At 32.3% G+C, this 72089-nt stretch overlaps 6 protein-coding genes across 8 annotated transcripts in view; 1 reads left to right on the plus strand and 5 right to left on the minus strand.

The window, feature by feature from the left end:
- The first annotated feature begins 22365 nt into the window (after positions 1–22365).
- LOC107920231 (cell division control protein 48 homolog C) lies at positions 22366–26960 on the plus strand. Its single transcript, XM_016849825.2, has 10 exons — positions 22366–23436; positions 23568–24184; positions 24827–24979; positions 25303–25419; positions 25524–25628; positions 25731–25796; positions 25902–25966; positions 26052–26253; positions 26334–26465; positions 26575–26960. Exons 1-10 carry the CDS (start codon positions 22458–22460, stop codon positions 26620–26622), a joined length of 2484 nt encoding a protein of 827 aa, XP_016705314.1. The 5' UTR covers positions 22366–22457; the 3' UTR covers positions 26623–26960.
- A 139-nt stretch (positions 26961–27099) lies between these two features.
- LOC107920232 (probable amino acid permease 7) lies at positions 27100–29958 on the minus strand. Its single transcript, XM_016849826.2, has 7 exons — positions 29730–29958; positions 29347–29583; positions 28771–28864; positions 28181–28395; positions 27974–28107; positions 27680–27907; positions 27100–27580 (listed from the first exon to the last, which is right to left on the minus strand). The coding sequence occupies exons 1-7, from the start codon at positions 29803–29805 to the stop codon at positions 27113–27115; spliced, it is 1452 nt and encodes a 483-aa protein (XP_016705315.1). The 5' UTR covers positions 29806–29958; the 3' UTR covers positions 27100–27112.
- A 475-nt stretch (positions 29959–30433) lies between these two features.
- LOC107920308 (vacuolar cation/proton exchanger 5) lies at positions 30434–34810 on the minus strand. 2 transcript variants are annotated; one of them, XM_016849954.2, is made up of 12 exons: positions 34323–34810; positions 33737–33778; positions 33346–33609; positions 33191–33258; positions 33067–33095; positions 32771–32967; positions 32309–32683; positions 31875–31991; positions 31751–31804; positions 31303–31419; positions 30917–31013; positions 30434–30807 (listed from the first exon to the last, which is right to left on the minus strand). In XM_016849954.2, exons 2-12 carry the CDS (start codon positions 33776–33778, stop codon positions 30788–30790), a joined length of 1380 nt encoding a protein of 459 aa, XP_016705443.1. In that variant the 5' UTR covers positions 34323–34810; the 3' UTR covers positions 30434–30787. The 2 variants fall into 2 exon arrangements, with proteins under 2 accessions (XP_016705443.1, XP_016705442.1); XM_016849953.2 differs by having other exon boundaries at positions 33346–33612; positions 34323–34767.
- Positions 34811–35101: 291 nt separating this feature from the next.
- Positions 35102–35629, minus strand: LOC107920310 (oleosin H1). The gene has a single exon (XM_016849956.2). It carries the CDS (start codon positions 35627–35629, stop codon positions 35279–35281), a length of 351 nt encoding a protein of 116 aa, XP_016705445.1. The 3' UTR covers positions 35102–35278.
- LOC107920309 (cytochrome c oxidase assembly protein COX15) lies at positions 35102–38951 on the minus strand. Its single transcript, XM_016849955.2, has 7 exons — positions 38508–38951; positions 37569–37864; positions 37070–37295; positions 36737–36982; positions 36515–36625; positions 36272–36403; positions 35102–36194 (listed from the first exon to the last, which is right to left on the minus strand). Exons 1-7 carry the CDS (start codon positions 38670–38672, stop codon positions 36021–36023), a joined length of 1350 nt encoding a protein of 449 aa, XP_016705444.1. The 5' UTR covers positions 38673–38951; the 3' UTR covers positions 35102–36020.
- Positions 38952–69016: 30065 nt separating this feature from the next.
- LOC107920761 (probable galactinol--sucrose galactosyltransferase 1) overlaps positions 69017–72089 on the minus strand; it is a 4314-nt gene continuing 1241 nt past the window's right edge. Inside the window, exons 4-12 of one of the 2 annotated variants that reach the window (XM_016850607.2) lie at positions 71758–71806; positions 71579–71670; positions 71387–71494; positions 70748–71293; positions 70528–70669; positions 70372–70430; positions 70145–70288; positions 69821–70038; positions 69017–69691 (exon numbers count right to left, since the gene is read on the minus strand). In XM_016850607.2, coding sequence (XP_016706096.1) covers positions 69324–69691; positions 69821–70038; positions 70145–70288; positions 70372–70430; positions 70528–70669; positions 70748–71293; positions 71387–71494; positions 71579–71670; positions 71758–71806 — 1726 coding nt within the window. In that variant the 3' untranslated portion in view covers positions 69017–69323. Of the gene's footprint in view, positions 69692–69820; positions 70039–70144; positions 70289–70364; positions 70431–70527; positions 70670–70747; positions 71294–71386; positions 71495–71578; positions 71671–71757; positions 71807–72089 lie in introns of those variants that run through there. The other variant, XR_005922912.1, reaches the window with a different exon arrangement.

The raw sequence follows: 72089 nt of genomic DNA on the forward strand, positions 1-72089 counted from the left end.
TGTTAATGATAGGGACTTAACTGTATACAAATTTTTTATTGTTTGAGGGGGCTTATGGGGTCAAATTTTTTAACAAAATTAGTTAGCATAGTCTTAAATAGTTTCAATGGTACATGGGTTTTACTATCCTCCATTATTTTTAGATGGAGTAAACTATTCTAAGCCTTATTGTATATTTATTCCCTAAACAATTTTTTAAAGTTATGTTTCGATCCAGATTTTTAAAATTTTGAAAATTTTCACAACGTTAACATTAGTATTGGTGAATATTTCATGAAATTTAATAAGTTTAAAAATAATTATATTAAAAATAAATAATAAATAATATTATTATTTGACTCTGATTTCAAAGTCTCGAAAATCTGAGAATCATATGGAAGTGAAATTTGGAAATTTAAATTTGAAAACAAAAGCTAAAATTTTGAAAGTTAATAAACTATTTGGAGAAACTTCACTAAAGATAATTCTTGAGTTCTATTTTGAGTTGTATTGCGAGTCGTGTTTTTCATTGTCAAACTGAGTCTTTTATAGAGGGCTTTTACCTCTTTACAACGTTTTTCTTGGGAAATTTTATCCCTTACATTATTACAAAGATTACACAATTATTATTTTCAGTACTATTATTACAATTATAGAGAATTATTACAATTGCTCTGAATTACAAAACTTTTATAGGGAATCTCTATTGTATCTTCATCTTTTTTTTCTTTTGAGAGGATTTTTGTAGAGAATTGTTACTGTTCAAATTTGTTTTTTCTTTGCAGAGAATCTTTATTGTTTATCTCAGTCTTTTCTTTGCAGAAAACCACTCCTGTTCATCTCCCTCTTTTCTAACCTATTCAATTTCAATTAGAAACAATAGTTCTTTTTGACACAGGAGCAGATCAAAATTGTATAAGAGAAGGCATAATTCCAATAAAATACTATGACAAAACACTAAAATCTTTTAAAGCTATAAATGGTAAAAAGTTTAAAATGTTGGATCTAGTGCTCTAAGTGTAGTATATTTGTTTATAAATTTGTAATTTTTTCGAATAGATTGGTTAATAAAATAATTCATGAATTACATTAATTTACTTTGTATAATGTCCTCATGTGGTTTTTGCATGTAAAGCAAAATAGAAGCAAATATTGACACACTGGTTGTCTAATGCTTAAACTAGTATTATACGATATTATGTGGTCAGATCGTAATACGGAAATACAATTTATATTAGTAGATGAACCTAAACATGTCCTTAGTCTAATTGGAAATGAGTAAACTAATTGAAAGACTAATATGTCGTCTATCAACTCCAATTGGGTATGTAACAACCCAATAGTCACGGGTGTCGAAAAATACATTTTCGAGACTCCGTTTTGGTAAATTAGACTCGTAAATATAAGTTAGTTGTGTGATTAATCAGGTTTTAGTCAGGTGAATTTGCATAAATTATAGATTAAAGAAAATTTAAGGGACCAAAGAAGCAGTTATGCCATTGGCATTAAATGAGGCCACATAAAATTTAAAACATGTGAAAATTTATTATATATATTATAAAATAAACCTTAAATGTTAAGTAAATATATTATAATAAAATAAAATAAAAGGAAAAGAAAGAAAGGACAAACAAAACAGAAGGGAAAAAGAAAGAAAAAGGAAAGAAAAAGAGAAAGACCAAAGCTAGGGGTTTCAAAGTTTCAAGTTCAATTGGTTAGTCAATTTAGTTCATTTTCTTGTAATTTTTATGTTTTTGGAATCCTGGTGTTAAATACTACCCGACTCATGTCGAAATTTTAGAAATTATTGAGTTTTTAAGTGTTGTCTATGTTGAATAATTTTAGTATTAGAGATTAAATTGATAGATTTTTAAGTTAGAAATGAAAAAGGATTGAATTGTAGAATAAATTATAAATTTTGAGTAATAGGGACTAGATTGTAAAAAATTCAAAAATTAGGGATTTAATTGAAATTAGAGAGTTAAATTTAGTTTAAAGTAGAATTTGTATGAAAATATAAGATTAATTATGAATAAATAATGTTAGTCTCGGTTTAGGGACTAAATTGAAATTTAGGCAAATATTGAGAAAAAATTGAAATATTCAATATGAAATTGAATTGTGTTGTATTGATGATTTTTAATTGTTTTAATTCCGTAGCTGACGTCGTACCGAAAACCTTGACTAAATAGGGAAAAGATAAAGTCGACGAGGAATAGCTCGGAATTTCCAGTTTGTATTTCTATAATCCAAACTTAGTTATTATGTAGCACCCCCTACCCGTATCCGTTGTCAGAATAGGGCACGAGGCATTACCGGAGTTTACTGAACATTTTCAATAATTCTGAATAATTTATTATTCATATTCTGAAAATAATCATAACGTCCCTCTATTGGGCTCTCGAAGCCCAAAACATTTATTAGGAACCTACTGGGATTAAATCGGAATCATAGGGAATTTTTGGCAGAATCCTAAATATATATATATAGATTTTAATTTTTTTATTTCTGAATTAGGTGCAGGGTTCATACGGGCGTATCACATAACAAATCTTTTCATAAGAAATTGCATAACTGAAACCTTTCTACTCTTTCATAAGCTCAATTATATTTTCATCTAAGCATTTACCATTCCAATGCACCTTATAATTAAACATATTATCATTCAACAGTAATTTGGCACTTGCCTAAATTTCAAGCAACAACATTGGTTAGCGTACTTTAATATTGACAAACTTATTTTCTTGCCATGTCTCACTTAAATTTATTACTCGTCTTAATACACATAATTTTCCTTGTATCAACGTATCAAAGATAGTCTCATATTTACATGTCATGATACATATCCTTTTCTTGTTGTTTCTTCTTAAATATAAATTATTCAATTCATTATGACAATATTTCATGTACCATAATTTTTTTATAAGTTCAATGTATCTTTATTCCAGTAGCAGTTCATAATCTTGAATATGCATAATTATCAGGCAAGTTTCACATACATGTATTTTCCATGTCATATTTTAGTATATCAAATAATTATCATTTCTATGTATTTCAAGTTTAATTTCATGATGTTATGTACTTATCATTTTCTATTTTTATCCCGTTGAATTTCTCGGAATTTCGATGGATTTTCAAGGGTACACTTTAGTGTACAAATTCGGATCCGTCAATTCATATTCATGTGCGCACATTTTTCAATTCAGAGAGCACACTCCCACGAACCTCATTTCTTACAGCGGGATTACCAGTCCAGGCTAAATCCCCTGCAAGAGAGCACACTCCCGCGAACCTCATTTCTTACAGCGGGATTATCAGTCTAGGCTAAATCCCCTGTAATTAAACTCATAAAGTATTGTCAGGATTATTAGTCCAGGCTAAATCCCCTGCAACGACAATTACTCTAATGAGCTTGGATTTGAATTACCAATTCAGACTAAATTCAGACCGTAATTCGGATTACCTGTCCGAGTTAAATCTATTTTCCACATATTCTTCGGGAGGGCTATATCAAGATCACCCGTCCGGGCTAGAGCTTTTTCACACATATTCTTCGGGAGGGCTATATCAGGATAGGATCACCCGTCCGGGCTAGATCCTTTTTACCGTCAATTCCTTTTCAAAGATCCATCGAATTTTCCTTCCATTCAACCAAGATTTTTTTTTCTTTTTATCAAATATATCAATGTTTCATCAATAACATACATTTCAAGCATATAAGAATATAATTCAAGTTACATGAACTTATTGGGTTAAATTGCAGAAATATCAAAATTAAGGGACATTTTGATAATTTTCCATTTTTCTCGAATTTCCACCCAAATCTTGATCTAAATTAATAATTCATTCAATTTATTAATTTAAATGATAAAATAATTCATTTCATGCAATTTGGTCATTTTTGACATTTTTACAAAATTACCCTTAAAATTTTACTTTTATTCAATTTAGTCCTTGAATCTAAAACATGTAAATTAGCTATTTTAAAATAAACTCATATTATCTAAATATTCACATATATTATTTTTCCTCCTCCTCCACTCCATTCCACATCCTTGATACATATATTACCACTATTTACTTGTTTATTCATAACAAGCCGTTCACTTGAGTTATAGTCACTAAATTAATTATATCTTAAGCTACAGAACTCTGAATTGAGATCCGTAAATTTTATCTAAACTAGAATCACATATATTCTTACCATAAAATTTTCATAATTTTTTGGTTTATTAGATAAGTGCATTTTATTCTTTAAAGTCATCCTTGTTCTGCTATCTGACAGTCTTGACCCTTCTTCACTAAAAATTAATTATCTCCTTATACAGGATTTGAATGATGTTCTCATTTGTTCCTTTTTAAAATAGACTTATTAAGGATTCTAATAATATAAATTATAAGTCATAATAATTTTTGTACAATTTTTAATGATTTTCCAAATTCAGAACAGGGGAACCCAAATTCATTCTGACCTTGTATCACAAAATTTATTATATCTCATAATTTACAATTCCATTGATTTCACCGTTTCTTCTATGAGAAACTAGACTCAATAAGATTTAATTTCATTTTTTTCATCCTCTAATTAAATTTCCATGATTTATGGTGATTTTTCAAATTTAACCTCCTGTGTCTGTCCAAAACTGTTTTAGTGCAAAATGTTGATTACTAAATTTATAACACCCTTATTCCCTTTCTCTATAGTATTTCCCATCACTTTCTCTTATTTTTCTTCACTAAAATATCAAGAACATAGAACCTTATATAATAAAACCATACATTAACATCAATTTCATACTTTTTCAATAATATCAAACTCAAAAATATATTGAAATCTTGATGTTCTTACCTTGATCTATTGATTTCAATCTTTAACTTGATTTTCTCTCTCCTCCAGGCTCTATTTCTTGAATCTAACTTGATATTCTAGCTCCCCATATCCTCCTTATCAATTTTCTCTCTTGGTGGCTATGGAAATTTCTTTGACTTCTAAGTGAAAATGGTGAATTTTTGGTGTGTGGACCAAATTGTAAAGAAAGCAAAACTTTCTTTCTTTCTCTCTTCTTCTCACGTTGATGCATGGAAAAATGGTGGGATGATGGCTTCCATCTTTCTTTCCACGCGTATATATATACACTAAATAAAATAATAAAATATCATTAAGAAAAAAAATCAAATCAAAATATAATAAACTAATATTTATTTATTTATTTGATCTAAAATATCTCCAACATCATCATTATTTTCTAGATTTCTCTCTCTTCTAATTGACCATTTTGCCCTTCTAAAATTCCATCCTTGAGTCATCACTTAATTTGGTAAAATTACAATTTGGTCCCTCATAATTCTTCATCTATTCAATTTGGTCCCAATTCGTCCATTTTACTTAGGTTCTAGATTATTCCACCCTTAAAATATTTACACTATTGATCCTTCAACTTTTTCATATTTACATTTTAACCCCTCAGATTTTGAGTATTTACTATTGGGTAACAAAACTTTTCTCACTTTTACAATTTAATCCTTTCTTGAATTAATATGTCATAATATACTTCCCAATGTTGTCATAACTCAAAATTCTCCTTTTTTTCACTTTATTTCCTTACTATATCAAAAATAATATCTTATTGTAAAAATTTTCGGGGTATTACATACTAATTATTGTATTTTGATTAAATGTTTATGGTAAGTGATTGAGGTGAGTATTTAGCATTTTGATATTGAATTGAATTTATATGTATATGTGATTATATGAAAAATTGATATTAGATATTGATTATTTTTGAATTGTGAGTTTCAACCCTATTAACTGTATCGGGCTGAGTCGGATATAGATGACATGCTATAGGATTGGAAGATTTCATGGATTTCTTTGACCTCGAGTCGATGAGACACTGGGTGTCAATTTACTACTTCAGATTAATTCGATGAGGCACTAGGTGCCAATTTACTTCAGTTTAGCCGATGAGACATTGGGTGTCAAATTATTACTTCAAATTATCTTATGAGGCACTGGGTGCCAAACTGTATGTTTTGGTTGGATCCGTGTATCCATCTGAGTCCGAGTAGTGTTAATAGGGTAATTAATTGAAATTGCATTATGATTGATGTTAGATGATATTGTATGTGAAATGAAAATGGGACAGTGAATTGAAATATGAATTGAGATACATGAAATTGAGTATTCATGAATTGTATATGGAATGAACAATATTATTGTTTAAATGATATGTGTATTATATAGTGAAAACCTATTTATATAGCAAGTATGAAAATTGAGATATTGTGAAACAAACGAAATGTGATATGGTTGTTGTAATATTTAGATAGTATATTTGTGATTTCATATCTTTTGATATTCGGATTATAGAAATACCACTGAGTTTTACTCAGCGTACGGTTTTGTTTTCTATGCGCAAGTTAGGTACTTAATTTTTGATCGCCGATTCAGCATCCAACAACAATCCCGAACTCAAATGTGGTGATGTTTACCTTTTGTGTTGGCATGTACCTAGGGTGTCTAAATATTAATTATTTTGTGGATTGATTGTAAATAAGATTATAAGTTAATATTGGTTGGTTATATATATATATATGTGTTTATGTTTGAGGTCATATTATGGCATGTTAAATTGATGTTTAAGTGTTCATAAACTAGGCAAAATGGATTAAATTAGGTTTGTTTATAATTTGGATTTGAATGATTTTTTGATAATATAAATAGATAATATAAATGTGGTACCAATGAGGGTACATTGGTTAGGCACTTAGGATAATTTGTTTTGACATGATTTGAATGTGTTTAAATTTATGTCTGTTTGATCTGCAAACTCCGGTAATACTCCGTAACCCTATTATGGCAAGGGATATGGGTTGGGAGTGTTACAGGGTAGATGTCTTGTATTGGGCATCAAATACCAATTGTTAGCTCAAATAATCAAATTGAAATTGCCAAGAGGGGAGTGAATTGGCTTTTAAAAATTTTGTGGATACTAAAGAGAAGGGATAGAAAATTGAACACAAGAATCTAGAGTAGTTCAGCCTCAATTGCCTATTCCACTATCTTAACTTTCCACTACTAAGGATTTCCCAAATTCACTAATTTGATAACCTTTTAGGATAAGGTTTAACCTTACAACCTCCCTTAAAGTTTTTACCTAAACCTTAAGATACAAAGCCTTTCAAAGAGGTATAAAGAAGCAAATAATGAAATAGTCCTTACAAGATCAAGGTGTTTGCACATTAAGCTCAATTACAAAGAAAAACATTTGAGCTAATAGAATAGCAATGAACCTCACAAATGTATGAAAGAAAAGTATGGAAATATTTTGCACAAAAGTTATTTGATTGATCTTTTTGCTTGAACATTCTATCTTATTGTTGTAGGACCTTTAGAAGACGGTATTTATACCATCTAATTCACTTCCAATTGTTGGGGTTGTTGTGGAAGTTAATAGAGCCGTTGGGATAAAAATATCAGTGCATTTAATTCACCTGCAACAAAAGGTATCGATACTATTTGGAAAAGTATCGATAATTTTAGTATTTAATGCCTTGATTCAGTGACCGTTAAAACTGATAAGATTGATACCAAGATATAATTATCGATACCAAATAAAAGGTATCGATACTGGATTGATACTTAATGAATACCTCAAAATGTCATAATGCTAATTTCGTATCGATACTAAAAAATGTATCGATAAAGTGTGTCAAAATCGATATCATTTAAAAAGTTATTGATACCTAGCAAAAAGATATAGGTACCGTATTGATATTTGGTAACTCATTTGCAAGTTAGTAGCCTATTTTGGTATCGATTTCTAGAGATTTATCGATACCTGACAAAAAGTATCGATACTTTTTGGCCCAGAGCATTTTTAACTTATTTGAAAATATTTTGAAGTATTGTTTTTAATTTACCTGGCCTTGAAATTTTTTCTAAGTATAAATTTGACATTTTTGTATTTTAGAAATAATTTGAATTACAATTTTGCCAAGTGTTGTTTAAAATGATTTTTATTCAAAACATAGTATTTGTTATATCAAAATGATTTTGTTAAATAAAGTTTAGGTCAAAAATTTTGGAAAAATGTTGGAGAGAAAGATGAAGCTGAATTTGGGGAGAGAGAGGGGACCAATGAAGATGAAGAAGATGGAGAAAATAAAAAAAATCTTTTAATAATTTAATATAAAAAAGAGTATTCTTTTAATAGAAAATATTATTCTTTAATATTAAATTTGACGTGAAAAATACATTAAAATATTAAAGGGTTTATTCGTCATTTGAGTTTTTCTTTCTTTTTACTATTACATATCTATTTTTCCCAACTAAACACATGAATACTACTACAATACTTATTTCATTCTATTCAATCAAACCATTATTATATTTATTTAATTCCATGAATCAAACTTACTATAAGCAATTTTCCACCATTGGGGTTTGCAACCCGAGCTTGGTGATGGTTGTGTTCGTTTCAAACTGGTGGGTGCGTGCATGGAAGAATCCTATCATTTTCAAAAAAGCACATAGATTCCCGTAAAAACAAAATAGTGGGAAGAAGAAAAGAAGATGAACAAATATTTTAAGGGAACAGAGGAGCCACCACCTCATCCCCGTCAATGAACTTTTTTTTGATACATTTTCATAGCTGGGATACTCAATTATCTTTCTAAAAAAATTTCAATTACCTTTTAAACTATTATGTCTAAATTTTAAAAATCTTGAAATGCTAGCATTTTAGCTAGGATTTGTAATCGCTTTCTTTGCTTAAATAATTGATTTAGAAAAAATTAATTTGCTGGAATTTTACAAATTAAAAAAATAAAAATAATTATATTAAAAATGAATAATATAAAAAAATATCTTAAGTTTTAATAAAATAAAATTTAAAAAGTATATATTATAATTAAATAAAAAATGATTTTTGATGTTTAAGCCTTTTTAACTTATAATGGAACCATGTGTATTAAATCAAGTAAAATCGTGAGGAATTTTAAAAAGTTACCTATCTAGGTGGAATTTGAAAAAATCTCCTTTTGAAAGTACTCACAAATTTTGATTTCTCTAATATATTTATCAAAACAAGTAAATTCATTTCTAGAATTTTAAAAACCTTGATACAAATCAAATTCCTTCTATAATTTCTCACCCATACACTCCCTAAAAATAAATAAATGGAACATGCATCATTAACACCATATTTAGATTAAAAAAAATAAAAGAAAACCAAGTAAAATGAGGGAAAATGGGGGATTATTCATTTCCTTTGTTTTGGATAAGGTATTTTTATTAAGAGGGGAAGTAAAAAAGGTTTTAGAATTAATACTATTTTTTTAGAATTGAATTAGAATGACTGATCAGATCGGTTGGATAGTGAATCAATTGAGGTACTGGTTTGAAATAAAAGATTAGACCCATTGACCCCGTGAATTGGTTGAACTGATCGAATTGATCGAGCGATTTGATTGAACTAATTTTCTATATTTTATAATTTTTTATATAATTCATTCAATTGAGCCAAATGAAGTGGTTGAATCGGGAATCGATGGTCTGACCAATTAGACCACTGATCTAATTATGAAAACCTTGTTCAATACCCCATTTGGGTAAACTGACTGAATTTTAAATTAAAATTAAAAATAAAACTTGACATTTAATAAAGTCTTGATTTAGAATATGAAGATTTAAAAAGCTAAATTATGAAGTAAAGTATAAATGATTGACAACATAATGGAGCAATGGTTAAGCCCTACACCTTAAATATTAAGGTCAATTCTTTTTGTTTTCATTCCCCTCCATATGTACAATAAAAAGTGTAAATAATTTAAAGAATTCAATTTTAATATATATTAGATTCAAAATAGGAATAAATTCAATAATTTAAAATAATCTAGACTCATATAACTTTAGTGTCATGATTTAATCCGTAATAACCCAATATGAAAAGTTCGAATGATTTAAACCTAAAATGAAATAAACTCGAAATAGTTTAGAGATTTAAAATTTTAAATTAACCCAAAAATTTAAAATATGAACTTGAAAATTTTAAAAATTTATTGATAATACCTATCCCATCACCTTCCAACTTCTAGTTCACAACTATTGAATCATCAAAATTAATCTTCAACTCATTGAAGGAAGGTGGTTCTCAAACCAAGTTAGTACTAGTAGCAATAAGTAATGCCACACTCAAATTTACTTTATCCCAGGGGAGAAGTTAGAATTTTTTTTGGGTTGAAATTGAGTTGTATATTTTTATAAGAGTTAGAATGCAATTTCACCTTTGTATTGACATATATTTTTATTGTTTTTAGGACTAAATCATCATTTTATCATTTTTAAGGGTCAAACTATAATTTTACCATTTATTTACTTAATCTTTTTATAAATCTTCAAGGGCTAAAAGCCTAATTTTTCATTTTAAGGGGCTAGGGCCCCTAGCTGCCTCCTCCCTTCGACCGTGCTGTACTTGCCAAGATAAGTGTTTTTTGTTTTAATTCCGATGGGCTTTACACAAAAATAAAAAATAATTTTATATTAATTTTTATACATTTTATATTTAAGATAAATAAAAATATTTTAATTATCAAATAAGAACTTGCATTAACTAAAATACGGTTTGATACATAAAAGAGCCATGAGCATTAGCAAATTGAAAAGCTTTGAAGCAATCGAGGGACTCATGATAGATACAAAAGTGATAGAAACAATTAAAAATGTTTGATCCAAGGAGATTTAAAAAGTTGCTTTCAATACAAGTGCATCTACACTTTATTAACATCCGTAAATGCATGCTTGATGGAAATCTATTCAAATTGGTATAGGAAAGTCATGCAATCCTTAACCAAAACAAGCATAAGATAAGTTACTCATAGAAGTAACATCTAACTCAATTTTCAATTGTGAAATCTTAGTAGACGAAGCAAGTCTAAGACCACTGCAGAGTGCCCATAATTCAGTTTCAACACTAGTGGCATAGGGGATATAGTCGATGGAACCAATGACCTAATTTCCTCTAAAATATCGAATCAAAGCATATGTGTCTCCTATCCTTAAGTGGCTAATAGAGAAACTATTTGAGCTTAATTTGTACCATTCAATAAAGGGGTTTTCCACATGACTCCAATGATAATTCTGATGGGAATTAGGTCTTTTATTTAATTGAGACAACAACAAAATATTCCATTGCTTTCAAGATGGAAGTATCATTAATTTCTTTGTCATTGAAGATAAGGGGATTTATTGTCAACCAAATTTCAGGAAGACAAAAGTTGAAGACAAGGAACTAAAGAGTTTATGAAGCTCTTTAATGATAGATTGATTTTCAGCCAATCGTTCCAACTGAGGAAAAATGTGAGTGGGTGAAGAGGTTTGGGTTGAGCTTCTTCCACCAGTTATTGCTAACAGAGTAGACGCGAAGTAAATATTTAGCTGTTTCGCAGTGGTTTAAGCATAAAAGATAGATGCCTTAAAGGTGAATACCTTTCCTGTAAAGGAGAGGCCTAATGGGTAAAATGTTGTGCAAACATTCCCAATTGAAGAGTATATGGTTAGGATAAGTTTTAACTTCCAAAACCATTGCTTGTTTTCTGTAGAGAAACGTAAAAAAATGATAAACTAAACATATGTTTTCCATTGAAAAAGAATACATCCAAGATATTGAACTTACTGTATTTATACAACATTTCTTATTGAACTGCTTCAACAGCTTGTTAACAAAAATAACTACTTTAACTGCTAACTGATTAACAAACTATTAATTAATTGTTGACTTATTCCTTAACCTTCACCCAATTGATGCACCTCTATCATCTTCTGCTTTGTAAGGACTCAAGTCTACTAACAACTTTATGTTGTGTCCTGAATATGGTAAAACACCTAGTTGAAAGAGGTTTGGTGAGCACATTAACCACCTGGTCTTGAGTTGGAACATGACCGACAACTAGCTTTTTTGTGGTCACCTTTTTATGAACAAAAAATAAATTAAGCTTCACATGCTTGAACTTGGAATGTAGAATTGGATTAGTAGATACGGCCACTGTATTTGAATTGTCACACTAAAGAGCTGCCTTTCCAGCAAGCTGAAATCTTAATTCTCCCAACAAAGACTCCAGCCAAGTAACTTCTGCTATAGCATGAGCAAGGCTCTTGTATTCTACTTCTACCAAAGAATAAGATACCACGTGTTGTTTTTTTGAACCCCAAGATACAAGATTCCCACCAAGGAAAATACAAAAACCCGACGTTGAGCGTCTATCATCAGGATCATTTTTCCAACTAGCATCTGAGTAACCAACAAGAGACAGATGAGAGGCAGTAATGAAATAAACAACATGATCTATCGTTGTCTGTAAATATCTTAAAATATGTTTAACAACTTTGAAATGATGATCGAGGGGCTTGTGCATGAATTGATAGACCCTATTGACAACAAACGTAATATCTAGCTTGGTAATCACGATGTATTGAAAGGCCCCTACGATGCTCTTATATTCTGATTCATTGTCAATGGGACTCCTCGTATAAGCAGACAACATACAAGAATATATCATGAGAGTAGGAGTGTCTTTGGAATTTTTCATGTGAATTCGTTGCAACAAATCTTGAATGTATTTTCGTTGACTGAGAAAGAGCCCCGAAGCTGTATGTGTGACTTCGATGCCCAAAAAGTAGCTCAACTGTCTCAAATCCTTAAGAGAAAATCTTGAATCTAAGGACTCCACAAAGTTAACAATACTTGATTGATGATTGCTTGTGACTATAATGTCATCGACATAGACTAAAACATATAGATGAATCTTACCAGACTATCTAATAAACAAAGAGGCATCAGATTTTTATAACACAAAACCAGAGGCAACAAGATGATCTCTCAACTTTTGAAACCAGGCCCAAGGTGCCTGTTTGAGGCCATACAATGCCTTCTTAAGCTTGTACACCAATGGTTGACCTCTATTATGACGTTCAAAACCTAGGGGATGAAGCATGTATATTTCTTCATTAAGATCCCTATTAAGAAAAGCATTATTTATATCTACTTGCCTCAAAACCCAGCCAAACGTAACCGCAAGGGAAAGAACCATTCAGATTGTTGTAGGCTTAGCAATCGGACTAAAGGTTTCATGGAAATCAATACCAGATTCCTGAAGATACCCTTTGACAATAAGCCTGCCTTTAGAACAAGCCACAGAGCCAGTCGCATGTCTCTTGATTTTGAAAACTCATTGACAATCTACTAATCTCCTGTTAAGAGGTAAAGATACAAGCTCCCATGTTTAATTATGCATGAGTGCATTGCATTCCTGTTGGGAAACTTTAGTCCACTCAGGACTTAAAAATGCCTCGTCAATTGTGAAAGGCTCATGTTCAGCTAAGTCGGTAGTATAAAGCTTTGGTTTGAAAATACCATGCTTATACCGTGTTTGCATAGGATGTGTGTTGGAACTAACAGGCGCAACTGAAGATGCACGAGCAACTCCAAATTGATCCATAGGAACACTGGTAGAAACTGATTCAGAACAAGAAGAGGATGTCCCATGTGACTTTTCGAGTGAACCACTTGATTGATTAATAGGTGTGAAAACTTCAGTAGTCAACCTTTGAATGGAGCCGGACAATGAAGCAGCAGTACCGGTATCAGGTGATGGAACGGCTAAAAAACCAGGTTGATCGACAAGTGTGAAGACTCTGGCATTTAACGCATCACCAAAACCAAACAAAAAACCAGTAGCACAGGGATTAGATGATTGAGCAACTGAAATACCAGAAGACCATTCATTCAGAATTTTATGCAACAAAGGAACACTTGATTGTTGATGCATCATTGATGAGACGGTCTTTGTAGAATGAGTCTCTGTCTTGGCAAACAGATAGAAAGCTTCATCAAATATCACATGCTTGGGCACAAAAATTCTACCACTATCATCAAGACATTTATAAATTTTATGATTACGGCTATAACCAAGATAAGTGCAAGCTCGAGACCGGTATTGAAGTTTATGCTTATTATAATGACTAAGATACATGTAACAACAACAACCAAAAACCTTAAGCAATATATAATCTGGTGAAGTATGATACAACTATTTATGAGGGGATTGCCCTTTTAGAACAGACGTAGGAAGTCTATTGATCAAGTAAATAGCATGAAAAAACACATGACTCCAATGATGCATAGGCAAAGAAGCTTGAGCAAGCAACGTGAGACCTGTTTCAACCAAATGTCTGTGTTTCCTTTCGACAATTCCATTTTGTTCAGAAGTATGGGGGCAAGTCAACCTGTGTTGAACACCAAGCTGAGAGAGGACATTAGCCAATGGTCTGTACTCACAACCCAGTCACTTTGAAGCATTTTAATTTTGAACCTAAACTGAACTTCCACAAACTTTTAAAACTGAATAAACTTGGCAAGAACTTCAGAATTTATCTTTAAAAGATAAATCTAAGTATATCGACTATATGCATCAACAAAAGACAGATAATAGAGACAACCTTCAGAAGGAAGAGGAGTCGGTCCCTACAAATCTGACACAACAAGTTTAAAAGGTGAAGAATATACAGTCTGTGAATTATTGAAAACTAGTTTTTGTGATTTTCCTAACTGACAAGGAGCATACACCCTAGGCAACATGGATTTATTTGGAAAAATATTACAACTTTGAAGTACTTGATGCAAAGTTTTTGTACAATGGTGGCCAAGCCTTTTGTGCCACAACTCTAACATAGAATAAGAACCATCATGAGTGTGAACTTCAGCAGTATGTGCATACTAAAAACCATCATGAGTGTGAACCTCAACAGTATGTGCACAATGAACGGGATGAAATTTGAAAAATACTTAATTATCCCTTACAAACTAAGCTACATAAATAAACTTTTTGCAAACATTTGGAACATGTAAAACATGTTTAAGGTGTAAGAGCCTACTACTTGTAATAATCGAAGAGGTCTCTACATGAGTGATAGGAACAAAAGCACATTGCCTATTAGAAGTTGACTCATACTTGTATATTCAGTAGGATGATTGAGTGTCGAAACATCATTGGTAATATGGTTTGTTGCACCTGAATCTGGGTACCAAATTTGACCTGCATAATTGGTGGAAGTTACTGAAAAATGACACCCTGGTTGACTACCACGTTCTTGAGAACTAGGAGTTCTATTGCAGCATTGATGTATTGCACAGTTTGATGCAGATTTTTCTACCTGTCGTGAATCAAGAAGCTGATGATGATTCACTGACATGGACTGACCTTCATCAGAAACACCTACAAAACTTTCGTCAAATCTATAATAACATTTTTGGACAACATGGCCAACTTTACCACATAGTTGACATTGGGGGCGAGTATGAGAAACTCGACCCCCACAACTCCTACCACGATGGAAGCCTCTATGTCATTGAAAATCACCACCACGATATTGTTGCTTATGCCATTGATAGTCAGAATTCTTTGATGGACCTACATCTTCACGGGCTTGTTTGCTAGCTAAGTTAGCTTGGACAGAGATATTAGCCAGGAACTTAACTTGTCTTGCTTCACAGTCTAGCAGCATTTCAGTTAACAAATCAAGAGAAAGACAAGTAGCTGAAGCTACCACCCTTACTGACTTATATTCAACTAATAGCCCTGCAAGAATAATGCTGACTTGTTCTTGCTCCGATATTATGTTTCCTGCAGCAATTAATGTATCACTCATTAACTTAATCTTTGCCAAATAATCTTTGATTGATAGGTGACCCTTCTTTTGAGAATATAGCACATGTCATAGACTTGATATCTTGACAGTAGGCTTGGTGGTGAACTTTCTTTCAATTTTAGCCCACACATCAAAACTAGTATGAATACTAGTAAGATAGATCAAGATCTCATTAGACACAGTCGATAGTAGCCAATAAGCCAATAAGTTGTCTTGTTAGACATGCAACACATAATCGAAATTCTTAACTAGCTGCCCATCTTTATCAACAATGAACTGAGCAGGAACACTAGCAGTTCCCAATACAAAATCTTACATACCATAACCTTCAAGAATCAACATAATTTGGTGCTTCCATAGAAGAAAATTGCTTTCACCAAGTTTAGCAGTATCGTGTTTAGGAAATTGTTGAACCTTTTTCCCAACAATAGAAGTTACTGAACCAGGATCTGAACAAGGAAAGTTGACTTGCTCTCCAGCACCATTGGAAGAAATATGGTGACTGTCTGCAACCACCTCTAATGCCATAATGATTAAACACAACGCAAGAATAAAAGGAAAAAAAATAGTAGAACCTTAGCTCTGATGCTATGTTGAGAAACGTAACAAAATGATAGACCAAACAAATGTTTTCCATTGAAAAACAATACATCCAAGAGATTAAACTTACTGCATTTATATAACATTTATTACTGAACTACTTCAATAGCTTGTTAACAGAAACAACTACTTTAACTGCTAACTGATTAACAAACTATCATTTAATTATTGACTTATTCCTTGACATTTTCTTTTTTTTGATAAAATATTCCTTGACATTTTCAATTAAGTCAGGTTGGGGGCTTTATGAAGTAAATTGCAACTTTGTAAGGACTGTTAAGTGTAAGTTCTCTATTTGGGGAGTAGTTCTAATAGATTAGGTATTTGCTTTCCTCATGAAGGATAATTAGAGTACTTACAAAGTGATTGAGAAATCAAAGGAGGTGCAAAGAGGTCTCAAGTTATTCCAATGTGAGTCTCTTCCATTCTTGAGAGAACTACAATAATTTACCTTCTCAAAGGGTCAAAACTTGACCAATTATTTATCTAGAAGTTAATTGAACCCCTATCATGCATAGTCCAACAAAGGCATTTTCAAAGATTCTCTAAATGGGCAAAATTAAGTTTGCAAATTTAAGGTTAGAGTTCCTTTCAGTGTATTTAGAATCAAGAATTCATGCCCAAAGATTAACGGGTTCATTGATGATGTACCAACCCAACTTTGTGACAAGGGATTGGTTTCTGAATTTTGTCTTCCATGAGATCTAGTTTACCCTTACTATTTGTTTTTGTCACTTCCTCTCATCTTGGAAGGTGAATATTTTTTTAGGAATCTATAAAACTGATGTGATCAATGTTGGTAAAGTCCACTATGCATGTAGTAAGTAGGAATTGTAATTTATGGATTAGATAAGGGTTAGACGGGTAGTTTAGAGAAAATGTTCCTTTTCCACGAGCTTAACTTAGTTCTAATTTTCTCTACAATAAAATTATAGCCAATATGACTAACCCCAAGTGTTAGGCGAGTATATTTTGATCACTTAATTATTAAATGACTAATTGAAATATCACGGTATCCTTTTTATTTGACATAATAATAAATTTAGTATTCAATATTTACACATCATGTCAAACTAGTACCAATTCTAAAAATATTAGCCATCAATGTTTACACTTTGTGTCAATTTGATTATGATTCAAAAATTAAAATACATAAAATTATGTATTTTTTATAATTATATGAGAAAATGATCTTTCATCTAATTTATTTTTTCATATGAAATATGCATTTCATATCATATATTAATATTTTAATTATAATAATATTTTAATATAAGGTCTTTTTGTTTGTATTTAAAATATTTTTCATGAAATATTTTTATTGTTTTACAGTGTTTGTTTGGTGGAAAATGATTTACCAAAAGGAAATCATTCTCCAAAAAAATGGTAAAATCAAGGCTTTTCTAAGGAAAATGTCTTATAATAATTTTTTCGTATGACATTTTCCAAACTGATAAGGCTCTGTTCACTATCTTCACTATCGAAGAAACAAAAAAGGGAAGAGCAACAAAGAGGAAGCTCTCTTCAATGTCGAAGAAAACAATCATATATTTTAGTTTTATATTTTTTTTTATAATTTAGTCCTTGAAATCCAATTTTTTACTATTCTACAATTTAATTCCTCAAAAATAGATTTTCTTATTCTACAGTTTAGTCCTAAACCTTGTTTTTTATAGATTTGCAAATTCTACAGTTTAGTCCTAAACCTCGTTTTTTTATAGATTTGCAAACTAGTCCCTTTTCTAAAATTTTTTTGATTTTATAATTTAGTCCTTACAACTAAAATTGTCAAAATTTCCAAAAATTAGTCCTTGATTTTTGAACAGTTAAACTTTCATATTCTATTTTTCAGAATTGTAAATTCTCAAATAATGTAAATTAGTCCTAAAACTCAAGTTTTGAAATCTTTAGAATTTAACCCCTATAGTTTAAAACTTTACTATTTTATGCTAAACTTTCCAAATTTTCATATTTCACAATCATATAATTTAGTTAATACATCAATGTTTTAGATTTCACTACTTAAACCCTTAGAATTCAAAATTTTACAAATTTTACAATTCAATCCTTACTTCATTTTTTATCAAATTAAATCATTTTTCAACTTACTCATCCAAATAATATTCAAAATAAAAATTTACCACTTTCAACTTAATTAAACATAAATTTTATCTACTAATTTATATTCCCTAATGTACGAAATTAATAATTAAGCTTAATTAAGTAAATTAAGATTTATTAAAACTAAAACATGATTAATTACAATATAAATAAGCTTTATGAAATAAACTCAACTAAACAATGAAAAGATAATAAAATCTCAAAAGTATGTTTGTTTCATTGAAAACAACTTTTATGAAATAATTTCAAGAAATTTGCCAAACAATAGAAAATATTTTACACAGATCCATCCAAACACTAGAAAATATTAATTTTTCCAAAAAAGTAAATTTTTTTTTCAGAAATCATTTTTCAAAAACCATTTTTAGTGAAACAAACTGAGCCATAATATTTATTCCTTTTTTTCATAATTTAGGTTGAAATATCATAAAAAGTTAAAAGTATAATAGAAAATTTTAATACAAGTATATTGGCAATTTTTGGGGTTTGTATGATTATTACCTAAATATTTTGAAGAATTGGATCTTATAAAGAGAAAAATAAAGAACACAAATAGCACCAAATTTGATCATATTGGAAAACAAGCCACTTAGGTTTCCCAAACTCAAGATCTTGACAATATAAGCATGGGAAAGAGTTAAAAAGAAAGTTATGGGAATTTCTTAAGGGTTTTTCACCCTTAAAATTCATTAGGATTTAAATCTTGGGAAGTGGTAGGCTTTTATTTGGGTAACTCTCTTTGGATGTAGTCTGTGCGAGTGGGGTATGGGTGTGTCCTTATCGTGGGTGTGTAAGTACTAACTCTTTAATTGTACATTAAAAAAAAGAAGGTAAAGAGATTTTTAAAAAAATAATTTTTTTAATTTATTTCATTTGTTTCATGTAAAAGCTTTTACGGAAAATATTTTCAGCCTTTTCCGATGTTTGTTTCACGTAAAATAGGATGGTCAACGTAAAATGTTTTCTAGTTAACGTAAAAGGCTTTGTTTACCAAAATGTCTTTGGATATTTTCTAGTCGACGTTAGCTACGGATTATCATAAAATATATAGCACTATCAATAATCAACCAATTCACATTCAATTATCAATTTATACAAATTTTGTTATCTATTCAATTTAGTCCCTAAAATTGGAACTAACATAACTTTCGATTTAAAGCTTCAAATTGAATTTTGATTTCACTATTATGCATTAGGGACCTCTCATTTCTTACTTTTACAGTCAATTTTACATTTATTAAATTTAGTCCCTAATTTACGAAACTATCAATTAAGCTTTACAATTTAATCTTTTCTCACATCTAAGCTTAAATCTATCAATTTAACACCTAAAACTTCAAGAAATCAACAATGACAACTTTCTAAAACTTTAACAATTTTTCAAATTGGTACATGGGCTAGCTAAATCAAGTTTCCATGACCTCAAATCTATAAAAATTATAAGAAAATAACCAAGAACTTACTTGAATTTTGAAGTTAAAAGCTTGGAGCCCTAAGAATGACATCTCCCTAATTGTCTTCATGTTTTACAATTTTACCATAGATTTGAGCCCCTTTATTCTACTAATTGAATAATAAATAATAAAAGCTTTTATTTAATATTTATTCAACTGTTTTTTAAGCTAATTTATTATTATTCAAACAAATATTGTAGTCATCATGTTGTGTACTACTAATTATGCACTCGGATAATATTATTAATTTAATGTTATGTAGTACTAATTGTTGTTTGGAAGTTAATTTATTATTATTCAATCTTTGTTTTTTTTGTGTTTTTATAATACAATCAAGAATCATTTATTCGTTATGATTGTTTTCAATTTATGTCTGTTAATATTCTAGCTTAATAATTGAGTAATATTATATATTTAATTTGATGTATTTATTTATAAATAAATCATTGCAATATGTATAAACATAAAATATAAATATAAATTTATAGATATAAAATAAACTCAAATAAACAATGAAAAGATAATAAAATCTCAAATGTATGTTTTTTAATTGAAAATAACTTTTATAAAATATTTTCAAGAAATCTAACAAACAACAGAAAATATTTTACATGGATTCATCCAAATACTAGAAAATATTAGTTTTTCTAGAAAAGTAAGTAATTTTCCAGAAATAATTTTTCGGAAGTCATTTTCAGTGAAATAAACGGAGCCTTAGGGTGAGTTTGGATGGTCAGTGTGTTTACTTGCGATTCGTGTAAAAACAACACTGACGGTGATATTATATATGTAGCGATACTATAGCATGAGACAAAAAGTAAGCTAAACACACTGCATCGCACCCCACCGCCCATCCAAACTCACCCTTAGTATTTAATGATTAATTTTGAATTTTATTTTTATTTTGTATTTTTAAAATTATATATATAAATTTCTAGAATCAAGATCAAATTGATATAATATGTAAATATTGTTAGTTAGCTTTTTTGTTATACCAATTAAAAAGGTCACGTAATTATTCTATTAACAATTAATAGTTGTGTGACCACAAAACACAATCTCGAATACTTAAATAATCACATTGTAACTTTTTATGATTAAAGGACCAAAATGAAAACATACATACAGTTGAGTCCTCATCCATTAGTTTACTCTAATATATAAGGCTTAGTTTTATTTAGGGTAAACTACATAAATAGTCAACCAATTATTATTCTGTTCCTATTTTGGTCATCCAAGTTTAAGAATTTCTATTTTAATCACTAACGTTATCAAAATATAATATTTTGATCACTCCTCCAATAAATTACTAATGAAATGATGATGTGATCTTTTTTATTGGAATAATAACAAATTTAGCCCTCCAATATCTATAGATTTGATCAATTTGGTCCTAATTTTAAAAGAACTCAACAAATTTATCCCTTAACTTTACACATTCTATCAATTTAGTTTTAATTCTTAAAAAATAAAAATTAAAAACTTTAAAAACAAAATTATTTCAAAATTCATTTTTTTGATAAAAAAATACAAAATTATAAAAATATGTATAAATAAATGAATATTTATTTTTCTCATTTTCTAACATGATATTTATTAAAATAATAATTTTATAAATAAAACAATCAAGAGGAAAACATTGAAGAAAACCTAAGTAAATTTAGTTTTTCTCTTTTTTCAACGGTAACAATCACTGTTCAGGTTGGGTTAAAAACTATAGCTTGAGATTGAAAAAGATAAGAATCAATGTTTTTAGGTTGTTGCCCATAACGAGGTCGTTGCGCTTGAGAGAGGACATGATTGGGGATATGTAAGTGAGAAATAAGTCTTGGAGACCTAGTAGGTGGAAGTGCATGCCACTAGCTCCACAATTGATTCCTAGTTACATGACGCAACATCGAAGGATATGAATATTGAAGAGTTAAAGAGTAAGGGTTATTGGTGCAAGTGGTTGTTGGTTAAGATAGTGCCCAACACCTGACAAATTTAAAAAGGACTAAGAAATAAAACTAGTCGTATAATAAATAAATTATTATTGATAAAATAAAACTAAAAAAGAAAAGAAAAAGTTTAAATATGGTTTACATCATGTGGATTTTCTAAAAAAATATTTTATTTATAAAATTATTATTTTAATAAATAAATTTCATGATAGAAAAAGAGTAATTAGGTATTCATTTATTTATAATTTTGTATGTATTTTTATATTTTGAATTTTTAAGGATAAAAACTAATTTGACATAATCTATAAAGTTAAGGGCTGAATTTGTTAAATTTTTAGAATTAAGATTAAATTGATATAATTTATAAATATTACAGGACTAAATTTATTATTATGCCAATAAAAAGACCACATCAACATTCCGTTAATATTCCATTAATGATTTAAGTGAAGAGCGGCCAAAATATTAAAATTTAATAATATTAGTGATTAAAATAAAAATTTTTAAATCTGGATGACCAAAATATAAACATGTTAATAGTTGGGTCACTATTCTTAGAGTTTACCTTTTATTTATTCCCCAGAAGAAACCCTCGCCCACCCTTTCTTTCCTAAGTTGTATCAGGCGTTGCTCTCCAGAAAAAAAAAAAAAACTATGGTAAGAAGATCGGGCGGCTGCCGCTCCCCCGCCGCTTCCGGCGTTCTTAACCGCAGAATTCTCAGCCGTCGACTAGAATCTTGTCAACAAACTTGCTCCACTGTCGAAGAAATCGTCGACCACCTTCGAACTAACTACCCCGATTACAAACGCATGAAGCAACAACCTTTCACAATCGCTGTCCGACATGCTCTCCGATCCTCTTCCAAATGCACCCAAAAGCCTTCTCATTCACCTTCTAATTTAAACTTCGATGCTGATAGTGATGAACACGAGCATGCCATTGCAGCTTCTTCTTCTTCGTCGCTTCCTCATTCACGTTCGCGGAAAAAGGCTAGGGTAACCGATGCGAAAGAAGAAAGGTTACAGCATTTCGAGGAGTTACACATTGAAAAGAGACGTCAGCGCTACGATTCAAGCTCGAACTCGGACACTGACTCATCATCTTCATCTGAAGAAGTAGATGAGGGGGTTTCAACTTCTGAAGATGCTGTTTATGGAGAAAAAGAGGAACCCAAGTTTGATTTAATGAAATCAATGTTACGACAAGGTTACAATCAATCCAATAACACAAAACCCAAGCTTGAAGAGAAGAACATGGAGATGGAGGTTGCAATTAATAAGACTAAGGACAAGATTGACATGACCAATGAAGGTGGGACTGCAAAAAAAGATGCAAAGGCTTCATTTACGGCTGCTGCTGATGCTGATGGTATGGAGGTTAATGGGAAAGAGGGGCCAAGGTTCAGGGATTTGGGTGGGATGAAGGAAGTGTTAGAGGAGCTGAAGATGGAAGTCATAGTGCCTCTTTACCATCCACATTTACCACGATGGTTGGGAGTTAGGCCAATGGCCGGCATTCTGCTCCATGGCCCGCCTGGTTGCGGCAAGACCAAACTGGCTCACGCCATTGCCAATGAAACTGGTGTTCCTTTCTATAAAATTTCAGCTACTGAGGTGGTTTCGGGGGTCTCAGGTATTCATTTTCTCTTTTCGTTCTTTGATTCTTCCGTTTGACTCAGAGCACTATTCATGGAAGTATTGCTTAGGGTTTGGATAAATGAAATTTATTTGCTGATGATTATGTTTTCATATTTAATATTCTAGGTGCATCAGAGGAAAATATTAGGGATCTTTTCTCAAAAGCATATAGGACTGCTCCTTCAATTGTTTTCATTGATGAGATTGATGCCATTGCATCTAAAAGAGAAAATCTGCAGAGGGAGATGGAGCGCCGAATCGTTACCCAGTTAATGACTTGCATGGATGAATCTCATAGACTTGTGCAACCAAATGATAAGGATTCTGGTTTGGAGAACTCTGATTCCAAGCCCGGTTATGTGCTTGTAATTGGAGCTACCAACAGGCCTGATGCTGTTGACCCTGCACTACGTCGGCCTGGACGATTTGATCGTGAGATTGTTCTTGGTGTTCCTGATGAAAACGCTAGGCTTGAGATCCTTTCTGTGCTTACAGGCAATCTTAGACTTGAAGGGTCTTTTGATCTTTTAAAAATAGCTAGGGCTACACCAGGGTTTGTTGGAGCGGATTTGTCTGCCTTGGCTAACAAGGCTGGTAATCTGGCCATGAAGAGGATCATAGACCAAAGAAAGCATGAGTTTTCTAGAGAACCAATAGATGATGAACAAGCTGATCAGTGGTGGAGGCAGCCTTGGTTGCCCGACGAGATGGAAAAGCTAGCAATCACTATGGCTGATTTTGAGGTAATGAAAGCTATACCTTTTATTCTGTTTTCATTTATTTATATGATTAAAAGTAAGCTGTTGTGTATGCTTAGTGGCTTACATGTTCCATATGCTATTATTTTGCTGTCAATGTTTTAAATATAAAAGTTGTATGGGAAATGAATTTTTATTGTCAGTTCAAAATGTGGTTTTACTACTTGCAATATCACTTTGACTGGCATGCAATATAGTATAGTTGTCATTCTTAAGTCTTCTTGTTATTGATGCCTTAATGGGCAAGAAAAGAAGTTAAAAGCGCCAAAGATGGAAAGATTAAGCAACTTTGTTTAATAATATTCTTAATTAGAATATTCATTTAGGCAGTATTTTAATGTTATTAAAAGTACTTAATTTTAGTTTCCTTAATTATAGTTTATTACTCTACAAGATCATTTTAGTTTCTTAGACTACAAGAATAACCTCTATTTAAGGGGACAATTCTTAGTATTAAAATAAGACAGAAATTGTTCCAATTAAAAAAAGATTTATGAAAAAAATTGAAACAAAGCTTGTATATTTCTTTCTGGTATGCAGAAGTATTTCTTTTATTCTAGAAAGTTTAGATGAAATTTAGTTATGCCCTTGTATTTATGTATTTGCTTAAAAATGTTTTACTTGCAGGAAGCAACTAAAATGGTTCAACCCTCATCAAGAAGAGAGGGATTCTCTTCAATTCCAAATGTTACGTGGGAGAATGTTGGCGGGCTTGATTTCCTAAGGGAGGAATTTGAGCGATACATAGTTAGGCGCATTAAATTTCCCGAGAAATATGCGGTAATTATAGATTTTTGCTGCCTCTATATTCTCTCTTTTTCTCTGCCGATTCAAAAAAGGGGGGAGAAAACCCTCAAACATAGAAATATATAAAGGGATTAGGGTTGGCCTTCTTAACATGGTAATTGAAACATGTCTTGCATGTCCTCCAACTTAGTTGATTTGAAAGCTTAGAGAAACTATAATATAGGCCCATATCTACTTTGTTAGTGGGGTTGCTATTAGTAAATCTTTGTAAGCTTAGAGAAACTATAATATAGGCCCATATCTACTTTGTTAGTGGGGTTGCTATTAGTAAATCTTTGTGTTATTCAAAATGTCAGGAATTTGGAGTGGACTTGGAGACGGGATTTTTGCTTTATGGGCCACCAGGCTGTGGTAAAACGTTGATAGCAAAGGCTGTTGCTAATGAGGCTGGAGCCAATTTCATTCACATAAAGGTCAGCCTAGAGCATGGTTTTCAACTTGTTTTTTGTTTGTTAAAGATGATGTTTACTGGTTATGTTTGAGCTTTTACTGATCATAAATCTATTTGCTGATTAAGGGTCCTGAACTTTTGAATAAATATGTTGGAGAAAGTGAGCTTGCAGTTCGGACATTATTCAGCCGTGCTAGGACATGTTCACCATGCATACTTTTTTTTGATGAGGTTTGTGGCTCTCTTTTTTATTTCTAAGTGAAAGGAAAAATTTCTGGAAAAAAATTGCTACTGTTGAATTTGATAATTTTGAGGATTTTCTGTAAAATGTAGGTGGATGCTTTGACCACAAAGCGGGGAAAAGAGGGGGGATGGGTCGTTGAGCGACTTCTGAACCAGGTTAGTCAATTTGTTAAGCAGTCCTCTAAACAAACAAATTAATATTTCCCATCTTCTCCATATAAAAAATGCAAATAATGACGTGGAAGCATCGGTTGTTTTCAGTTACTCATAGAGTTAGATGGTGCAGACCAGCGGTGTGGTGTTTTTGTTATTGGTGCCACTAATAGGTAGAATTTGTTGTTTCCATTTTTGGAGGAAGATCACTGCTTATCATTTCTTTACACTTTTTGGCTTTGGCTTATGTTTTGGCAGGCCTGAGGTGATGGATCGTGCTGTTTTACGCCCTGGTAGATTTGGTAAACTTCTTTATGTACCTCTCCCCAGTCCAGATGAACGTGGGTTGATCTTGAAAGCTCTTGCTAGGAAGAAGCCGGTAGATGAGAGTGTGGATTTGAGTGCCATTGGACGAATGGAGGCTTGTGAGAATTTAAGCGGGGCTGATCTTTCTGCACTGGTATGCCTGTTCATTCTACATTAAAATATATGTACCATGTATGGACTGATTTTAATAACATTGGGCTTGCAAATATTCAGATGAATGAAGCTGCCATGGTTGCTTTGTATGATAAACTCAGTTCAACAGAGACATCTGAGGATTCATGCACAATCAAGACATGCCATTTTGAACGTGCACTAAGTAAAATCTCACCATCGGTCTCTGATAAGGTATCATTTACCTTCAATCACTAAACTTCTGCTTCTGATGCAAAGTTTCTTTGATAGCAGTGACTGGTTAATTTAACCTGTTTGTATCATCTTGATCTTCTTGAAACAGCAAAAACAGTTCTATAAGGTATTGTCAGAGAGCTTCAAAGCAGGTTGATTAGAGTCAAATCCTCATTGATGTTCCGTTAGCCAGAGCTGTCGTTCTTGTCTGATATCCAGCACCCCAGAGCTGCATGATCAAAGGAGCCACCATTTTAAACGTTGAGATTAGTATTCTATTTATATGTTTTTTTTTCTTACCCGTAATATTGAGGTGTTAAAAGAAACTTGCTTCTCTTTATGAGGGTAAAAAATTTGCCAACACATTAAAATTTTGTTCGTTGTGGAAGTAGTTTACAGAAAATAGGGTGGGAAACATTTATTCATCCATTTTGAGGAATCTTTTGAATGTAGAAAGAATAATATAAGTAAATATGGCAAGATGTCTTAATTCCACCTGATAATCTGTAGCTTTTATTTCCCTTGCCCCCCTTGTTTCTAAAGGTACATAATGAATGGCTAAAGTGGACAAAATACCATTGATCTAAAGGTACGTAGATTGGTCTGTAGGAGGAGAGATCTTGAAACCTAGTCATAAATTTCTCAAATTAAAACTTAATTTCTATTAAAAGAATAATATTTAAACGTGTGATGAATGTGATTACAATGATATCGCATTCAAATTTTGCATTTATTAGTCCTTGAATCGACCCTATAAAGGCCACTATTGTCACAAGCAAGCAAACAAAGCTGAAACTCTTAAGAGCAACCCATTTTCTAGTCCAGGATTGAATCTTCTTCTGCACAATGCGCATTTCCACTGGAAAATAAATAGCCAAAGGCCAAAAGTTCAAAGCCCCCAGCACTCCCAAAACCTGGTTGAAGTATGGGAACATCATTGCAATGGCTGTTGTTGATGCGACATAGGCTGTCCGAAAGCATATCTTGAGGGGATTAATCTGAAACGAAGGAAACCATCGGTGTTTGTTCGTATAATAGTTATTGACGAACCAACTGTTTGGGAACCTGTTGATAAACCATCTCTCCGCAAATGCAAACACTGGTTGACCAAAAATCTGAGGAAAAAACACCAGATGCCATCGTATTTGTCATTCGATTATATCAAGAAAAAAGATTCAGATTGTCGACCACTGAGCTATGCTCGAAACATGTACCTGATATCCTCCCACAAGGTGAAGAATAATGCAAGCATTGGCTAAATCAACCAGCCAATAAGGCTCGTAAAATCCGAATCCTGTCAAGAGGTTTCCAGGCGTGTTGTTCCCGAAGGCAGCATATCCGAAACATCCACAACAGAGGTAGAAGAAGGTTGTCAAGGAGACGGCAATTATTGAGGCATTTTTCATGGTTTTGTTCTCTGGTGGAGGTGATTTCAATGTATCCTGAATATTATGATTTGTCAAATATTTTCTATTTCATTTATTAAAGAAAATGAAAGCCATTTTTACCTGTATTTCTAGAACAATGCCCGAGTATGGATAGGCAAATGCAATGTCCCCAAGTGCCTGGAATACTAACCATAGTTTATCAGCAATATTAGCAGTGGGGACTCCATTTATGCTCCCCTTAATTGTTCCATTTTCTGCAATGGGGAACATGAGTATGATATCAGGAATTCCAGATGAGTAAAAGTGAAGGTGAATTTGGAGTTATACTGATCACTTGTGCGAGCCCGAGCCCGAATCCGATGAAAGAGTAAGCAAAGGACATGATTGCAGCTAACATTGAAAGCCATTTCATGTTATGGAAATCTGGAATCTGTGACATTACAACCTGAACAGCTCCAAATAGAAGCATAGAGGAAGTATCTTCATACGAACATGGAGCATTGTGGCCTTCTCTGTGGTAGCAGTTTGATTTCTGAATTGCTCTGTATGTAAGCCAAGCACAAAATAAACATAAAACACTTGACATTTGATCCTTATCGGTCCTAAACACAGACAAATCCAACACCCATGTCTGACGTATATATAAATATTAGTTTGGATATACGAGCTTCTAAATGCTCTCCAAATATATGGAAAAACTTGATGAGAAATGAACTGAAGACTCCCGTGTTGGGCAAATACACCAGAATCTGAGTAACATGGTGTGTGTATATACATCACCTAGTCCAAGTTGGCATCTGCTTGAAGCAATTGTAAGAAACATGGTATGGGAAACTTCGTAATTTTGCAGTACAATTATATTAATAGGAAACAAATTAATTAAAGAAGAGTAGTAAAGAGTCAGAATTGAATCATACTTGATGCTGCTAGCAGAGGTTATGACATAGGCAAGTGTGGACCCATACAAGGTCTCCATTAAAATTACTCCACACACTTTGTGGTTCTTCTCTCCTGCATTGCATATGCATTTTCCATGTTTTTTCATATCTAATTCTTCCTTCCAAAAATTTAAATTTTGGAACATTCATAAAATTTGCAAATGTACAACCCAGTATATAGTGGCATAATAAAACTGGGTTTATCCTAACCGAAAAAAGTTAATGAAAAAAAAATTTGATATCGACTAGTTAAACATTGGATTGTGACTGCAAAAGAAGAGTCACTTTTTTTTTTTCGTCCATCGAGATGTGTGTACTTAAAGTACAAAGTTGTGTAGATGATTTTGACCTCTAAAGCGTTAAATACCATATAACAAACATATATTATCCGACTATTCTTGCATTATTTATGGGCTGAATTCTTTACTTTTAAAACCAACAGTAGCTCATAGCTAAATAATGCATCAATAACTTATAATGGACATGGTACAACAATCCTTACGTCAACAATGACGAGGAAACAAGTTGGTGATGAAAGAAAAGAAATTTGGTTACCCAAATAGAAAAGGACGGCATCCATGTAAGATCTAAGGCGGTTGGGGCCATAGTGAGGGTGAGGATACATGTAGCAGTCACATAGAATGTAGGTGGAAACAAGGGTGATTGCTGCAAACACAAGCACGGATATAGGGCCAGCAATCCATCCAAGTTGAGCGGTGCTCCACGCAAGGGATAAAACACCTGCCCCTATCACTCCTGTTATGATGTGTGCTACTGCTGTCCACACAGTCCCTTTTACGAACACATGTCAAACATAAAATATTCAGACCTTCAACTATAAGCAAAATAGCACTTCATGAAGGGACAGGCAAACAAATTTGAGATATGAAAACCATGAACTGCATGTCCATAAAGTTAAAGGAAAAAGGGTCATCTACCAGTTCTTTTGACAGAGCTTGTTGAAGAACTAGGCAGCAATGGAGACAACTGATTGTCTTCTTCTTCTTCACCCATGTCTGATGTCTTTGGTGCTACAACAGTGTTTTTTTTTCAATTGAAGAACCTTAATTCAAGATATCAATTACTGAAAACAATGTGAAGTGGGAAATTTGATTAAATGAACAAAAAAAGTAAGTTGGGTTAGAGGTTAATGGAATTAGCTTAACCCTGATTAAATAAGCAAAATTTGGAAAAAAAATGGCAGCTAATGACGCAAGGTATATTGCTTGCACGATTAATTAATGAATTTAATTATGGATTATTATATATAAGTCACGGTCCATTAAAATTTTCATAATCCACTAAGCAAATAATAATAAAATATTTCCTGGAAAATAAATAAAGGGTGAATCAATCAAGTGCACATTGTCTCTTTTATATTAGTGTAGTCGGTAATGATAGGTCTTACCTACAGGATATTTTTCATTTTGCATAATTATCCTACGGAACACCCTAAATTTTTAACTCCATGATATTCCCAAAGAGAGATCTTCCTATTGCATGTTAATATCTTACAAAATATTTATCAACCTTGGCCTATGAAGCTTCACTTTTGTTCATACAAAACGTACATACACCAATCTCTACAACTGATATCATGCATAAGGGTTCAATTCCCAGGTGCCATAAACAGTAGTAAAAATTGAAAACCAACTGATATATTTCATTGCACACAATCCCAAAGGGAACGATGTTCACAAGAATTAGTGTGTTACATACTTAACTATCAAAATTTAACAGTAACACATTTTTCTTTTTTCTTTTTTCCTACGTTATACACAGCCTCTCCTAATTTGCCATTTTGGGCAGTTGTTTTGGCGTTCACAACTAGAACCGTATAGTGAGCAAAGACCCCTTGTGTCTCCACAATCATGTTATCTGCACAAGCATAAGCAGCTGGAAAAATGGAGCATCTGTTATAGAAAACAATTATTTACAGCAGCAACGTGGGACTCAACTTCTTTCCCAAACCATCCCTTTCATTCCACTGCTTCATTCACAGTTGCTTGTTTTCGTCTGTAAGGTTGAATCAATTACAGTGCAGTCGTTATAAAAACAATGACAAAGAGAGCCATGAAAGAGAAACCAAAAGAGAGAGATGGAACAGGCAAATGGGAAAACTTACTAGCAGATGTAGGATCTTCGTGTGCAAAGAAACTTGCAGCTACTATCAGATATGCAAGTATGAGCATTAATCCTTTGAAGTAGTTCGATGTTCCCTCCTGCAGACACAAAACAAAACAGGAAAGTTAATTCATTTACTTCACAATGCCTTCTGGCCTAAATGAGCCTTCAGATATAGGTTATGGTATGACGGGTATGTTCAGTTTTTTCCAAGTTTTTCAATGTATTTGGAAAGTCATATTCCAAGATACATGTCCTTGTATGCGTCAGACACCAGTATTTCAAGAAAAATAGTCACCGCAGCATAGTATTTGAATATTGCTTTCATTCTTGATGGTAAAGATACCCATTGGCCATTATTTTCCTAAGTTCTTGGTATACACAAACCTGCAGAAAGAAGGCTACAACTATAACAGTAATGAAAAGAGTTGCTGTCTCGAAAAGCTGGAAGTTTAAGTCCATTTCCTGTCCCATCATCCACCCAATAACCACACAAAAAGGAATCTGCGTATTCAACAAGAATACCGGATTAGCACACCAAGGAAAAGAAACAACACATTAGAATTATAAATATTTATATATCATGGTTCAGTTTCAACTTCAAGCTTTGAAGTTAATCAAAATGCCACGACTTAAACACTCATTGGGAGTTGTCATGTAAAAAGAGTGGAGATTACTAAATAATTGACGAAATAAAAGAACACATATAAGAATGTGATTCAGTACTTGCTACTGAGAAAATAAAAGTAAACCCAAAAACTCCTGACCTTAGAAGGTATGTAGGAAAAAATGTAATATTGATACACAATGAGCACATCCAGTGTACAACACCTACCCCAAACATAGAAATTTGAGTCGATGACCCTATTGCCACTCCCAATGATATGTCCTGCAAAGAAGTTTATTAATTTGCAAGATATACAAATTCTAAGAAATGAGAGTTAAAGAGAATCACTTACAAGCTTGTCTTTCATGGCAAACATAATAGCACTTGCGTGCTCTGCGGCATTCCCGATAATGGGGAGCAAGATAACACTGATAAATGCAATTGATACATCCCAGGCCTCAGATGCTCCCTGATAAACAATAATCAGAAAAGATAATGTAAAAGCAATCAGAATATACCCTTACCAATATAATTTTAGTAAAAAAAATGGAAAAATCTTAAAGCCTGTTGAGTGCTAACACATATGCTGCTAGTGGGAGCAGACATGGTCCTCCAACAATCTTACATACTGTCAATGTCACAGATTCATGTTCAGTTTGGTTCAAGTCAATCCCTAAAGTATGCTTCAAAGCTAGAGGAAATCCATCACCTGTTCCGACCCACCCTACCAACTGTTTGCTCTTATAAACACAATATAGCGGATGCATATAAAAAACGACATGATACCTCTATTGTGTCCACCAAATAGTCTGATAGGATAGAAATCCAAGCAGTCAAGATTACAAGCCAAATCCCCGATTCCCATTTGGAGATCTCTGGAGCTTCATCATCATCATCGTCATCATCACCATCATCATCATCATCATCATCATCATCATCTAAGTTCTCCTCATTGATAGGGGCATATAGATCGTTTTGACCTTTTAACTGGAAAACAAGATAGGCAGCATATGCTACAAGCATAACACAACTGCTAAATCTTGAAAGAGACAACTCCGACTTCCCATATTGCCGTTCAGTGTGTGTGTAGTGGAGGACAGCCGGGAAGAGTAAACCCATGACTGCCATTAGCAGCAGTCCTGAATTGACAACAGCTGTGGCCTGAATGAAAGTTTAGGTTCGTTTAGAGTGATAAAACAAACAAAATAGCAGAAATAAAAATCAGGCAAAATACTGCTGTGTCTTTACCTTGTTAAAAACTTGTTCTTTTCTATGATATACAAGCCCACCGCAGAAGAACGCACATCCAAGAACAAGAAGCATGTTTGACAAAATTGAACCCAACAATGACAGTTGAACCACACGGGTCATTCCACTTTTCAGTGCATATATTGAAATAATCAGCTCCGTTGCATTCCCAAATGTAGCATTTAGAAGACCACCAACTGCAATTGATTTCAACAAATTAAAGACCATTTTTTTAAAAAAATCTAGACAACAACAACAACAAAAAGAAATCCATAACAATTAAGAGTAATAAGTACTTGTTGGTCCAGTGTAGAAAGCCAATTGCCTACATTCATTCAAAAGAAAAGGCAATGTAAGGTGACAATAAAACAACTAGTAGCATCAAAAAACCAAATTCAATGAAAGAAAAAGACTGCGTACTCGGTAGCATAACTCAAACGCTCTGCCAAAGGTGTTATACCCAGTAAGCTTAGAAAGAAAACCCACCCCTACAATCCACCTCGCAATTAAACAATGCATACCAAAAAAAAAACAGAAAAGCAACGGAGGAAAGAGCATCAAAACCAAAAACTCACATTATGAGCAATCAACTTGTGAACAAGGATTGCTAGAGGCCCGAAAGGCATGAGCAAGTTGAGTTTATTAGAGAAAACTACAGTCTTTATGCTCCTATAGACACCATGTCCTATCATATTATTACGGCCAACAGGCAGACGACCATCAGAAAATGGTAACAGTTCATTTGAATAAGTAATTTGATTTTTTCGAGCATCCGTTTCAGGGGAATGGAGGCATTCATCATGGAGATCTTGCATTGACCTATCTTCTAGTGATCCCATCTGCTTCAAGAGAACATTACAAACACAGAGTAAAATATACTCGAAAGATCAAATTAGCAACTCGAAATGCAGGGTAGGGGGAAAGAAATGGTGAAGGGTAAAACATTAAAAATGAAGAATAGCATACTTCAAGGTGGGATTGAACTCCGACTTGCAGCTTGTAATCCATCTTCACATATCAAAAGTGCAATAAGTTCTCCATGGCCATTAACATAAAAGCATTACAAAATCATGTGCTAATTTTTTAATTCCTCGATGTCTAAATAACAACAGCCCAATTGAAATTTATTCCAATGAAGGAAAAAAAAGCATAATATTAGCACGTACGCTTACAATACCCTGAAATTGCAATAATGAAATAAAATTCCAAATCAAGATCTCATCTTTCAAGTTTATCCCCCTGCCATACTTGTCTATCAATTCATGCTATAATAAAATCAAACTTAAGAAATTGGTTTTCTAAGACTTGTATGCATAAAAATAGAAACCAGCTACATCAAATCAATGAAAACATTTAACAGATTCAAATTTCCAAACAATCAATAGCATACAATAGAATAAAGACAGAATGAAGAAACAAGAAATATAGATTCCTGTTTGCCTAAAATTGCATCAAATATTAACATCAATGAATGCTTAAATAAACAATCTCCAGAACAAAGGGAAACCAACAAAAGTTGTCAATACATCAATGGATCTGAGAAAGGACTAACCTTTATTATAAATCTTTAGAAAATCTGAGTTGGGTATGAATAGAAAACCCCCTCCAAAAAAAAATAAAAAATAAAAGAAACAAAATAATATTCTTTACCCAAAAGAAAAAAAATGCTGTTTTTTTTTCTTTTGGTAAGAAAGAGAACCCTTAACGACGAGACCGTATGAATGAGACTGGATTCTAACTTCGTATTTAGGGGGTTATATGTAGTGTAGCTAAGTTCTGATTTTCCGTTTTCTTCGTATAATTTTTCCTACTAATTTGAATTGCCTGTCTTTCATTGTTTCCCTTTTAAAAAAAAAAAAATTCCCCTTAAATTGAAGGTTGGAGAAAACAAAGGAAAAAAAAGGGTTAAACTTGAAAAGTTCACTAATGTTAGATTAAATTAAGTAAAAAATATATGAATCCATGTGATCTGGCGGATCGGATCACCATTTTTATTTTAATACTAAATAATCTGTTATTTGTATTTGTTTGATCAAATTTTGTTCTAAAATTCCAAAAATGGAAACATTGAAATATATGAATCCAGATTTCACCATACAAACCCATCTCAAATTTCACAAAGCTATTCATGATAAGGTAATGATTGATTTAAAGATATTTATTTAACTTTTATCCCAAATTTAAAGCTTTAATTTTTTTCTAAAGAAAATATGTGAGTTTCCATTTCCATGGTCAAGCCAGACAATGCTGCCTATATATTTATTTATGGGAAAAAAACAACCAATGTTCAATGTCTGGTGTTGTTGGGTCAAGTCTTGAGCCAGCCAGAAAAAAAAAAAAAAGACACCTCCATTTCTAAATTTATGTGAAAGAAACTTTACAACACTACACCAACTTATTTCCATTTTCAAGCTGACAGAAACTTCAACACAACACACGGTACATGGTTTTCAGACTAGACCATGACCTTGTTTCAGTTATTGAACATTGACTAATGTTTCAAGCGATTCATTTCTCCTGTATTGTTTGCTGCAAATACCTCCCTGGCACCAATTGACCCCTCCTGGAACCAAATCCTAAAGTACCTCTTATCTCTCTATACATCCATGCCAAAGTTGAGACACCTGCAAAAGCCATGGTTGCGGCAATGGCGAAACCAACCAAAGCACCCATGAGAACCAACCCGGCAAATAGTAGCAGTGGACTGAAAATCAGCAGCAGAGGTGAGGTTATAAATAGCAGTGTCAGTGTTGCCAAGAAGCTGAACCCCATCATTCCTAGCAGCGGTGCAGCCAGTGCCATACCAGCCAGTGCTGCCAACATCACTGACCTGCCATACACCACATTCCTTTCCGCCATTGTTCTCAACTTTCCTTGTTTTTGGTTATTTTTCCCCTTAAAAAAGGGCTTGATTCTCTGATTTTATAACCGAAAGAGGTTAAAAAGACGTGCCGTTTAGGCTTTTCTTGGAACCTATGTGTGGTGGTTTGGCTCTTCCATGAGGCCGTCATCAGTCCATTCAAACGACACGTGCTAGTTATTGAATTAAAGTACAGCTTTCATAAATATGCCGATAAGACTCTTTATTTCAGTGCTAGCAAACAAGTTTCCAAATTACAAATCAGTATGCATTCTCCTTGTTGAGGTCTTTACAATCAAAATGACCTTAAAAAATGGAACGATATGTGAACCAAATAACAAATCGATGTGTTTGATTAATCTAACTAATAATATACTTAAAAGACAATGGCTACCAAGCTGTCTTTGTCACCTCAGGCAGTGTTTTCAAAAGTGACATTGATGGCCTCCTCACAGTGTGATTGAGAAGTAGCATCAGTGTTAAAAGGGTTAAGGCCCCTGCCTGATGTGCAGTGCCAAGTGAAACAGGCACATATGATAAAAGTGTTGATACACCTAGGGTTACCTACAAGAATGAAAAATAATGTTATTAGTGTTTAAACTGTTGAAAGAAAAAACAGGGTCTGAATGAAGGAGAATTACCTGAAGAGCAGCCATGCCAAACGTGGCTCCAACCAAAGTTCGAATAGCTGGATGGATGTCGAGCTTTTTGGTTGACCACCATAAACCGCAAATGGAGATTAAAGTGGTAGTTGCAAGGATACGATGGTCAAGCTGTAAAATGTAATACATTATACCCTCTATATATGAACTGATACCAGCATATTGATTTTCTTATTTAAGCAATCATAAGAGCACCAGGAAATAATAGAGAAGACAAATTACCTGCACCATGGATGTATTCTCAAAGAAGTTTCGGATTGTTGGTTTCAACTCAAATATATTATCAGGAACCCACACATCTCCCATCTTTGGAAAAGTATTGTATGCACGGCCCTAGAAATTAAAGGATACACAGATTGCTAATCAGAAAAGACCCCAAATGATTTTAAAAAGGTTATTGTGAAAGAAAAAATTTGCAAGAAATGAACAAAATAAGTTACTTACAGCATCGTTTCCTGCAACAAATGCTCCTGAAACAGCGGTAATGCCTACAATGAGGCTCACTGGAATTGCAAGCCTCTTGAGTTTGGCAGCACCTTGAACCCAAGCTAATGACTCAGCAGGAGGTTCAGGCATTACAACAGAGAGAGCAGTCCAGAACAGGCCACTATAAATAACGAATGCAGAAGTAAGATGAGCAGCAAGTCTATAAGGGCTCACTCGGGGCTCAACATATTCCGAAGCTGGTTCCTGTAGGAAGAAACAATATTATTCTACAAATTTAAACTCATATGTACTAAGAACGGTGAAATAAAATTAAAACAAATTACTTCTCACCTCTAATCCACTTTTAACCATCCACCAACCAATTAAACCCTGACCAGCACCAAGAGCAAATAGAGCAGAGAGTCTTAGTCCAAGGCGCATGGTAATATATCCCTTACGAAGAAAATATGAGAACGGCAATGCAAACATGACACCTAGGGCTCTCCCCCACATTCGATGGGCATATTCCATCCAGTATATAAATTTAAACTCTTCAATACTCATCCCTTTGTTTACTCTGCATGATACAGATTATTCAAATCAAAACTAAATCATTAATAGATAGTTTTCATTCTAAGCAGTAAGCACTAAAAAGAATGAAACTTCACATCTTCACCCCTCCTGGCTGCTTAGCAATGTTTGTTAAGAACATAATAGAAGTTATAAAAATAAATCGATTATGGCAGCAAAATATAGTCATGAGAAGTTCTACCTAGGGCTGCAAAGTACTTAGAAGTGAAACTAGGATTATTGTAGCAAATACATCATTATAACAGATTTTTGCTCATACCGCTTGTACTCTGGTGACTGCTTGTATTTCTCAAACTCTTGCTGCCACTCCTCATCAGATAGAGGAGGAAGGTTCCCGGCGAATTTCCAATCAGTCATTGAAAGGCCAGATCGGGTTAATCGTGTGACACCACCTAGTACCACCATACTAAAAACCCATGCAGCAGAACCAAAAAGCCATATCCCCACCATTTTCTGAGCACGTGGACCTGCAGTTACTAGCATCTTCAATCCCTGCTTCTCAGTGCCAACAGAAGCCACGGTGGACATATTCCTGAAGGACGGCACATGATGTCCCTAAAACAAATAAAAGATCTTCCTTTTAGTCACATTCACATACCACTTGGAGAGCATATCACCATTGTTCTTTTACGTAACTTTAAGAGAAAATTTACAGCAGAAACAACTTTTTTTCCTTGGATGTTAAAACAATACTTGAACCACCATTTTCACCTTCAAGTACTTACGCTAAATGTAGCCTCTCCATGAATATAGAAAAAGCAATACAGATCAAAATTCCTAATAGTTCTTTAAATTAGAACCAGGGAATGCATCTGTTATGCTAGAATAAAAAACTATTCCCAAGTGCTGTCATCAAACTCATATTATGGTTCTAGTATGAATGTTTCTAATTTTAAATGGATTCCCATCATTCATCCCACACTCCAAAAGCTTAAATCAAACAAATCCAAAAAAAGGGGATGATCCAAATCACTTGTTCTCCCACCAATAACCACAATCTATCAGCATCACAGTAGAGAAATGCAAATTCCAATTACTCAACAAAAAACTTAAAGAAATACGCTAAAAGAAGGTGATCAATCCAATCACATCCCTTCTCAAGAACTAAAAAATTAACTACAAAAGATTTATTCGAAAAAAAAAACGATACCCATATCAATAAAATGAAGAAAGAATCAAAATCGAGAGATAAAAGAACCTTAGGCAGTGATCTAAAGCCATAAAAGGAGGTCCTAGCAACTGCATTAGCAGAAGAAGGCGTAAAACAACGAGAGGAACAGGTTCCCTTGAGATTGGATGTTAAGCTGTTGATTATAGCTTTGTTTCTCTTTAGAATTGAACCAACTACTCTGCTTTGAAACATTTTTTTTTTTTGCTTGGGGGGGGATTAGCGTCTTCTCTCTGGGTTTCTCTTGGGTTTAATTCTTAAAACTGTGGGTTTATGATTCTAAAAAGAAAAAAAAAACTGTGGGTTTATGGAGGTTTTACGACACTGTAAAAAGGGTTTGCTCAGTTCTACATTGGGACTTGATGGGTTTGGAGGATCCCTTTGTTGGTTTCAAGCCGCTAGTTTACCAAAAAGGCAAAAACATGATTCACCGTTGGTACTGAAATGAAATGTCAAGAAAATTGAGGTGATTTGAGTGCCACACTACACCTTTCCAATGGCCGGGTAGCCCACTCGGTCTAATAAACCCAGCCTGATTTGGATCAAACTTGGACAGGAATGTTGTATTTTGGGCTTGAATTATTTTTTAAATTTAAATTTAATTATAAATATTAATTAAAAATATTTTTATTATTTTATTATTTTTAATAGTAAAATGATTTTTTTTAGTGGATCGTGTCAGCCCGAAACAGGTATGAGCGTGAAAATTTTTTGAAACCAGGGCTTGGCTCGGCGTAGTTCATGGGGAGCTTTAATCTCAACTCATATCCAAATAATTTTTTTTTGGTTTGATACAAAGTATAAACCTACTCATAACTTCTTCTCGCCCTTAAATAAGAAGAAATATGTGTTGAGCACGCTCGAACCAACGAGACATTATTTTTTATTTTTATATTATAAAATTTATGTCATATAAAAATTATAATATAAAAATTAATAATATATGTGATTGTTTATGTTTATTAATAATATAAATTTTAATTAAAAATTATATAAAATTCCTAAATATTAATAAAAGTTTATATATACATGTACACAAAAATATTCAATCGTAAATTGACTTGAAAATTTGAAGTCAAATTTTATTTGTGTTCTTTGAAAAGAGTACAATATTTGAATTTTTTAATTACAAAGAAAACTCTTTTAATTCTTATTTCGATGGAGTTTCAATCCAAAAACCATCTAAATTTGATCTTAGAAAGATGTGGTTTGCTTCAAGAGTCATTAAGACTTAATCTTGAAGTAGGGGCGAAGTCAGAACAATTTTTTAGGGGGGCGAATGAAATTTTAATTTTTTATAGTCTATATCTTTATAAATTTTAAAGTATTAAATTGAATTTTTATAATTTTAGGGGGCAAAGTGCAATTTTACCTTTACTAATTTAAAATTTTAAAAAAATTTAGAGAGCCTAAATGTCAAATTTTCACTTTAGGGGAGCCGGGGCCCATGCCAGCCCCCTAGAATCGCCTCTGTCTTGAAGTTGAGTTTAGTGAGATGTTTGCTTAAAAATTTGATTTGATTGAATTTAAAGGTCTTTGATATGATCTTGAATCAATGATTTTCACTTCAAAAGTCATCGAAACTTGATCTTAAAAATGGGTTGTCTCCTTTATATTGACACAACCGAATTGGAGATGATCATCTTACTCGTACCCTAATTTTCAGAATTTTTTTTAATATTTTGCGATCCGTGAATTTTTTTTATTTTTTTCCGGGGAATTTGAACCCAAATTTAAAACGCATGCCACTTATATTTTTGTTTAACTCAAAAAAAAAAAAAAGAGAAAAGAATTCAACTAAAAATTCAAAGTGGAAGTGGTCTAAAAAGCATCCCCATTTCGGGTAAAAGAACGTCTAAGGGTGGCACTTTCAAAAAAAAAATGTCTGCTGGTAGTAGGAATATAAAAGCTTTTATGCTTTTTAAGGGAGAAGAGATCTTGAGCGCCAAAGAGGTTGTGAGCGCCATTGCCCGCGCTCATCAAATGCCCGTCTCACCTAAGTCTCGAACCTTGGAGCCCCCACCATCAGTTAGGTTCTTGACGATGCTCCAACGAGGCATTTCAGAAGTACAAAATGACGCAACAAATCCTTTCTTTCAGTCCCAAACTTGGAATCGTTTAGATGATTTCAAATGAAAGATATTGTTTCAAGAGTATTTTAATCCACCAAAATTTTAACTTGATACATGAATATTTTATAATTAATTTAAAATTTCGTCGTTTACAAATATCCTCTCAAAACTATATGAATTTTGGAATATAAAAATAAATTAATCTTAATTTTAATTTGGTCCTCATGTACAATAATTTGACAAGAATTGCTACATAAATTTGAAGGAGAAAATAGCCATGACATCTTCTTTCTAGAATAATTTAGTCGGTCCAACATTTTATAACCTCACTTCAAAAGGCAGCTCATAAATATTTGTAATTTATCAAGCGCAATAGTAAAATATATTACACTTTCAAAAGAAGGATCTAAATTCGAATCTTAAAAAAATACCCACAAGCTCTCGAACATAAACAGTAAAACAACCTAATAAATATAAATAAAAAAACTTATAATTTCATGTAAACTTTTAAACCTCGAAAGAAAATTGTATCAAGATAAAACTTTTAATTTCCAGTCATTGCAGGCTTTTATCTCGTCTAAAGAAAGTCGTTAATCAATTAAAAGTCTCAGTTGATGTACCGCATTAATCTTCCTCGCCTATAACTTTGAAAATTTTCGTTTGAGAAATTAAAATGGTTTAACTTATAAACTAGTATTTAAGTTATATCTTTTTTTCAATTTTGATATGTAAATATTTATTTTTACAAGTGTTGTTAATTTTTTTTTCTCTCAAGTTGGCATTTTTGTTAGTCAGACCATTAGTTAAAATGTTATCTATTTTAAAAAAAAGATTAACCCATAAATTGGTACTTAAATTATGTCATTTTTTCATTTTGGTATCTAAATATTTTTTTGGTCACAAGTATTACCTAAACTATTTTTTTTCCAAGTTCATGATATATCTTCATTAGTCAAACCATTAGTTAAAGTATTAAGTCTATTTTTTTAAAAAAAATGGATTAACCCATAAATTGGTACCTAAACTATGTTATTTTTCTCATTTTGGTACTTAAACATTTTTTTGTCACAAGTGGTACATAAACTATTTTTCTCCAAGCTGGTGCCTCTATTTGTTCAATTGTCAGTCAAACCATTAAGTTTATTTTAAAAAAAAGATAACCGATTAAAAGCTGCCATGTAGTAATAAGAAAAGACAATGTATTATTTTCATCTTATATATATTCTTAAAAAATATTAAAAATAAAAAATATTTAAAAAATAAAGAAAACTGATTCGACTAGTTCAACTAATTTTTAGCTCGATTCAACTGATTTGTATTGGTTCACGAGTCAACTAGTTCAACCCTTATCTCTTGATCGGTTCTCGGTTTAACCGGTCAATCCAATCCAGTTCTGAAAATATTGGTTTTGATCGATGAAAGAACTTTTTCAATCCTGTTAGGCGGTGAAATTCAAAGACAAAATTAATCGCTAGTGTCTCGATCTCAATAGGACCAATTTCGAGCATTGCTGACATTGTCAGACATTTTAAAATAAGAAGAAAGGAAAAAAAAGAGCAAATAGAAAAGAAATAAAAAAGGAGAAATAATGTAATAGAAAATAAACAAATTAAAATTTATTTTTAAAGTTTATATGGTGTGGCAATCTATTATTGGCTAAATATTTTTTAACGGATATAACAATTTGGTGTAAAATGAGTAACAGAAGAATAGTTTAAGTGCCACTTGAGACAAAAAAAAAACAGTTTAGGAACCAACTGTAGGAAAAACTCCGGTTCAAAAACGATTTTCTTGCACAATGAAAAAATAAAAATTTAAAAATCGAGCCGGTTTGTAATATTTATAGTAATAAACTTTTCTCGAAATCACACTTGTGTTTTGGGCTAGACAGATCATTGTCGTTCCTAGCTTTCAACTGAATGACCTTTCTAGCTATTCTCCTACCACGAACTTCTTTGAGTGTGGGTCGAACAAATTCGGATCAAACACAAAATCTGAATTTATTTACTACATTCAGTGGGGAAGTAAAACTCTTTCTCTAATAGAAATCGGTAGAACTGTTATTCCCGGAAAATAGAATTTATACTTAGAAATAAATTCTCACTATTTTCGGGTAGAATAATAATATCTCAAACTTATGTGTAACTTATTGTGTTTATAGTTCTATCAGTGCTATCTATTTATAGCGATATGAAGTGAAACCCTAGTTGAATTAGTAGAAACATTTAATGCTTATTTGATAGAAAAATAATCTTCTAGTTTAACTAGGAGAGAGAGAGGCTAATAGGGTTTGCTTCCTCTCATATGTATTATGATGGAGATTTGAGCCTCTCTATTGGTTTCAATTATATGTGCTTCATGGATTTTTAACCCATCACATTATAATTTAATTCAACCCAATACATATTTTTTATTTATCAAAATAGACATTATTTATTAAATTAATTTAAATAAATAAAATTTTCAAGTAAATAATTTTCTCAACCCAATTCTAATTCCGTTAAAATCATTACAACTTTACTGTAAAAGAATTTATGAGAAAAAATATTTAATTTCTACATTCAACGGATTTCATAGTCTCCAATTAATTTAATTCCATTTTCAAACTTCAATTATTTAATTAAATAATAATTCAAAAAACTTATTTTCATACTAAGTGAGAAAACTACATTCATTTATGAATGTTTCCTATTTCTCTAATTGACCGCACCATGACGTGCGTGCACCGGAGCTTGTAAATCTGTAATTAAATATATGAATATGAACTGCGGTATCTACAAGCATATAAATCAAATTGTAATATAGTTAAAAGTGTTACAGCAGAATAGTAGGAAGTATTCCGAGAATCGTACCCAAGGGAGGCTTGCCTAAACTAAATTGCAAATAATCAGACAACTAGGTCTAAATACTATTTTCGTACTAATTATATTACAACAAAACAAATAAGAAGAAAATATAAAATAAGATCAAAATAAATTCTAAGATAAACAATCGAATTTCAATCAATTTAAGCAGGCAAAAGATTAACTTGCATTTGTGTTCATGGTTAACGTCAGATTCAGGTTTTTAACAAATTCGCTAACGATTAACCTAGTTAATACCTTTCAGCCTATAACTAAATTAATTGATCGATTTAACCTACTTATCTTATGATATCTTAAATCGGGATAGATTAAGTGGTGCTAAGTAGACTATCCTTTCAACTTCATATACCTAAGTTACTTCTTAGGGTCCTTAATCCTATGGTTTAATTTTGCTTAATCTATACTAACTAATTTGTGATAATACCCTAACCCTTAGTCAATCACTTCCGCTTTCGCTCGTCAATCTTCCTAGGGTTCTTAGTTCATGGTCATTCTAGATACAATTTTTCCTAATCGATTTTGCACATTCGAAAGAAACGTAAAAAGAAGAGAAGGAAAAAAGAGAAATCTAAATCCACAGATAATTGCTGAAACTTTGATTTTCAAAGCCCTTTGAATGGATGTTGATTGCTAAAAAGAGCAAAACTTAAACTTGAATTGAAGCAAAATAGTATTTGAACAGAAAAGCTGAATTAAAAACCTTAAATCTACAAAGAAAAAAAAATCAATAATCAAAAGAAGCCCCCTAATTGAATTTTGAGCACTAATATTTATAGTGTTGTTCTTAGATGACCAAATTAGGTTAATTGTAAGCTACTAAACATGTTAATGAGGGTTTGCGGATGAAAAACACCCTTGGCTGCTAAATGGGCCTTGTTGGACCGGTGTCGCGACATTCTATGGTTGTTGTCGCAACATTAGATCTTGGTTAGAAGTTTGTTGTCACGACATATGGAAGTTGATGTCACAACATCAATGGTTGGATGTTTCCTTTAAGGTTTGAAGTTTGTTGTCACGACATTCTCTTCGAGTGTTGCGACATCCGGGGCAGTCCAGTGACTCATTGGCCTAAAACGTCGTCTTGCGCACTCAACCAACACATTAGTTCTTTCTTGGGCACAGGTTGGCCTAACAGGTCATAAAACACTAAAAATCCATTTTATTAAATTCAACGATAAAACTACTAAATCTATAAACTAATTAAAAAGACATCAACTTACTTGAATACAAGCTCGTTAAGTGTTGAAAAAAGTTTAATTTGCCACAAAAAATTGTGGCAGATCACTAAATTTATCATTTCTATCCATTTTTGTTCATTTGATTCAACATGCAATTCATTTCTAATTCTAAATGCTTCTTTTGCAGTAAGAAAGGGCACTTAAAAGCGAACTGTAAAGAGTGGAAGAAATACCAGGCCACTAAAGACAAAGGTATGAAACTCTTTATGATAGATGCTTATTTAGTGGAAGATTCAATAGACCACTAGATCATTGAATCGAAAGCCACTAATCATGCATGTGTTTCTCTACAGGGGTTGAAGGAGACGAAATATCTTATATATAAAAGTCTACCGTTGCAAACCAAAAATAGGACAACTATGGCAGCTGAAGCAGTGGTAGATGTTCATCTTTCTTTTGATAATTTTAGGAAGATAATTTTGAAAGACGTTTTCTATATACCAAATTTTAAAACAAACTTAATTTTTGTTGCATGTTTATATAAAGATAATTTAACCGAGACTTTTAATAATAGTATTGCAATATTTAGAAATCGTAAACTTATCTATAATGGATGAATGTCAAATAATCTCTATTGTGTCAAACCGAAGATGTACACACTGCTTAAGACTAAAATATCGAATAAAAAACTTAAAACTTCTCACTCTAATGAGGCTTACCTTTGGCATTTGAGATTTGGTCATATTAAACAAGAAATAATCACTAGATTTGTGAAAGGTGGCACTTTAAGTTTCCTTAAAGAAGTTGATCTTCTATAATGTGAATCTTGCTTGGAAGGTAAGATGACTAAGCAATCTTTTAATGCAAAAGGAACGAGGGCTATGAAACCTCTAGAACTTGTGCACACTGACGTATGTGGCCCTATAAGCAACAATGCAAGAAGTGGTTATGAGTATTTTGAAAAGTTTATTGATGGTTATTCCAGATATAGGTATGTGTACCTAATGCACCGTAAGAGTGAAACCTTTGATAAATTTAAAGAGTTTCGTGCGAAAGCAAAGAAACAACTAGGTTTACCCATAAAGGTACTTTGGTCTGATCGAGGTGGGGAATATTTGTCAGATAAGTTCTTATGGTACCTCATAAAGAATAAGAATCTATCCTAGTTAACCGTGTCGGGCACTCCACAATAGAATGGCGTGGCAAAGAGAAGGAATGAAACGTTGTCAGACACGGTTCGTTCAATGTTAAGTTATTCAAAGCTGCCAATCTCTTTTTGGGGATATCGATATAAACGATCTGCTATATTCTGAATGATGTGTCAACTAAGACGGTGTCGAAAAATCCATACGAATTGTGGCATGGAAAGAAACCGAATCTAAACTATTTAAGGATTTGGGGATGCTTGGCCCACGTATTAGATAGAGATGCGAGAAAGTTAGACTCACAGACAGAATTGTACATGTTTGTAGGATATCCAAAAGAAACAAATGGGGTTTGTTTTATAACCCGAAAGAGAAAATTGTGATAGCGTCAACTTTTGCTACTTTTCTTGAGGAAAGTTACATGAATGACTTCAAACCTCGGAGTAAAGAAGTACTCGAGAAACTTTCAAGAAATATACAAAACCCTACAAAAACGATTCTAAAACCAACTCCTAATAGTAGACTTGAAAATGATAAGCAACATATGGTGCTTCATTGTAGTGGGAGGGTCTCTCATAAGCCTGAGCTTTTCCAATCTAGCAAAAGTGTTTTAAACACTAAGTCTGCTGAATAGGAAGATAAATACTCACTCACATGTGACGAACTGTTACAAAGTGCTGATTCCAAACTTTGGAAAATAGTTATGAAAGCTGAGATGGATTCTATAGATTCCAACTCAATGTGGGAACTTGTAGACTTACTGGAAAGGATAAAACTATAGGGTGTGAGTGGATCTACAAGAGGAAAAGAAATACAGTTGGAAAAGTGGAAACTTATAGGGCCAGACTTGTAGCAAAAGGTTATACTTAGAAAAAAGATATCGATTATGAAGAAACCTTCTCTCCAGTTGCCATGCTAAAGTTAATTCATATATTGTTATCCATTACGGTGGCTCTCTTCAAGTCAATGCTTGTTTCCTTTAGTTATATATTCAGTAGGTTGCATCATATAGATGCTCTCTTTAAGATAGTCGTTCAAGAACGCTGTCTTGACATCAATTTGTTAGATTTCGTAATCGAGATTTGTCATAATGGATAAAAATATGCAGATTGACTTGAGCATGAAAACCAGAGAAAAGGTTTATTCGTAATCAATACTTTCTTTCTAAGTATAACCTTTTGCTACAAGTTTGGCCTTGTAAGTTTTCACTTTTTCCATTCACATTTCTTTTTTTCTTATAGATCCACTTACACCCTATGGGTTTTATCCTATCTGGTAAGTCTACAAGTTCCTACATTGAGTTGGAATCCATAAAATTCATCTCAGCCTTTATAGCTATTTCCCAGAGCTTTGAATCAACACTTTGCATCGCTTCATCATATATGAGGGGGTTATCATCTTCCAATTTGCCAGACTCAATGTTTAAAACACTTCCACTAGATTTGAAGAACTCAAGCCTACGAGCTACCCTCCCACTACGACGAAGCACCCTATGCCGTTGATCATTTGTAGGTCTACTATTAGGAGTTCATTTTAGAAGCATTTCTATAGGGCTTTGTGATTTCCTGAAAGTTCCTCGAGTATTTATTTAATTCGGGGTTTGAAGTAATTCATGTAACTTTCATTAAGAAAAGTAACATGAGTTGACACTATCACAATTTGTTATTTCGATTTATAAAACAAAGCACCATTTGTTCTTTTTGGATAATCCCACAAACATGTACAATTATGTTCGTGAATCCAACTTCCTTAAATCTTTACCTAATACATGGGTCGAACATCCCCAAATTCTTAATTTATTTAGATTTGGCTTCCTGCCATGCCACAATTCGTATGGAGTTTTAAATACTGCCTTAGTTGGTACATTATTCAGAATATAACAAGCCGTTTGCAATGCATATCCCCAAAAAGAGATTGGTAGCTTCGAATAACATAACATCAAACGAACCATGTCTAACAACGTTCGATTTCTTCTCTCTGCCATGCTATTTTGTTGTGGAGTGTCTAACACGATTAACTGGGATAGAGCCCTATTTTCTATGAGATGCACTAAGAACTCATTTGATAAATATTCTCCACCTCGATTAGACCGAAATGCCTTTTGACCGCCTCCAGACGTACTAACTTCTAGAGTGTAAATCTTGCAACCAAATATTATCATTAGGCGACTTTTGCAAGTATACGAGTCAGGTTGTAATATAAATTTATACAACGAAGTATTGGAGTACTCCGAGGATCGTACCAAGGGAGGCGAAGCTAAACTAATTCTAACTTCAATATTACTAGATCTAATTAGTAATTTAATTAAACTATATTACGATAAATCCTAAGGTGATGAAAAATGAGATTGTATTAAAATAATTAAAATGCATAAAATAAAGACGGGAAACTAATTTGTAGACTTTATAAATTTTAACGACGGAAGACTAACTCGCTTCGGTGATCATAACTAAATCCTATTTCGGGTTTTCAATCAACTAGTCATTAACCTAGTAGGATTTCTTGATCTTCCACTAAACTAATGAGTCAGCAAAAACTAATTATCGCTCAACCTCATAGTCCAGACCGGATTGGGGCAAGGTGTTTACGGATAGGCAATACCAATTTTGGGTTCATTCCCACCTAGATGGCTTCCTAGGGTTGTCAAGCCTAATGGTTTTAAGTTCTTATCCTAACTAGTTGATCCACTAAGAAACCCTACATAGAAGTTAATTACTCCTACGTCCACTCGCTAATCTCCTATAAAAGGATTAGTTCCTCATGGATCTAATAAGAATTACAAACTTGATTAAAAAGATAAGTATAAATAATAGATCAAGAATAAAGTTTAAGAAGAATCCTAATATGTATTTATAATTGCAAGAACAAAAATCCACAAATCGAGTTCCACAACTAATGAAAATAAAAGCTAGAATAAAATTACAAATGAAAATAACCTAAGTACAAAATAAACTAGCAAGAAACTGAAAATAGAACTAAATGAAAGTCGTAACCTAAAACTTGAAAAAACTGTTTATGAAGTGTTTAAAACAATCTATTTATAGGCCTAGGGTTGATCATTGTCCATTGACCTAATTTGGCTGGTGTTTTTACTTTAAAGTTTATTGAACGGACCAAAATGCCTTTGGCTCATTATTTTTCCTCGTCAAGGCGGTGTCGTGACACTGATGGCAATTTACGAGATATCTTATCAGACTCATTCCAGCATTTTCTAGCCTCGACTTGTGTGGTCGGAGGACATTTATTATCAAGGACTATTTTTAGTTTCTCACTGCTCAGGACAATCATGAGGTTCCTTTTCAATTCCGTATAATTATTTGCATTCAGTTTGTTCTCAGTGAGTATATTTAATAAGGGAGTATGTACCATTTTCGAACTGAAAATAAAATATTCTTTAATTAATATCTTCGTATTAAGAAATTATTTGAAAACATTTTGTAACTTCACGATATGCATTAAGATGATGCATGCGTCTTACATTAAACCTTGAAAACATTTGTAAGTCGTTGCAACAACGATCCCTACACCCATTAAATCAAGTCACTGTGGGGTAATATCGACCAACTAGTAAGAACATGGATTTTCATCAAATTAGTACACGAACCTAATTCCTTAGGAATTCTCACGTACTAATAATTAGTTAACGTTTGGTCATCGTTCTAACTTAAGTAAAGCTTCGTGGGAAGTCACTTAACTAGAAGATATTGAGTGTATAACCATAAACTCGATACCTATTACATTATGTACCACAAATGAGTCATCGTGAGACAATTTCACTGAGTAACATGCTGTGACTTGTTGTCTTCTTTAAAGAAAAATTTCATGTTATATCGTATGATAATACCTATAACAAGGCCGACCAACTATCATACAATTATAATATAGTTCTACTTACTTTCAAGAAATCTCCTCAGTGAGATCCACATGACAATCCTACCGTGGGGCAGTTAGATTGTCATGGCATCACAAGAGACCATTGATGGAGGCTGTAGGTCTTCGTTATGGACCTTCTCCCACTTAATCTTGAATGATCAATATATGCATGACAAGTACATGTGGCATTCTTTACCTAAACTATATGGCATGCTTATCATACATATGTATGAATATACATTCGCAGTCAAATAAATATCATCATGCTATCACATATAAAATCATAAAATTTAAATGACTCTGACCAACCAAAGTTTCTATTATTCCATCTTGGAAAAACAACAAAATTATAAAATTTACCCCAAAGCATACTTTGGGTATTCTATTTTGCCACCATAGACTTCCTCTATGGTACCTGTTCACCTTGATGTCGTCATTATTTTTCCGTCGCCATTTCTGCGTTGCCGCCATCGCAAGGATGCCGCCAACCATCGTCGACCACCACCGGTATCCCTTTCCATCGATCATCACTGTCAGACCACTGATAACCTCTTGCTGTTGGACCACCGTCAGTCTACTACTAGTTTGGTTGGATCGAGTTTGTGTCGTGTTGATTTGCTTGGATGCTCTCGGTTCTTCGAGTTTCGTCAAAAAATATAGGATACATAGGTCTTATCTTTATTTTCGGCTCACATAATTTATTCTAAAATAATAAAAATAAATCCTGTGTTGAGATAATAGTCCATGATCTAATTATACATACTCAAAAATTAATAATAATTACATTTAATTTTCCAGGAATCACAACTTTGGCAAAATTACTTTATCATACATAATAATAAAATAATAATATATATTCATTCGTATACATTCCCCCAAACATGCATATAATTATAAGAATGTCACATTTTATCAAAATTAATCACACATGAAGAAGAGAGAAAATTTCGGTATTGGTTTATATTATAAACATAACACAACTTGGGTCTGATACCAATTGTTAGAAAAAATCCGGTTCAAAAACGGTTTTATTGCATAGTGGAAGATTAAAATTTAAAAAATTGAGTCGATTTGTGATATTTAAAACAATAAACCCTTTACCAAAATCACACATGTTTTTTCAGCTAGACAGATCCTTGTCATTCTTGGCTTTCACCAAACGACCTTCTCCACTATTCTCATACAACGAATTGCTTCGAGTGTAGGCTCGAACAAATTTGAATCGAACATAGAACCAGAAACTATTTACTTTATTTTCAATGGGAAAGTAAAATTCTCTCTTTAATAGAAACTGGTAGAATTGTTATTTTGGAAAATAGAATTTATAATTAGAAAATAAATTCTCATTATTTTTTGACCAGAATAACAATACATCAAAGTTGTATATTTAGCTCTGTCAATGCCATCTATTTATAGAGAGAAGTGAAATCATTGTTGAATTAGTAGAAGTCTATTTCAACTGAAAAACAAAAACTTAATCTAACTAGGAGAGAGAGGGGCGACAACCCTATTTAAATATACTAGGGTTTGTCATCCCTAGTATTAGCATGAAGGGCTTTTAGGCCTCTCCCGTATCGGGTCAAATTATAAATACTTCCTGAACTTTTAACCAGTACTTTATAATTCAATCCAACCCAATACATGTTTTTCTATTTTCCAAAATATACATTATAAGCTAATTTAAATAAATAAATCTCCCAATTAAATTATTTTCTCAACCCAATTCTAATTTTGTTAAAATCATGATAACTTTACTGTAAAAAAATATATGAGAAAATATATTTAATATTTCTACATTCAACGGATTCACTAGGATCAATTAATTTAATTCGATTTTTAAACTTCAATTAATTAATTAATTAATAATTTGAAAAACCATAAATTAATTTTTTAGGTTATTTCCATTTAGAGAGAAAATTGCATTCATTTTCGAATGTTTCCCATTTCTCCAACTTATCATTTCTATTTATTCATGTTCATTTGATTCAACATGCAATTCATTTCTGGTTTCAACTAGATAAAAGAGGGACTAATTGCACATATATAATTAGTGCTCAAATGATTTATAATGAAGTTCCAACTTTTTGCCTATTAATTATAAACTCATTTAGTCACGAAGTCATTCCATTATAGTATCATGACTAAGCTCTCCCTAATGACATACCATTACGAAAGCAACTCGGTCAGTGCTCGTCCAATGACCTTATCATAAATGTGGTACCCTAATAGGATATCCTTAATCTCTTTGGCATAAATTCGTTCTCCCAATATGATTCTATTTTATCTCATGGTAATCATTACATCTTTCTTCATGAAAAGTCAATTAATATAAATAGTAATCAAGTCGCTAATCACAAAGATGAATGACCCATGACCACATTTATTTTTCATCAATCATGTAATGCAAATGAGAGGATATCATTTACTCATGAACGAACTAGTTTTCGGTTCCTTATCTATTTGAACTTAGGCTTTTACTTACATCAATTTATACGAATCATGCATACATAGCCCATCATCTACTTAGGATTAAGATATGCCGCACTATGAACGTCATAAGTAAATAGATCCATAAAAAGATTTAGGATTTATTATTCATGGGTTCAATCCGATGTATTACCAATCCAGTCAGTCACATCTATGTCTCTATCTTCTAGAAGTTATCTGCTTCGATGCCCAAGATAAGGCATTTTCTTAATTGGACTTGATATACAGAATACTAGTCATTCAATCAGTTTTCACATTTCCGATTAGATTAAGGACATGTTTAGGTTCATCTACTAATATAAGTTGTGTTTTCGTATTATGATCCAACCACATAATACCGCCTAGTATTAGTCTAAACATTAGATAACCAGTGAGCTAATATTTGCTTCTATTTTTCTTTACATGCAAAAATCATATGAGAACAATATAAATAAGGTATTAATGTAATTCATGAATAATTTTATTAAACCAATCTATTCGAAAAATATACAAGTGTATATAGACGAAAATACTAAACTTAGGGCACCAGATCCAATAATTGCTTCTTATTCAAACTCGATTTTTCCTTCTTCATGGAGTTGCATAATTTTGTCTTTTAAATGAAGCATTTATCGAAAGGATGACTAATCAACATATGATATTTACAATAGATGAGATCATCTACTCGATTGACTTTTTTTGGTGACTTCCTTCTGAACAACCGAATTAACTTAGATTTTAAAGGTTCTTCAAGCATGCTTGGAACATCAACATCAAGGAAATGATACTTAATTTTTCACCTTTCCATTAGAGTAAATTTTTCTTTAACTTAACTTGAGCAGAAATGGTTTCACATTCATAGCTATAGACTAATCAACATTTTCATCATCAACTAAAGTTTTGCCCTCATTATGGATTACTTGCTTAGGAGGCTCTTTATTTGTAGCAATATTAATACTTAACTCTATTTTGTGAGCTCGAGTAGCTAATTCTTCAAAGGAATTTAGCTTGATGCCTTTGAGAATATAGATCAAGTCCTGTTTCATGCCTTGTATGCACATGTCGGTGATAGATAATTCTGGTAATTTCCTTTTGCATTTTAGACTTAGATTTCTCTAGTGGTGGATGCGATCAATAATTGACTCATTTTTATGTTGTTTTAAGCTTGTCAGCTCGATCATACTAACAATGCGATGAGTGTTATATAGTATATTAAGAAATTATTGCTCAAGTTATTCCTAGCTTTCAATCATTTCACTCAAGGTTGATCTACCAATTGAAAGCATTTAATTTCAATGAACGAATAAACTACTTCACCATGAGATCTCCATCAATTCCAACGTTATTACAAGCTTTCACGATGTGAGAAAAATTTTGATGTGGATTTCCTTTACCATCAAACTATTGGAATTTTGGCGGTTGATAATTTTTAAGAATCTTCAAATGATCAATACTCTGAGTGTATGACTTTGCGTATGTATATGAAGGTGGAGCAACACTTTCGACTTGATCTTGGATGGCTTCTTTGATGAGCTCCTTGAGTTGGTTTGAAGAAACACTTTGAAATCTTTCTTCAATAACTTTATTTCCAGAAACTCCTTGAAAAGGTTTTCGTTGAATTTCATTTGTATAATTTTGGTTACTTCCACTTAGATGATTGATTTGAGCCATCATGAAAGCAATTTGATCATCTATTCCTTTGATGCTTGTAGAAAGACTCTCCATCATTTTTACTAGAGATTACATTTGTTCTTCTAAGGATGTGGCACCAGTTTTCATGACATTCATCACTCAAAAATTTTGTTTTGGGGGAGATCTTGGAATGAAATTGTTGATTTGTAACTATCTTTCTCCTTGAATGATAATCAGTGAGCTACACTTGATCTATGAACAAAAACTTCTTCTAAGTCACGACTTGGTGAAAAAGAATCATAGAGTGGATTCTCACTAAGCATCGAAGAAGTTTAACTAAATAACTCAAAAAGTGCTTTCGTTTTCTACCTAATACCATAGGGATGGGAAATGACAAATATGCTTGTCAATGAAGTTGAATGAGTAATAGGGTTAGCTTGAGTAGGCTTACGAGCTGGTTTGTTGATGATGATATTCTTAGATGTCATTGTAACTTTGAACTTTGACTTTTGGAGAGAAGATATGAAAAGAAGAGATTGTCCCACCGAGCATGCTAGAAATCAGTGTGTACATATTTCGAGTCGTAAATTGACTAGAAAATTTGGAGTCATATTTTATTTATGAACTTTGAAAAGAGTAAAATCTCTAGATTTCTTGATTACAAAGAAAACGCCTTTGGTTCTTCTCTTCGATGGAGCTTCTACCCAAGGTTCGTCAAGACTTGATCGTGGAAGGACGTGGTTTACTTCAAGGGTTGTAAATATTTTATCTTCAAGTTGAGTTTAGCGATAAGTTTTAAAAGTAACATATTTTAATCTCATTCTTAATGCATTTTTTTGTTGATTCTTCATTATTAATTGTGAATTTTATGCTCATTATCCTTTAAATTCATGTTTTAATGCTTAATAGAGCACTTGTGAGCAAAATGAGCAAAAACCAAAAAATCGGAGCAAGCTACAGGAGCCACATGAGCTGACCCATTCCATACAACTTGGCCACACGGTTGTTTGACCCGCACGGGCTACCACATGACCATGTGGTAGGCCGTGTTGATTGCGCGGATTTGCACTCATAAGAGCGAAAACCATAATTTTTATATTTTTCGGGCATTCTAAACGTATATATGACAAAAATAAGAAGATAGGAGAGAATCATCATAGAATATTCAAAAAAACAACTCGAAAAACACCATTGAAGCCGATTTTGAAGTAGATTTCCATCAAGATTGAAGACTCCCAGTTGATTTCTCACGAGATTATCATGAGTTTCTTTCTTTCTTTCGGTTATACTTGATCTTGGATGTTTTTATTTTCAAGTATGAACTAATTTTCTAAATACTTAGGGAGGTGAACCTTATGATGGATTCTGTCGTTTGATTTTTATTTTATACAATAAATTTTAGTTTCTTATTCTCAATTAAGTGTGCTTAATTTCTTGATTTAATATTTCTAGGCTATTGATCCATGTTTGATGTACTTAAATCAGAGGTTGAATAGACCCTGTTTAAAAGTAGATCTTTAATAGTTAAGTGGAGTTGCATGCAATTCTAGAAATAGGATGACATAAATCTATTGGATTAGAGTAAAATCTAATAGGGGAATTCATAACATGAGTTAATGTGATAATATGAGTTTTAATTAGAAAGAAATTTCTATTAATCAACCTGGAGTCAATTGCTCTTACTATCAAAAGAGATCTTGGCATAATTCAGGGATTTCTACGGATCAAGATGCTAAGTGTTGCTAAATTTAGATTGATAGTGACAGATGAAATCTAGGTGAATCCTTTCCTAGGTATTGTTTTGCTTCTTGGTTGTTAATAAGTTATTTTTTGTTTTTTCTTTGTTGTGTTCGTTAGTTAATTAATTTAGTTAATTTTAGTTTTTAATCCATCACTTGATTTATTCGGTTAAATAATAGAAAGACAGTAATTACTAGTATTTTTAATCTTTGTGGGAACAATATATTTACTCACCGTAGTTATACTATTAATTGATAGGGACACTTACCTTAGTCAAATTTTTAGTTAGTTTCGTGGACATCATTTAGTGAGAAGTTTGCTTGAGAATTTGATTTGATTGGATCTGAGGGTCTTTGAGACTTGATCCTAAATCAATGGTGTCCGCTTCAAAGATCATCAAGACTTGATCTTGAAAACAAGTTTTGTATCCTTTGTGTTGGAGAAACTAAATTAGAGAGAGCTTTGATCTAAGGTTCATTTAGACTTGATCTTGGATGGAAGATTCCACTTTAAAAGCCTTCTAGACTTGATCTTGAAAGAAAAAATAGGTTTAGCCTCCTTTTTTTTTCCGGTTGAATATGATTAAAGGGCGATTTATTCATAAATGGCTTTTGACCTCCTTTCCGTAATTGAATTGGACCTGAAGACAACTTTTCTTCAGAACTGATATAATGCTCATCAGAATTTCTTTAAGTTTTTAGTTTTTTCATAGCTTTCTACGAAGAATTTCTAAACTTCTTAAACTTGTGCATGTATAGAATGATTTGTAGGTGACCCCATTTTATATTGTCAATTACATGAATAAAAGAAAGTTATTCTAGAATTTAACTTCTCTATTTGAATGTTCTATAAGAATTAAACCCTTTTTTATTATTTATCTATTATTAATTTAATTAATTAGAAAAAAACGATCATTTAATATTTTCACTTAATTATTTTATTTTAATTATTGATAAATTAAAATTTTTTTATTTATCTCTTAATTAATTTAAATTAATCAAAGAAAAATAATAATGACATAGTCTATGATGTCATTATTTTCACCCATGGTAACTTTGACTCGACACGTGACACTTTTTAATTGGTCTGAAAATCATCTACAATATATTTTAAATAATAGCTAGTGATGAACTTAATTGGTGGCTCAATAGAACATTGTTAGTGCTTATACTAAAAATTGATTATCTGGAAACAATCAAACTATTTCGACTTATTAGTTTGTATAAAATTGTCTAACAGGTTGTTCCCGAAGTCATTGTTAATAAGCTGAAACTTTTCTTGTGATACCCTACACTAGACCCGATCACTGGATCCAAATGTGGGACATCAAATTACATTGCCGAAACAACTCAGACTATTTCAACATAATTCCACCAGTTTTAATTCACTTTTATCATTAGCGTAAAAAATAAATAATTTAATAAAATCAACATGTATCCATAAGGTTTAAGATCTTATTTTATCAAATTACAAGGTTATGCTAAGTCAAAAATGAAGTTAGGGCACAAATCCACACTCACTTTTAAAAATTCAAGATTATGTCTTGAGACAGGGGACTCTATGTCTCGAGATAGACTATAAATTATTTTGGAAAATTTATCTTTAATGATAACATGTCTCAAGACACTAAAGGATGTGTCTTAAGGCAAAATCCCTTATGTCCCAAGACTAGGTCTCGAGACCAACCTCTCCTGTTTTCTTATTTTTACTTTCATGTTTAGATACCTCAAAACCTAGAGTAGGGAAAAAATTATTTAGATTCAATGTGTCCTTGCCTTGAAATAAAGACCACTTTGTCTCGAAAGCTTGTTAAGGTTGTCTCGAGACTAGCATGACAAGTCTCGAGACATCAAGCAATCGAATTTACAATATGGTAAATTTTGTTCTAATGGTCTCTAGACATGTTCTTGCTATCTCGAGACTTAAAGGAAAAATTACCTTAAAAGCATATTTTCAAACATTGAAATCATACCAAACTGCACCTAAAACATACTCACACCTAACACCAATGCAAAATCATCCATTCAACATATATAAACACATTCAATTACCAACATAGCCTAACATTCATTTCATCAAGGCATAACCAAACTAGTTATGCAACCAAACACCTAAAATCATGCATAAATAACTCCAAATCAAGAGATGAAATTCACCAACCTAACATTATAGGTTATGATAATAGAAGTACCCAAAACATTAGCTTAAAACGTAACCAAAATCAACCTAGGTACATGTCATATGACCCAAAATACATATATACATACAAAATGATAACGAGTTGATTTCTGAGCTTAGTTGTCAAGTTGGATGTTTTATGACCTTTGGTTTTCTATATCTCTTGTCTGAAACTTGTGCACGAAAAAAAAATCTATAAGCTGAATAATGTATACTTAGTAGTGCTAACATAATTCAAATTTAAAAATAGCATAACAAAAATCATATAAACAACTAAATATCAAACATAAACATATGAATCAATAATTAATTCACTTTCAATATCTTTAGCACGTATATACCATTAAACCAATGATCCATTATTGATCAATCATATTAATTTCATATAGATGCCCATTTATGTAGTTCTGAAAATATGAAAGCCATATGTTTCTCTGCATATCTCTCATTGAGTCGATTGTCGACTCAGCATCCAGTGGCAATCCCAAACTCAAATGTTGGTGAATTGTTCTTTTTGGTCTTGGCATGTACCTAGGATGTTGAAGGTTTTAAATGGTCATTTTGTATTTAGTTAGCCTTTTTGAAATTGTGTAATCATGCATATGTTTGATGGCAATAGTTGTGAGTAATATTTTGATAGGTTGCCTTAGTTAAATGCTTAAGTTATATTAAGGAATGATTTGGTAAATTTGATACTTAAATATATGATGGTTGAATGTATGCATGTGTAGATTGAATACTTGAGAAACCATTGAAGGTATATTGACATGAATGAATGTGATCATTTTGCTAGTTTTGAATTATGATTTGAGGTGCCAATTATGACATATTGGTTAGACTCTTAGGATGATTGTTTTATATGATGATTTGGGATTAAATTAAATGCTTTTGAATGAGTTAAATTTTGGTCTAATTGGTAGATTGTGGCATAAGTGTTTCATGGATGAATACTTATTTTGGAAGCCATTTTCTAGGTTCACACAACTTGGCACATGGCCGTGTGACCCCTATAGGTAGATTTTATTTTTTTGATCCCATTTAATCCCTGTTCATTACCAAATTGGTTTTAGGCTTCTGTATTCTAAATATCTACATGAAATTGTTTGATTATTGTGTTTATATACATGTCTGTATGCAATTAATTAATATTATTACAAATTATTATAAATAAATTATATGAATTTGTCCGATTATTGTTTGTAATATCTCGATACTTGGGTCCGACAACGGGACCGGGTAAGGGGCATTACACACTATATTTTTCTTTTCATTTCCATTCAATTAACTAACTAAGTATATACATCAAAAGCAAATTATGAAAGCACAAACCGAAATATTTATTTGTTAGCAACTTTAGCTTTCTCTTTGCTTTTCGACGTCCTGATGTCGTCTTTAGCTACGTATGATAAATTTGGATATAGGAAATTCATTAGTTATATAATTCAGACATAGAAACATGATAATAAACATATGAATGCACTTATTCATTTTACTCCATATAAACACTAATATCCGAAACACTCGTATCTCACAATTTACTTGATCAAATTTAAGTTTTACTTTGTAAACATAGTACAAGGACTTCATTATGTTATTATTCACTAAAAAACCTTAAAGTTGTTATCCTTTATAATTTAGTCCTTAACTACAAATAATTTATCAAGTAACTAAAATTTTATTCAACTTAATCACATTTTTAACATAATTTTTCCATAAACTAACTAATCCTTAACATGCATGTCCTTTAATCTTTTAACATTCAAGTTCTTGAAGCTTCTATAGGATTGAATCTTAATTCCATTAATTCCATGATCAAATGAACGGGTTTAAAGAATTTAACCTTAACAATTAAAAGTTCATCATTAATTTATGAAGAAAACTTACTAATAATTTTATTAAGAATTCAGGAATGGTGGAAGCTTGAGGGGATTTTTCTTCTTTTTCTTTTACTAGCCTTAGTTAAATTGGGAAGAAAAAGAGAAGATAGCTTTTTTTGTTTTTTCCCAATAAATTTCATATATATATAAATAACTTAATATTTAGTTTTAATTTACTTAAATTAACTTATTAATTTATTAGCTAATTACACTTTAGTGATAATAGGTATTGATTAATGATGATATAATTGTTCTCAACTCTAACATGCATTATAAATTAGCCAGTGTACTATAATTAGCAATAGATCTAATTTAAGTTCACTTAATAATTGGATCCTTATACTTCCATCCTCATACGTAATCTTTTGATTCTAATTTTCAATTAAATCGATTTAATAAATTCGACCCTAAAATCAGATTTTTCGATGTTGGTAAAAATTGAATCGTTAAATTTCTCCCCTTTTTAAAGAAATTTCGTCCTCAAAATTTACCTAAAAAGAGATGGGGATATTGCAACCGCATAGATCCCTCAGGTTTCCATATGGCTTCTTCAACACTATAACTTCGCCACAGAACTTTTACTAGTGATACACACTTATTATGTAATTCATTTACTTCCTAAGCTAAAATCTCAATTGATTTTTCCTCGAAGGATAAATTTGGTTGAACCTCTATTGATTCAACAAGATTTACATGTGACGAGTTCTACCAATACCTTTGAAGGATACAAACAAGAATTACATTATGAATTCTCTCTATTTTTCAGTAGAATAACAATTTCTCAAAGTTGTGTTAATAGCTCTGTCGGTGCCATCTATTTATAGGAAGAAAAGGTAAAACCCTTGTTGAGTTGTAGTGGTTTATTTTAAATAGAAAAACAACATCCTACTTAGAATAGGACTAGGGTGGATGACACACCCTAGTATTCCAACTAGGGTTCCTGCCCCCTTCATGTCCATGAGGGGTTTTTGGGCCTCTCTCACATCGGGTCCAATTACGAATACTTCCTAGGCATTTCTGACCCAGTACTCTGTAATGTGATCCAACCCAATTCAAGTTTTCTATTTCCCAAAATAAACTTTAATATTTATATTTACCCCCAGTAAAATTTTAACGATTTTACCCTTAATAAAATTTTGATGATTTTTCTCCTGGTAAAATTTTGAGAAAATATGTTCAGTATTTCACAACTCAATATGTTCACTATGACAGAATGATTTATTTCTATTTTTGGGTTTCAAAATAGTCTAAAAACATAAACTCATTCTTCCGATCATTTTTTAAATAATCCATATAGGATTGCAAATGGATCATTTCCATTTCCATTTTCATTTCCATTTTGGAAGCCTACATTCATTTCCAAATGATTCCATTTCTCCATTTCAGAGAAAACCATAATCATTCTTAAATGTTTCTAATTTTTCTTTTCTTATTCATTTCGTTCATTTCTATTCAAACATGCAATTCATTTATGGTTTCAACGAGCTAGTGGAGGGACTGATTGAACATATTTAGTTGAGGCTCAAATGATTTATAATTAAGTTCTAGCTTTTCATCTATTAATTATAAACTCATTTAGTCATGGATTCATACAACTATAAGATCATGACTAAGCTCTCCCCAACGACATACCATTACGAAAAAACTACTCAGTGCTCATCCAATGACCTTGTCATAAGTATGTTACTCTCAAAGGATATCCTTGATATCTTTGGGATAAAATCCATTCTCCTAATATGATCCTATTTTATATCAAGGGAACCATTACATCTTCCTTCATAAAAAGTCAATCCCTATCAAATAGTGATCAAGTCATCCATCATAAAGATGGACGACCTGTGGCTACGTTTACTTTTATCAACCCTATAATGCCAATAAAAGAATATAATTTACCCATTTTTTGGGCTATGAGTTCCACTACTGTGAATGACGCTACATACTACCGAAGTTGTACACCTAATGCACCAGCTTTCGGTTCCTTATCTATTTGAACTCAGGCTTTTACTTACATTAAAATGAGTGAGTCATGCATACATAGTCCACCATCCTCTCAGGATTTAGGTATGCCACACTATTAACGTCACAAGTGAATAAATCCATAAACAAATTTAAGATCTATTCTACTTGGGTCCTATCCAATGTACTGTCAATCCAGTTAGCCACATCTATGTCTCTATCTTCTGGTAGTCATATGTTCCGATGCCCAAGACAAAGCATCTCCTCAATTGGACTTGATAGATGAAATATTAGTCTTTTTATTAGACTAAGGACATGTTTATGTTCGTCTACTAATACAAGTTGTCTTTTTGTACACGACCCAATCATGTAATACCACTTAGTATTAGTTAAACATTTAAACAACCAATGAGCAACACTTGCTTCCATTTTGATTTGCATACATAAACCATGTGAGGACAATTATACAAAGTATATTAATGTAATCAATGAATTTTTTTTGTTAACCAATCTATTCGAAAAAATTACAAGTTTACAAACAAATATACTACACAAGGGCACCAAATCGAACACCTAGATGGTGTTCTTTTTCTTCGGTGAAGTAGGTAACCTTCAAATAAAGTCCATTATTACTTACTCTCATTTTCATTCAGGAATTGAAAAAGTTTGAAGAAACCTGATGCTTGGCTTTGACCCTCGAACAAGTCAAACATCGTGCAAAATAATCGACAATTTCCTGCTTCATACTCGACCACCAATACAATTCTTATAAATCAAAATACATTTTTATACCTCTTGGGTGTAAAGAAAAAGAACCATCATGTGCTTCTCGGAGAATTTGATGCTTCAAATCATCATCATTGGCACACATGCCCAATTATGAAATCGTAAAAAACCATCACTATTGATTCTAAAATCCCCGAATTCACCTTGTTCAACCATTCTTCTTTTGTCATTTAGTTTGACATATGAAAGTTGTGCCTCTCGAATATACTCAATTAGATTAAATTTCAATGAAAATGTAGCTAACAATCCTCCATCGTCTCACATGCTTAAACGATTAAACATAGATTGTAATTCAACTATAGATTTTTAGCTTAAGGAATCGAAAACAACTTTTTCCTTTTCGGGATGAAAATCTATTACGCAATCATATTCTTTCAGTATCTCAATCCACCTGCGTTGTCTCAAATTTAAATCTTTTTGCGTGAAGAGATATTTAATACTTTTATGGTCGGTGTAAATATAGAATTTCTCACTGTCCAAATAATGTCGTCAGATCTTTAACGTAAACACAATAACATACATGGTTTTTGAGGATAGAATATTTGTCGGTTGCAATAAATGATGAAAATGGATATAGTCTTTTAAAGGACCTCAAAGAATTAAAGTCTTTTTTTGGCTTGCTTGTCACAATAAGTTGTTGACAAATGAACAAAGAGTGCGAAAACACTTAATGGGGTAACAAAGTTGTATACTCTGTGGTGCCCAAGTTGAATTTTTTAGTTACGTGTTGAAGTGTTGTTTCACAATCATTTCAATATGGAAAAAGCTGGTTAAAAGTGATAGAATGCATGGGTTTTTAGGAATGGAAATGATGATGTGGTTCCATATTGTTTTCTCAAACCCCTCTATTTTACAAAGGACGAAAGGGACTGTGATATTCTTTTTGGTGGGATATGTTGGAACTCATTGCTTTGAAGAAATAATAGGATTCTCAATGAAGAATAACTAGAAGTAGGATAAATTTTGGACAAGAGTTTTTTGTTTCTTCATAAGATACATTATGCTAATGAGGGGTATAGTAGCACTTATTGCACGACGCATAATAGGGTTATTCAAAAAGTTGGTTAGGAAAGGCCACTCTTCGGATGGGCTAGAGTTAACACCAATTGAGCTTTTAAAGGGGAGGAAGGAGTTACCTCTTGCAACTAAGTGATCAAAAAACATAACAAGGAATGGGTAGTTGGGATTTCTAGGAATATTGGTCATTGTTTAGTATTGAAGAAGGAATTATGAGATACATGTGAAGGCTTATGTCAAGATTGGAGTATAAAAGCTAGACATATTATACTAAAAATGGACAGTTTGACAACAACTTAGGTAACATGTAGAAGATTAGAAGAAAACCACCATAATATCATTGTCTGAGCTATCCAAACAATAATGCAACAAAGTTGGAAGATAACAATGACTCATGTGTTAAGAGAGGGAAATAGAGAAATAGATGACATGGCAGCTTTGGCACTTAACAGAGACCTTACACTTCATACTTTTAAGCTTTCAATTATAGAAGTAATCCATGCACTTCATGATGATAGGTAATGTGTTTCTTGGCCTAAGCTAGTATAGTTACTTTTGTTTGGTTTAACTTTTACCAAAAAATATGGAAGAACTTAAATGAATTAACTAAATGCAATAATAGCAGGCTTAGATACAATTTCAAATCAATGTTAAACTAAGCTTGAATAATTTTGTATAATGTTGATACCATATATAAACCCAAACCATACCCTATCCTGGTCGTGGATAGTTTTACTTGAAAACTTAAGTATAAATAAAATGATAAATGATTACTTGTATATAGAAAAGGTACAATTAATGAGATTAGAAAACTCCACAAGCAAGTCTTAAAAGTTGACACGTGTCCTTTTTAATCTTTTATATGTTATTCATGTAAAACTAGTATCTTAGGTTAAGTCTTCAATTGTTAGTTTTGGAAATTTCTTTAATTATCTATTTACAAATTCTTTAAATGACTCATTTTGTTTAGGAATGAGTTTGTAAAGCTTAATACACACCAAAAATATGGGTGAATTGGTGTCTAAAATTTTTGTAAGAAAGATGGCAATAAAAATTGACATAAGGATTTATTGTGGTTCAGCCTCAATTGGCGTACCTCCACTACGTTAGCTTACCAAAACTAAGAATTTCTCAAATTCACTAATTTGAGACCTTTTAAGGATAATGTTTAACATTTACAACTCTATATTTTTAATAGGAAGGATAAAATCACTTCCATTTAAGGTTTTCTACCTAAAAACTTAAGTAAACCTTCACAATTTTAAGAAACGAGTAATCAAAGAAAAATTGCCTCTAAAAGGCCAATTTACAACAATCAAGCTCATTATTTTCTTGTATTCTTCTTAATGTTTTTTGTCCTTATTTATACCCTATTTTTTATTTCTATTTGTTTGGAGTATTTAAAGGGAAAATTGAATTGTTGGAGACATTAATTCAGGCATTAAATGTTGTTGCAAAGGCTTAAGTTCTGATACTTGTGTCTATGGGGTCCAATTCTTGGGTTACAAAGATGTTCGTCATAATCATAAGTACTGAATTGAAAGGGAGGTGGTTCGATACCTCATCAGTAAGGGTCTGATTCCTCTTTAATTAAGGTCAGATACCCTTGAAGATTGATGATACATTTTTGGCACCTAGGGATTAGACCATACAGGGTTTGAGTTCGATACCCCTGCTTATTATCTAATACCCCTGAGGTAAATTGCTTACTGCCTCTTTGGGTATCAATTCTTTGGATAAAGGTATCGATACTAACGCTAAAAACATGTAGAAATTTGGCTTAAAAGGGCTCAAAATAATTTTTTTGACCTTTTGAGTTATTTCCAAGAGTTTAAAACAACTTGAAAATAATTTCTTTGAGAAATATTATCAAATTTGGTTAAGGATTGTTTTGCTATATCAAAATATTAGAAAAAAGTTGTTTTTTTTAACGTTGTTATTGCTAAAATACAAGAGAACAATTGTAATTATTGGCTACATAAAGCTCACTTAGGGCATTGAATGAAATCATCAATTCAGAGACAATCATCCCACTATTATTTAAAGTGTGTTTTCTATTCATTGTATTTTTGTGAGATATCATTACCAAGAGTTTTTAGTTGAGAGATTAATACACAAGCTTTGTTATCTTCATGAGTTTTAATAGTGTGTGTTTTCTATTCATTGTCTCTTTGTTTTTTACTTTTGCTTTTTACAAGCTTTGTTATCTTCATGAGTTTTAATGTTTTACCATTTTTGTCACTTTATTATTTTCAAAATTTTGATTTCAAAGCCATATTATTATTTGGAAACTTTTATTATAGATTTGTGAAAGTTTATTATCAATACGATGACAAGCCTACAAGTTGTCTACAGAATGAAAAGCTCATCAATAACAACTATAATATGTAGTCAACTTGCATGATGCCTTACATGCAAGGATAAAACCTGTGGGATACTGGTAGATTGTTAATGGTAGTAAGGTGATATGATAAACAACAAAAGATGAAAATGACATGTTGCAATATGGGAAGATAAAAGAAGCAAGGAATGTTTGCTTTGAAGATGACGATTGAAAAGGATGTGATAAAGTACATTAGAGATACCACAACCTCGAAATAGGCTTGGGACACTTTTACTACTCTATTTGCAAACAAGAATGATAGAAGGCTTAAACTTTTAGAGAGTGAATGAATCTTGATAGTGCAATACGATAAGATAGTCACACAATAATTCCATAAAATGAATATGTTATGTTGGGAGATTTTAGAATTATATCCATAAGATCCAATTGGAGAGATAAGAATAAAAAGGAATGTCATCTATAAGTTAATGCCTAAATAAAGAAGCTTCATTGTTAGAGTACAAGAATGGCAAAACTAACCATCACTTCAAGAGTTCAATAATTTTCTATCGAGATAAGAAGCCTTAACTCATAGATGACAATCCTTTTTGAGTAACATGGTACAAGTGGGTGAAGATTTAACACTTTATGGCACTAAAGGTAGCTGGAATTTTGAGTAACGTGGTACAAGTGGGTCTAAAAAAAGTGATGAAAAAAAAGAGTGCTCACGTAAGGGGGTTCGAAGGGTTGAAGTTGTGAAAAAAGTTTGAAAGACAATGCTTTAATTGCAAGAACAATGAACGTATGTCCAACAATTGTAAGTCAAAGAAAAATGTCATGGAAAGCAATGCTGCTACTTTTTTGTTGAAACGGAATGAGATGCTGAGGCATTCTTTGTGTAGAAGAAGGAGAAGAGTCCATGAAAAAAATTAAGTGTTAGAAAAATCAACCAGCCTTTGTAGCTTTAACATCCAATTGAATTAATTAAGAAAGTGATTGGAGTGTGACTCAAGTTGTTCAAACCATATGACAAGTGACATGAAAAGGTTGTAGAATCTATTAGAGTACAAGGAAAGTCGTGTGGTGGTAACACCAAATAACTCAAAGTTACCAATAGTTCATGTTGGTTGTACAATTGTCTCTCCCTAATCTAGTGTTGATGAGGTATTGCTTCAAAATGTCTATCATGTCCTAAGTATGAAAAATAATCTTCTTTCGATAGTACAATTAACGTCTTCTAACCACATCGTCTTGTTTAGTCCGAAAGATGTGGAGGTACCTCATGATATTAAGGTTACAAAAGAGCGAATAATCAATAAAAGGGTAAACTACATCAATTGTTCCTAAAATGTCTAAAATTGCATTTCGGTCACCCAACTTTCAAAAGTTACATAATAGTCACTAACGTTATCAAATCATTAAAAAAAATAATGTTGCACCTTAATTCAAAGGGCTAATATCTAATATGGTTCTTGAGCTATAGTGAAAAAATCATTTTGATATCTTTAAAATTTTCTTAACAATAATTGTAAAAAAATAAAATAAAAAGTCTTAGACTAAAAATTATTAAAATATATAAAAATAATTAAAAAATCATGTTTTTTAAATATAAAAATATTTAAATATGTATAAATCTAAAAATTTCTTAAACTTAAAACTAAAAAAATTTTAAACTAACATTTCTTGCAAATTTTAATTATATAAAACATCATAAAATTTTCAAACCAAATTCCATTTATTTTCTACCGTTGATGAATACCTTCAATCACATCAACAACTTTATGTTGTTTTACCTAGAAATTGCTTTGCAAATTTTATTTTTTTCTTTTTTTTTCTAAAAGCCCTAACAAAATACATATCAATGCAAGATTCAAATTTCACTATTAGACCGATTATTGCTACTCGAGTTATCAAGAAACAAAATCTAGGCTTGCAACACCGCATTCATTCTTGAGAATCATAAAAACTTCTACCATCAACGACCTATCTACAAGATTTTCTTGATAATTATGAAGAAAAAAACAAGAAAGAAAAGGGTAAGAGAGAAAAGAAAAATGTTATTTGGTAAGTTTCAATTTTTTGAAATTTGTGATTTTTTCTTTTAATTTATAATACAAAATACCTTGTTTCTTTATTAAACCCATCATTTCTTTTCTGTAACTTCAATTATTATATTAATTGAGATTTTGAGTAACTTTCAGTTTTTAAATTTATAATACAAAGTGTTATTCTTCTTCTCTAAACCCATCATTTTCTCTCTCAAATTTCAAGTTAAGATTTTAATTTCAGTTACAAGTAAAACATATATATTATTTTTAATGATACGGGAAGAGCAGAGCTGACCTTGACATGCATGAAAAAAAAAAGGAAAAAAAAGAGAAAGAAATATGATAATTAAGAGAGCATAAAACAACAAAGCAAATAAAAAAAAGTGAATGGGTATTTAATTTTTTTTTTGTGAAAGTTCAAAGACTTTGCTTTTTTATGAGATTGAATATGGAAAATTTAATTGCAAAATTCTTGGTTTTTTATTTTATTTTAAAGATTTGTTTTAATTCTTTACAATTATTGTTAATAAAATTTTAAAATATCAAAATGATTTTTAACTATAGCTTAGGGACCAAATTAGCTATTAGTCTAAAGGTGCTACATTACTTTTTTAACAGAAGTTGATAGCTAAAGTTAATAGGTAAGTGACAAAAGTGTAACAATTTGATAATGTTAGTGATTATTATATAACTTTTGAAAGTTGGGTAACTGAAATATAATTTTAAACAAAATTTAGAGATAATTAATATAATTTACCCTAAATAAAATTTTATATTATTACTCAAGTATTTTATTAATAGATAAATAAAATTTTTGAACCTGATTCTCAATTTTATTTTTATGTGGATAAGTTTGTTCCAACATAATTTACATTTAATTACATTTTTTCGGAAAAAATTGATATTATTCTTTTTATATAAAAAAAGTTTACAGGCAAATTTTCGTATTGACAAATGATCTATTTAAAAAGTAAAATATTATTTGATCAAATATGTATACAAAAAATATACATATATCAACAGTACATAATGGGACCAAATTAAAACTTATACATTGGTACATGATGAAATTCAAAGACACACATAATCATGGAGGGTTTGAACTTAAATACTCAAATATGCATGCCCTACCTCATTGGCCCTTAATTTTTATATTTTAGTATAATTATATAAATATTTTTTTTATATCGTTTATATTTATTTTTGCGGTTCATGTTCAGAAATCATGATTATCCTTCTTAATAATATATCTTTAAAATTTAAAACTATATCTCCCCTTGAAAATGCAATATAACTTACCTGTACACTTAATGCTTATTGATTTAATTTTATAAGTTTATTTAATTCCAAGACATTTATGGTGTAAAAAAATAAATAAAAAGTGTTTTATGTATAAGATAAAATTCATGGTTTTTATTTTTTATAAACATTATAATTTTTTTTTCTATTATTGATTGGTGGAAACATTTCATTGATATATCTGGCTCATGGCAAGATCAACCCCACGTCCCTGTTTTCAAAAGCCAACACGTTGAATAATGAATAGCCCCATCCCATGCCATGCCTCACAGTTTCCCCAGAAATTCCTAAATACAAACTTCTTTACATTTTCTACCCAGCCACCTAACACAATGCTCTTCGTGAGACCCACATTGCCTTTGTTTTTCGTTTGAAAGGGTTTTTTGTTATCATCACACTTCAATGGCTATGCTCCAAACATACAACTCTTCCTCAGGAACTCTCAATGAAAGTGTCACTAAACCTGACGCATCTTCGTATTCAAAACTCACTTCTTCCGTTTCAACAGTTATTCTCTTCGGTCGTGTTGACGAATAGGCTCCGAACACGCCACACCCTCGGATTTTCATGTCTATGTTTGCATGATGATATCTGAAATCCTTGATGGCTCCCCCTGAATTGAACATCTTTATTAAGCCAATGGGAGCAAATTTACACCCATTGCTTAATATCTTTACAGGTACCACTGTGAAAACTTCATATTGTCGTGCCTTTAAAGTGATCGGCATTGTTGCATCATTTGGAAGGTAAGTCAATTCTCCTGCATTTGGAATCAGTGAAGTTTGTTCAGGGAAACTTAAATATTGTTGCACATATCCATGTCCAACAGATACTTGTATCTTATTAACAATAGGTTAAAAAGAACATAAAATTAACATGATAGACATACCACCAAGATGGGAATATATGATAGAATCTCCATTCCATTCATCACCGGCTACTTTAGGCAAATAATCTACATCTCTAGCCCTCACATATCCTGTAATTGTATCAGGTTGTTTATCATGAATGACATTGGTTTTTCCGACTCTACACCACCCTGCCCCCTGGCAGTTGAATACTCCCATCACTCCAGTGAACTCGTTCAGATTCCAAATCTTTAGAAGGCTGCAGTAGATACCAAGAGCATAATGAGCATAATTCTTAATATGTCAGATACGTACTCAGGACGGAGTAGCATAAGTAAAACTACTTTTCTTTTCTTTTTTCTCACCTTTTCCCATCTCTGGCAGGATCTGAGAACAAGCAATCCCTTGTAGGTCTTCCTGGAAGTTTGGCTCTCAATATGGAACCATCAGGAAGTACAAGTTTCTTGAGTAGGTCAAAGTCATGTTGCCCAGGTTTGTCACTGTAATAATACAACACACAATATGGGAAATCAAGCGTTAAATTTACTACTGTCACAAAGCCCACTAGATGACACTAAATTGTACCTGACAAATTGCACATCCTCCAACAGCACGGGCTGCTCCATGGTATTCGGCCATCGGATGCAGGCTCTGTTGTCAAATTTATTCATGCGTTAACATTGGACGATTCAATGAAGCATGGATCGAATTTGAATGCTTTAAGAATAGGTGAAACCTGTAAACTTACGTGAAACATGTCCCAATCTGGTTGCATAAATTCCCCAAGGAAAACAGTGTTGTATGCAACTGATGCAATATGAATTGTGTGGGATGCCGGATCTCTAGGCCAGAAATCATCCGATGCCCTAATAACGGCGGTTCGTTTTGCACTGCACAAGCGAGTCATATGTCAGTGTAAGTTCATGGTCACTGATAGCTTTACTAGTACATGACAAATGAAAATTTACCTGTATAAACCATCTGTGTTATGACTCATACAAGAGATTATATCATTGTTAGCAAAGTTCCCAGCAATTGATGCCTCTAAAGCCTGATGATATTTTCTAGCAAGTTTCACTCTTCCACCATTGCCCGCACCGAGAGTTTCAAGGATGTTCTGAACATCAACTTTGACTCCGTCAATACCGGCCGTAGCAAGGTATGCATGAAGTTCATCATAGAAGTTGAAAACCTTTTCAGGGTTAACAAGGCCAAGACCATTCTTAGTTATGCTGTCCAAAGCTTGATCAGGCTCATTTGACTCAACTCCAGGAGATGAAATAGGGTAAACCACTTTGGATTCATAGTGTTCCATTTCGGTAACATCAGGTCTAACACCTCCCCAATACCCTGTAATTGCATGCCAGACATAAGCATACTTCAAGGCATGTTTTTGTTTGATTTCGGTGACAATGTGGCGAAGCCCCAAAGCTGGATCCTCTACTCTGTGACCCTCTTTGCCATCTTTCTGAAATTTATGGTTCTCTTTGATATTTGTCAACCTGTTTGCAAAACTGAAACACAAGAAAGCCGAAAACAGCAAGACCTTTTAGCCTATGGAAAGGAAGAATTAGCAAGAATAAGATGAGAATGGTTTAAATCCTTACTTGGCTGCATTATCAGCTCTGAATTCAGTTCCATGTGAATCCATGGCAACAGATTGCCATCCGTCATCAATAATAAGAAACTTTGGATGAATCCCACCTTTCTCCAAGCTGAAAGAGTTAATAGTTAATCTCCTATATCTAATGCTCTAAATGTTGAATCGGATAAATAGCATTGAAATACTTAAAACTCACCTTTCCAATCCTTCCTTTAAACTCTCAGAGGTGACATTGGTGTAGAAAGCATCCCATGTACACCAACCGAACCAGTTCAACATGTCTGGCATCTGAACAACAAGAATGAATGCAATTATAATTCCATGTATTAGGAACAGAAACAACACGATTCTAGCTTCAGCAACAGAATGACTTACCTTCTTCCTCTCACGATGCGAAAACGTCTGCAAATGTTTTTCCACAGACCTGCATATAATTTCCAGTATTACTTGGCTAATAATTCGTCATGTTAGACAATGTGCCCCAAGAAAAGTCATGATAAAACTCTAAAAAGATATGTCGATGAGTTCATCTGCAGTCATGAAGCACTAAAGGACCATGGCTGAAGTAAACTATTTTACTTGGACTCGACTGTGAGTATTAAATACAGATATGCGTATTTTTTAAAATTTTTTTTCATTTATTTAAAAGTTCTTGGAGAGCTGCATCCGTAGACATCTCCAAATATGTGCAGGACATGGATGTCAAA

This window comes from Gossypium hirsutum, chromosome D13 (assembly GCF_007990345.1).
Source record: "Gossypium hirsutum isolate 1008001.06 chromosome D13, Gossypium_hirsutum_v2.1, whole genome shotgun sequence".
Classification (NCBI taxonomy): Eukaryota; Viridiplantae; Streptophyta; class Magnoliopsida; order Malvales; family Malvaceae; genus Gossypium; species Gossypium hirsutum.

Excerpts from the sequence above, each read along its gene's own strand:
- LOC107920308 (XM_016849953.2), bottom strand. The coding sequence starts at position 33,778 with ATGGATTACAAGCTGCAAGTCGGAGTTCAATCCCACCTTGAA. Across the intron at positions 33,613-33,736 it reads GAGTTCAATCCCACCTTGAA|CAGATGGGATCACTAGAAGA; the intron begins GTATGCTATTCT and ends GTTCTCTTGAAG. Across the intron at positions 31,805-31,874 it reads TTGCCATGAAAGACAAGCTT|GACATATCATTGGGAGTGGC; the intron begins GTAAGTGATTCT and ends ACTTCTTTGCAG.
- LOC107920309 (XM_016849955.2), bottom strand. The coding sequence starts at position 38,672 with ATGTTTCAAAGCAGAGTAGTTGGTTCAATTCTAAAGAGAAACAAAGCT. Across the intron at positions 37,865-38,507 it reads GCTTTAGATCACTGCCTAAG|GGACATCATGTGCCGTCCTT; the intron begins GTTCTTTTATCT and ends TATTTGTTTTAG. Across the intron at positions 37,296-37,568 it reads CAGTCACCAGAGTACAAGCG|AGTAAACAAAGGGATGAGTA; the intron begins GTATGAGCAAAA and ends TGTATCATGCAG.
- LOC107920232 (XM_016849826.2), bottom strand. The coding sequence starts at position 29,805 with ATGGGTGAAGAAGAAGAAGACAATCAGTTGTCTCCATTGCTGCCTAGT. Across the intron at positions 28,396-28,770 it reads ACCTCTGCTAGCAGCATCAA|AGCAATTCAGAAATCAAACT; the intron begins GTATGATTCAAT and ends GCTTACATACAG. Across the intron at positions 27,581-27,679 it reads ACCTTGTGGGAGGATATCAG|ATTTTTGGTCAACCAGTGTT; the intron begins GTACATGTTTCG and ends TTTTTTCCTCAG.
- LOC107920231 (XM_016849825.2), top strand. The coding sequence starts at position 22,458 with ATGGTAAGAAGATCGGGCGGCTGCCGCTCCCCCGCCGCTTCCGGCGTT. Across the intron at positions 23,437-23,567 it reads GGTGGTTTCGGGGGTCTCAG|GTGCATCAGAGGAAAATATT; the intron begins GTATTCATTTTC and ends TTAATATTCTAG. Across the intron at positions 26,466-26,574 it reads CACCATCGGTCTCTGATAAG|CAAAAACAGTTCTATAAGGT; the intron begins GTATCATTTACC and ends TTCTTGAAACAG.
- LOC107920310 (XM_016849956.2), bottom strand. The coding sequence starts at position 35,629 with ATGGCGGAAAGGAATGTGGTGTATGGCAGGTCAGTGATGTTGGCAGCA.